Source organism: Eleutherodactylus coqui, chromosome 7 (genome assembly GCF_035609145.1).
Source record: "Eleutherodactylus coqui strain aEleCoq1 chromosome 7, aEleCoq1.hap1, whole genome shotgun sequence".
In the NCBI taxonomy this organism is placed as follows: domain Eukaryota; kingdom Metazoa; phylum Chordata; class Amphibia; order Anura; family Eleutherodactylidae; genus Eleutherodactylus; species Eleutherodactylus coqui.
In genome coordinates this window covers 140,654,753-140,726,841 of record NC_089843.1, presented here as the reverse complement: position 1 = coordinate 140,726,841, position 72,089 = coordinate 140,654,753, and positions in this window count along the sequence as shown.

The window sequence follows — 72,089 nt, the reverse complement described above, 5'->3', positions numbered from 1 at the left end:
AGCCTGCAGCATTAAAATAACAGTTCACATACTCACCCTTTCGCGCCTCCCCGCCGCTGCCATCTCTCTGGCTTTCTTCACTACCAGATGCAGGGAGGCAGAGATGCAGCCAATCACCAGCTCCCTTTAGCCAGTAAATACCTGCAGTGCTCACGTGACCTAGTGTTGGATTGTCATCACTCCTCTCTTGGAAGGGAAGCTCAGTGAGAATCAGAAAACCAGTGAGACTGCATCTTAGATTGAACTTCCATTTTTCAAATGGGAAGGTATGTATGTGACACACCAAACTGGTAGAGAATTTCACTGGAAAATCAATGGTTTGCTTCATGTTGTCATAATTAGAGATGAGCGAGCACCAAAATGCTGGAGTGCTCGTTACTCGAGTCAAACTTTCAGTGATGCTCCAGAGTTTGTTTCGAGTAACGAACCCCATTGAAGTCAATGGGCGACTCGAGCATTTTTGTATATGACTGGTGCTCCGCTAAGGTTTTCATTTGTGAAAATCTTAGCAAATCACCAAAGTCATGTAAAAAACACAGAAATGGATAGGGCAGGCGAGGAGCAACATGCAGGGCTGCATTTCGGGCTCCGAGGTCTAACTATTAAGACAGAATAGCGGCAAGAGTGAGACCCCCCCCACTGTCAGCATGAAGATCGTTCTCCTCTGCCACAGCTGTAACAGCTGTGGCAGAGAAGAAGGATGTTAGCCCATTGAATTTAATGGAGCCGGCAATACAGCCGGCTCCATTGAAAGCAATGGGCTGCCGGCGAGCGAATTTTCGGGAAGGGCTTAAAAATATAAGCCCTTACCTGAAAATCATCCTAAAATGTGTAAAAATAAAAAAAATGTATGCTCACCTTTCCGCTGCAGCCGGAGTTCAGCCGCGTCTGGCCGGCAGTTCTCCTGAACTGCTTTCTGTAGTATTCAGCAGGTGGTGATTTAAAATCCCCGCCTGCTGAATGAGCTGCCTCTGATTGGTCACAGCCTCACCAATCAGAGGCAGCTCTCACTCACCCATTCATGAATTCATGAATGCGTGAGTGAGTGCTGCCTCTGATTGGCTCAGCGCAGGGACCAATCAGGGGCAGCTCTCAGCTGAATGACAGTGATTGGCTGCAGACAGACTGATCAGGTCGGAGGTGATATATAGGGAGACACAATGGTCGCAGGAGAAAGAAGAAGTTGAGAAGAAAGGGAGAAGCAGGAAAGAAGCAGAGAAGCAGGGGAGAAGCAGAGAAGTGGAGAAACAGAGAAGCAGAGAAGGAGAGTCAGCTGTGACAGTGAGTAGAGGGAAGTCTGCTGTTGCAGGGAGAGTGAGCAGTGAGTGTTGCAGTGAGAAGAGGAGATGCTGAGGACAGGAGAGATAAGAGAGAGCTGAGATGAAGAAAGGGAGATAAAGAGATACAGAGATGTAGATATGAAGAGGGATGGAGAAAAGAAATAGTAAGCTCCCCGTATATAAACGTGTTATACACAAGTATCTTCATTGTTGCAAATTGTATATAATTCACTAGCAATTCGCTGGAGATATCATTTATTACTCACTGTGTGTGTTGAAGAGAATTACCTCATCTGCCTGTCTGACTTAATAATAACACCATGTTTACTATAAGTTAAGCAGAATATCTGCTTCCATGTATTATTCAGCACCTCACTACTCAGTACAACAAATCGTGCCCAAGGGCACTAACGACTTGAACAAATAAAAAAACAAAACAATCATAAATTCCCACTAATAAGCCCACCATACTATCCCAAGCAGAACATTTAGGATCATCCTCATTTCCAGTAAACAAAGCACATTTGTCATTGAAGAGGATTTCAACCAATGCCACCCAAAAAGGTCTTCTATTACCCACAGTACAGTTGCCACACCTCTTGCTAAATACTTGGAAAGAGGTTTTGTTGCTAATAAAACAAAAGATTGTTGACCAAAGATTGCTATGGATCTAGCAATAACAACTACTGTTTTGGTCTCATTTAGCAAGAGCCTGAAATGCAGAAATTGTTGGTCTCAGGAATGTGGATTAGCCATGCCTTTATTCAGCAAATTTTCTCTATCCATTAATAGCACCCTAGCAAAATTCAGATACTGAAATATCTGACTGAAGACAACCCAGACTATTGGAGAGAATTTGCAGAATGAGTGGCACAGCAACTTTAGATAAACCCTTGTTTTCCCCATCAGGTGCTGTTCACTGATGAGGCAGATTTGGCAAGAAGTTTGGCAACTGCACTGAGGGTAATGGGGGGCCTGTTTGGGTGGTGTTGGTTGAAATGTTCTATGATGATACATGTCTTTTTCTCTGGAAATTAGGCTGACTTCAAAATGTTCTGCTTGGGTTAAAAACACTAATCACATCACCTCTACAAGCCCCCCACTGTTTTAACATGAGAACGAACAAAGTTATGGTAAAATGAAGCCCCCCCTTTTTTGTGAAATTCTCTACCAGTTTCTTGTGTTATACACCTACCTTCCCAGTTGAAAAATTGATGTTGAATCCATGATGCTGGCAGTTAAGATGGCCACCATCATGGTGACAGGACCTAACAGGTTTCCTCTTCCTCCACAGTTTGTGCCTAAAATTGGATCACCACCTGCCAAACCGTTTTAATTTTATATGGGCATTTCCTTACCTTTGAAACACCCTGTATTTTCTTTGTAGTTGCACTACAGGAAAATTGACATGGGTGACATTGAAGGTCCCAGCAGCAAATCACCATTTGATTAGCTAGTTTACTGGTAGTGAGTGGTTAACCTTCTAACAAAAAAATGACTGCCAAAATCATATGATTCTTATAACAGAAAAGTAATATTGTAAAACTATAGCAAAACAAACATTTGGAAATCTTATACAATTACCTGGATCTGTAAAGTCTATTGTAGAAGAATCAGGTAAAACTACACACATACTAGTTCAAGACTTGTTATTTTCACATTGGTAATTTACACTGTGGTCTACAATGATTAAACAAACCCCTTCTATTTTTTAAGAGAAATTTCCCAAAGGAATTTTTTTTTTTTATTGGAAAGTTACACAAAACATTTTATCTGAAAATGTAATATTGAATGGCAGGTTTGTGTATTACAAGGAGCACAAACCTGTCAGGACGGGAGCAACACAAACAGAGAGGCTTTCTATTTTGGCTTATGAGGGGTGCAAGCAAAGGATCCCCCTCTTTGATGACCATATATTCTAATGGATTTGTACAATTTATGCAACTTAATATCTCTGCATGACATCAACATGCAAAAAAAGTTGTATTGTGAAGCAACTCGAATGCAGCACATAACAGTTTCTCTATTTACTTTGATTGGAAAAGGAAAAGATCATTTAACTTGAGTTGCACAGCAGTTTGTGTTGCACAAATTCTCACTATGATTAAGGATGTTATGTAAGACATGTAAATCAAGCTTTGTAGGTTTCTACTCTAGATCTTTTAATTTTGCTAAAATGCAATATTCATTCATTCATTCATTTATATTTCTTTAACACCATCCTGATGTTGTAATTTTGTTTATATATTGCACAATTTACCTGCAATTGATGTTGTGTGACTGAAGTCATCAACTAAGGCTGGAGCGACTTATGGTCATCCATGAGGAACGGTAAATTCACAACATTTCTGCAACATCAATGTGATTTAATGGGAAAAAAAATTACACATGGCCAACTGATGACTAGGCTTGTAAAGAAACATTAAGTTGAGCAAGGGATGCCATGTAGCCATAGCCTTAGACCATCCTTCTATAATATTTCTATTCTACTAGATAATATCCATGTACAGTATATATGTGGAGGTTTTTCTTTCCCTATTCCATTATTCATTCCAAATAGATGCATTGATAATTTTTCATCATTTATAGGAATTGAGCCTGAGCTTTTGTGGATTTCAATGTAATTCATGACCATGTTGTTTTGCTCCTATTGAGTTAACATTATGGTAAGACATATTGATTATGATTAAAGTAAGATGCTATAAATGTATTCTTTTTCAAAATAATCATCTTCTTTGTATAAATAATTAAAGCAAGGGCTACACCGCAGGATGCAGTCGTTCAGTGATTGCAAAGTACTTTGAGCCATTATTACATTGTATTGCATACTTTAGCTGATTGAAAGATTTTATTACTTTATATTTTGGGGGCTGGTTCTTTTTTTCATTATTATGCATTATAGAATAATTGCAATCAGTACTGAGTATCCTGATTTATAAAGTGGAAAAAATGTGATCATTTTCCAGATAACCTTCCTCAAATAAATGTTTGTGTCTAGACCTGTTGGGAATGGATATTACATATATTAGTCAAAATCCCCAGGCAACTTAATTGACCAGATGAAAATATGATCTGCAGTATGTGATAGCAACTGTTTTAAGATATTCAATAGAACTATGGAGTACATTTCTCCTACCATTTTGTTTAATGAGCCGTTCAATTAAAACAGCAAGCACAACTAAGCATGTGAAGTTATAACAGTTGGATGGATTGCAAGAAAATGGAATCTACTTTGAATCACTAATTGTCTTTTTATGCAGCATTGTGTTAATAGAGTACAGACTTGTATCTATTGCTTGAAGTTAATCCCAGGGAAGATTTACTTGATAAGAAATAGCACATCTCTTTAATTCTTAAAACCTTTTACAATGTGTTAGATACATTTAAGGCTCATACAAGCATAATATGGCTTCTTACGACCTCCAAGCTTCATACAACTAATTTAACGCATGCAATAAGCATAGTTAGATCTCATAACATTCTGACGGAAAAAGACTTGGCATTCTCCATTGAATACTATACTACAACTCCATTCTTCCATAGAAGCTTTGATTGTGGTAGAGCAGCATACAGTAGCCCATGTAGCTGCTCCTCACTATGGAGCCACATGCACTCTGTGGGCCTCCATAAAGCCTCCTGCTATTGATTTACTACAAGTGTTCTATATGTACAATTTCTTATGAAAACATTTTATTTTATATATCAATAATTTATAATAAATTGCTAACTAAATTGTTATATTTTTTTATGTAGAGGCTGGATTCACAAAGCCATCCATGCTGGTTGTATAAACTGGTACGTGGTGGCCACAAACAAATGGAGGCAAAGATTGATAGTTTTGCTTATAACCTACAGATTGAAATGACTAGAGCAGTCCTAAAAAGAGGTCTGGAAGCATCAACCATTACAGGATTCCCACTGAGAGGTCCTACCGAGATCCAGATGTTCCAAGACGCATGTTGGCCTTGGACCAGACAGATAGAATATCGTTTTGGTGGGTGGGAGGCTTGTAAAGACCACTCCAGTAAAATTATTTTGCTTTTGTAGATCTACAGGGAGGGCCAAAGAAAAACAGCCTGGCACCACACTCTTATGAAAGCTGTCTAAAAGAAAATCTGTCTTTGTTACTTATAGTAACCAATCACAGCACAGCCTACATTTCTTATACTGCTATGTTAAAATGAAAGCTGTGCTGTGATTGGTTGCTCTGGGCAATAAAGACAGATTTTATTTTAGACAGCTTTCATAAAAGTGAGGTGCCGGGCTTATTTTCCATGGCCCATCCTGTGCAATAATAATTTATTCACAAAGCAGCTAATTCCAAAGATTAAATACTCTAACGTTATCACTGATATAAATTTATGAGGGGTAGAAGGGGTTACTCAAAAGAAGCCACAAAGAGAAGGAAATCAAGTCTCAACTAGAAAATGAAACATTTTAATACTTACACTGTACCTCTCTACTGCAGACTTGTACCTGAGAATTATAGGCATCGGGAAGGATAGTAACTTTTACATTAAGACTTTTCATATGCATTAATGCCTACTTGCTTCGCAGATGTGGACTTTCAACAAGACCATTCCTAGATTCTTCTTTTTAACCCTTGTGCTGAAAACATGCACCAATCAAAAGCGATAATGCGTGCTAGTGCTGTTACACCTCTTTTTGGCCACTACTGCCTCTTCTTTTTGTGGTTCTTTTTAAAAATAATCTTTATTTATATAGCGTGGACATATTCCACATCACTTTGCCAATCAGAGGGTACACCTAAATAAAAATATACGGTAGTAAACCATTAATTCAAACAATAGGGATGAGAGCCCTGCTTGGAAGAAAATCTATAAGTAATCACTGGGTGGGACCCCTAAAACGTAACCTTTATTGATTTATTGATTAAAAGGTCCTATATTTGGGACCAACATGAAAAGACCACAAACAAACATACTTCTCTAATTTAGGCTACAAGCCAGTATTGAAGAAATGTCCAAAAATACACAATGGAATTGCCCAGGGCAAAGCGATCCTGTGTATTTGGATTAGTATTAGAGTGATAAACGTGTGTCAATTTAAGTCACTATGGAGCGCGACCAGACTAATACCCATCAGTGATAGTTCACTATCTATGATGCTGCGATAGAAATATGCCGATTGCCACATAGATAAAGTACTGAAGTTCGGGTAAAATTGTGTATACTCTTAGCACAACGGCTGTTGTACAGGTAGCTCTGTTCTGTGAATATATCGTTTTTTATAACAAGTTCTACATGTTTCGTCATGCATGACTCATCAGGAACCAAAATTGGTTTCAGAAACAGAACTGGTCATGAGAAATGTCCACCAAAAATGGCTCAATATAGCCTATGAGATGCCCACACGGGGCAAACCTCTACTGCTCTGTACTATGGCTACCTATCTAGGTATAGGTGGGCTTAATCTCTGATAGTTGCCCCAGGTGCTAAATTATCTACCAACCTAACCTGTAGCTAGCTATCTAAGTTTAGATGAGGTTAGCTGAAGTGGCTATCTATGATGCATATGGTGCATCAAAAGACTGCTTGCCCTAATAACTCCAAAAGCCCAAGGCACAAAATAACAAAGCAGCAAAAGCACAGAGTCTCCTGCCCAGATGGTAGGCCAGAGAGCAATGAAGAAGCAGCAGAGGTGCTGGTGTTTATAGTCAATTCATGAGCCCTTCTCACCAGGGATAGGGTCTTCAGTAGCCAATGAAACACAAAACTATGCCTGTGGGCGGGATGTATAGCAACACCCACCTCTATGTTAATCAGATGTGACCAGGTGTCAGGAGAATGAATAGAAAAAGAAGAAAGAAAGAGGGTAGGTTAACCCTTTGTGCACCCAATGCAGTCCTGTCTGTTACAGGATCTTATGCGCCGACATAAGCCTCTTATAATCCAGAGAGTATAGTGCCGTAATGCTGGTAGCCTCCGTCATAGACAGATCATGTTATGGACACACGGACTAGTATCACAGCAACGGCCTGATGCAATAGATAACATGTCCAGGTAGCATGATACGGAGCCGGTCATTTGACTGTCATGCGACCAGATGTCACAACAAATGCCTAGTCCCCGGCAGCGCCCCGGAGTATGGATAGTACAGCAAGGAGCAGACGATAAGTATTCCACGGTGTCCGTGCAGTCTCTCCTTGAACTGTTCTTTACATGGAGGCGGCTCTGTTAGTGGTTACGCATAACCCGCTGATTTATCATTTGAATTGCCAATAAATGACAACCACATGATGTTCATGGAAGAAGCAAGGTAATGATTTTAGTATACTGTAACAGAAGGGGTACCTTTACATAATAACTGTGGTGGCGGGTAACCAGGCTAGTGTGTAGCGCCTGGTACCAACCAACACGCAAATGTCCACAGGTGAGTGCAAAGGGGGGCACTAATGTACTTTCAAAATAGAGATACAAGAGGCCTGTAATGATAATATCCATAACAAAGAGTACATGGTGATGTAATATTGGGCTACAAATAGAATTATAATGGTAAGGATAATAATGGTACCTCAGAGGCAGCTAGCGTGCATACCAAGCATCAATACAGGTAAGTAGAGAAGTCCAATATAATAGAAGCAGACCATCTACTTTCTAAAGTAGAAGCCGACCAGGTTGAGGGGAATGAAAACGAGACTAAGGTTGAATGAATAACGCCTCAGATAGTAATATGGGCTTATGGCTAAAGGAAGCTAGTGAAGGACAATATTTCATTCAGGCCCCTTGGATGTATGGAATCAACTCTGTAGATCCATTGGGCTTCCTTCTGCAAGATGCGTTTATCTGGATCACCTCTCCTCCCTTGTGAACAAATAGTTTCAATGCCTTGGAATTTGAGATTATGCTCATCCCTCTTGGGATGAAGACGCATGTGATCCGCAGGGGGGTCCGTTCACCCCTCCTAATGTTTCCCACATGCAAAAGGATGTGTCTTCTCAGCTGTTGTGTGGTTTTGCCAATGTAATTTTTAGGGCAAGTGCAAGACGCAATGTACATCAGATGAGACGATCTATAAGGATACAGAGGTGACACAAGAGGTACAAGTTCTTGTTGTGTACATTGATCTTGCCATCTTTTTCTAAATAGGGTAATAAACAAAAAGCTTCTTGAGCCAGAATCTCTGTATGCACAGATATGAAATATAGGGAATACTGTTGAATGCAGGTGTCAGGTTCGTAGGAAGAAAGGCAAGTAGAGAAATGTTAGATTAGGGAACATGATTGGCCTGTCTAAATAAGTGTGTTTTTAGGGCATGCCTAAAACTGAGGATTAACCTGATTGCCTGAGGTACAGAGGTAGCATTGCCATTCTTGAGGCATGGTGCACTACATTTGCAGTGCAGACCGCCAGTCACCCATTTAAATGCCAGCCATGCTATGCATATAGCATAGCCTTGCCGAGTCACACTGACGAATGACAAATTAACGCAGGAACCTGCTAATGCGAGATGCAGTAGAGGTGTTACATTCCGAGAGCTGGTGCAGCTCATAGAGATGGGAGTGGGAGGAACGAATTATTCAAAAAGTTAGTGTTAGATCATCATGTTTTATTGTCATTGAGTTGAGTTAGCATGTTACAAGTTTGTCTTCTGAGAGATATTAACTGGTTAATGATCTGTGACTCAAATTATTCCTTGAACATCTATTCGAGAAAGCATACTGTTATATATACACACACACATACTGTATATATATATATATATATATATATATATATATATATATATATAAGTATTTTGCAGATTTGGAAGCCCAGATACTGTATCTGAATGAGCAGCTTGCAATATTTATTATTAGTCAAGGTGCCACAAAAATACTAAATTTCAGGAAGGCCAAGCTCAAGCAGCTTTGAGACTGGGACAATGTCCTAAGAAATATTCTCCCACTTAGACGGAACTACAGTTGTCTAAACGACTGCATGAGTGCTGACATCACCACTAGGGTCGTTCACGCTTGTGCAGAGTGTTTAGATGGGCAGACTTCACTGGTGGATCATAGGATTCTTGCTAGCTTCCTGCTCAGTACTTCACATTCTATGTGAAGCGCTGAGCGGGAGCATTTACATGCAACGACAAGCCATCAGTAATAGCGAATAGTGAAGGAACAGTAAACGATTTTTTGCATTTATATTGGATGATTATTGCTCAAATGTGTTCCTTTGAATGAATTGTGAGCAATAATCATCCTGTGTAAATGGCCTGTAAGAGTACATACGATCAATTGGAAATTTTTAAAAACATCTTAAGTACTTACTGTGAGTGGTTCATACTGTATAACTTTATTGTAATCCTTTAAAAACATATATGGGCCGACAAACAAACTAAACACTAAAGACAAGGGGATCGCTGATGATTAACAGGGTAACTGCTGATATTCATCAGATAAATCTCAGTGATGAAGTATGATAGCTATACGGTCTCTCTGTTTGTTTAACTATAATGTCACTCAGGACATAAAGCGTGGAGATTATAGACGTTGGATCTAAATATAAAGATTCCAGCATCTAATTTAGCTTAGAAGAGAACAGTTCATAATAGCACATTGTTTCTTATTATGGATGCAAAAACGCAAATGCGAATCAAAAAGCTTCAAAGAGCCAACAAAGGAACAGCTTGATGCATTTCCCTGCTTTATTACCAGCACTAATAAATGTAAGTATGCACATGGGTAGGGGAAATATATGTCACCATTACATGCTAAGTGGGGAAACACTGGGTTAAACTGACATGGTAAAGTCCTGGGATTTTAGTTAACTGTAAACTTAAGTGGTAAACAGGATAATGGGGTGCATCAAAAGAGGTATAGGGGTACATGACAAGAATGTTGTTCTTCCTCTTTACAAATCACTGGTCATTCCACACATGGAATACTGTGTACAGTTTTGGGCATCAAAGAAGATATCGGAGCTTGATGGGTTCACAGATGGGCAACTAAAGTATAAACTAGAATGGGTGGACTGCAATACCCAGAGAGATTATCAAAATTGTAGTTATTTAGTTTAGAAAAAATATGTCTGAGATGCGACTCAATAACTATGTATAAATATTTCAGGGAACAATAAGAGACATCTCATGATCCATGTGTATCAAGGACTGTGAGTGAAACAAGGTGGCATCTTTTACGTCTAGAAGAAAGAAGATTTCTACACCAGCATAGAAGGGGGATCTTTACTGTAAGAGCAGTGAGACTATAAAATTCTCTTCCTTAGGATGTAGAGATGGTGAACTGACTAAAAAGTTTAGGATGTATTTCTTGAGTTTAACTACCGTATATACCGGCGTATAAGGCGACGGGGCGTATAAGACGACCCCCCAACTTTCACCTTATACGCCGGTATTACAGTGGAGAAAAAAAAAATCAGTACTCACCTCCCCCGGCGTTCTGTCGCGCTCCGGCAGGATGTCGCTCGCTCCTCGTCCCCGGCGCAGCATTGCTTTCTGAATGCGGGGCTTGAAATTCCCGCCTCCAGAAAGCTAATACACACGCCGTCAGCCAGTTACATCCATTCAATGACATCATTGAATGGCTGTGATTGGCTAAAACACACGTGGCTTCAGCCAATCACACTATTCAATGACATCATTGAATGGGTGTGATTGCTAACACACGTGCGCCTTCAGCCAATCACAGCCATTCAATGATGTCATTGAATAGTGTGATTGGCTGAAGCCACGTGTGTTTTAGCCAATCACAGCCATTCAATGCTGTCATTGAATACCTGTACCGGCTGACGGCGTGTGTATTAGCTTTCTGGAAGCGGGGATTTCAAGCCCCGCATTCAGAAAGCAATGCTGCGCCGGGGACGAGGAGCGAGCGACATCCTGCCGCAGCGCGACAGAACGCCGGGGGAGGTGAGTAATGATTTTTTTTTTTTACACTTTTTTTTTTTGTATTACCGGCGCATAAGACGACCCCCGACTGCAGAGCAGATTTTTCGGGGTTCAAAAGTCGTCTTATACGCCGTTATATACGGTATATTACATGATATAGTCACTTATTACTCCAAAAGGATTGGTGATCCAGGGATTATTCTGATTGCCAGATTGGATTCGGGAAGGAATTTTTCCCTCTAAAATAAGGAAAGTTGGCTTGCAACTTATGGGGACTTTTGCCTTCCTCTGGAGCAACACTGTAGGATAGTAGGCTGAACTGGATGGACATTTGGGTGGCCGGCCCAGAAAGATATGGCAAAAAATAAAGTGACAGCTATACAGCAAGACGCCTTCCCAATTTGTTATACCTGCTAATAGTAATGTCAGGGTACATTTTCAGCTTTAAATTCCAATTGCAAGATGGTGCTCAAAACTGATGTATATTATGATATATGGCACTTAAGATTTCCAATTACACAAGCTACAGCATTAATATTAACAATTTGATTTACCGCTATACTTTAAAACATTAAGTATTGACAATGGCATTTGTCATGTACTAATAATACTAATACTAATAATACACACTATGTTACTAGATGTTTGTGTCACAAAGTACAATTGGAGCTTAATTTTAATAATTAGTAGCCTAAGCATGTAAAGGTATATTCCAGTATACAAAAATAGTCTTTGCATTTTTCCATACTTTTCCATATAATTACCACTAACTGACCCGAAATGTGATGTTTAAAGCACATTGACTAAGGATACAACCTGTAGTTCAACTTAAGAATCCCAGTTGAGCATCCTCAGTTCCGGTACTAGATATTTATAGCAAGGTGTTACTGAGAAGTAATGTGATTAGCTCAGTAGTAATGTGATTAGCTCAGTAGTGAAGAAGTACAATATCAATTGCAGAAGAAAGGGAAGGACTTGCTTTTCAGCAACCAGGGGTATACATGGGAAGCGAACAGCTTGGAATGGATGTCAGCAATGTAGATGGGAATGACAGTTTGATATCTACTTGGGCTGCTGCTGAAGCTAAGCTCATTGCTGTTGCACTGGGAAGGAGCACATAGGGAGCAAAAGTGTGAGTCAACTAAGTGATGTTAACAAAACAAAATGGCTCCCTTTGTCTGATTGCAACAGTTAAATATAGCAACCATTGGCCTAAGGAAGGACCACAGTACTGCTATAAGTATGTGCCTATTAGGCTATGCCTAAGGCATGGCCTAATAGGCATCTGTCAGTTTGTCACTGATAGGCAATAATGAATTGACATATAGAGGATTATGTCTGTCAGAACTGAGTGAGTCAAAATAGAATAATCCCTGCATGCCCACTGCCAAAATTGATAATGACCTTGACAAGTTAAAAGAGTTGCCCCATTATATAGCCTTACTCAAATGATCAACTGCTGTAGTTTGCGTTAGCAATGGCTGAACACTACAAGGGAAATGCAATATTACATGCCATTCGTTCCAGTGAATAGTTGACCAAATAATTTATGGGTGACCTGGTCCAACACAGCAAGAACTCCTCTCTGTTAGCTACTGTCTATTCTAAATAATAGACTAGATAGTCTTGAATGGGAGATCCCCACCCTCATTATGGCATTCCTATGCCCCAATAGTAAATAGGGAAAGGAATTATTTTCATGACACAACTATTTAAAGCTAATGATGATAAAAAGACACTTACCCCACTTCAATCATCTTGCACCAACTGTTTCAGGCAATAGGGCACAACTAGTTAAATATCTAACAGCATAAAACTTGGCTCTAGTGAGATACAGAAGGTATGTTAAGTAGGCACATAGACTGTATAAATAACATACTGTACAATGAATATTCCCTGATTCTTTTATTATCATTCATTCTCATTTTAATGACGCTTCAGCATCTGTTGTTCCAGGTTTTTAAGATGTGTCCTTGCACTGAAAAAGCTTACTCATCAATGTTAACTTTCCAATATTAGAACATGCACAGCCATAACAATGTAAATTGACTCTGTACCTTACATTACTGTACGTTGTAAATGTCCTTACGGAGCACAAGGTTTAGCTAAATTATTAGTGTATGAAACCATAACCATAGTACAAGCAGGATTTTGACTTTGTTTTAAAGCACCCTTATTAATATTTAATATTTTGCACACAGGAATATATTTATATCCTAACCAAATTATTTTGTACGGAGGAATATTCTTTTCTTAATTATAAATAATATTAATTACGATTACGATTATTGATATTATTTTAGTAGCACAAGAGAAAATACACATTTTTTTGTTTTAAGTTTTCTTTCAAACTATAAACTACTTTCTAAGTTTTTGCATTTCATGTGAGTCTTAGACCAAATCATGCAGGAACCTATATTTTCTTACTTTTATTTACCGTGAAAAAAAATTGATTTATTAATTTAAGAAAGCAGATTTAATTTTGTCACCAAAATCATACTTGTTCCCTAAACTTGAATTCCTGTTTGTGCCACCTTTAGGAGCAAGAACTGAGCTTAACCAAATTGGAAAACTCAAGATCAGTTCATTTTTTCGACTAATGTGAATGCATTTTGGCCTACTCTATACTTTATAGAATTGTCACATGGGATACTTTCTGAACCTGAACTGATATTTAAGGTCTTGCTACAACATCTCATTGGGGCTCATGTTAGGATTAGACTAGGACACGATAAAATGTTCATTTTGCTTGGACTTTGGGTATTTATTTTACTGCCTAATCCAATTGTGTTTGATCTTCAGATCTCTGACTGATGAATGGAAATTTTCTTTCAAAATCTACTGATGTAGAGCAGAATTATGATTCTGTCAATTAAGACAAGCTCTGAAGTAGCAATACATCCTTTAACCATCACAGATTTACACCAAGTTTAATGTTGATGTATTGTTATTGTGGAATATTGTCTTTGTTTTACCGTATGCCATAAACTTCCATAAAGTTCAAGCTTCAACTCATCTGTCCTCAGAAAATTATACTTAAAGGCTTAGGAGTTATCAAGATGATTTTTTTCTGTAAATGTGAGATTAATATTAACATTTTCTGAGGCGAACAAGGTCTGCAGTGGCATAGCCGTTTGTCTATATTTTTCTGTGCCTTCTTGGATCAATGTGGAAAAATTTTGGTGCGTTGTTAATGAGTATTAATTAGAGATGAGCGAGCACCAAAATGCTCGGGTGCTCGTTACTCGGGACGAAATATTTGCGATGCTCGAGGGTTCGTTTCGAGTAACGAACCCCATTGAAGTCAATGGGCGACCCGAGCATTTTTGTATATCGCCGATGCTCGCTAAGGTTTTCATTTGTGAAAATCTGGGCAATTCAAGAAAGTGATGGGAACGACACAGCAACGGATAGGGCAGGCGAGGGGCTACATGTTGGGCTGCATCTCAAGTTCCCAGGTCCCACTATTAAGCCACAATAGTGGCAAGAGTGCCCCCCCCCTCCCAACAACTTTTACTTCTGAAAAGCCCTCATTAGCAATGCATACCTTAGCTAAGCACCACACTACCTCCAACAAAGCACAATCACTGCCTGCATGACACTCCGCTGCCACTTCTCCTGGGTTACATGCTGCCCAACCCCCCCTGCACGACCCAGTGTCCACAGCGCACACCAAATTGTCCCTGCGCAGCCTTCAGCTGCCCTCATGCCACACCACCCTCATGTCTATTTATAAGTGCGTCTGCCATGAGGAGGAACCGCAGGCACACACTGCAGAGGGTTGACACAGCTAGGCAGCGACCCTCTTTAAAAGGGGTGGGGCGATAGCCCACAATGCTGTACAGAAGCAATGAGAAATATAATCCTGTGCCACCGCCATCAGGAGCTGCACACGTGGGCAAAGCAATGGGGAACCTATGTGCCACACACTATTCATTCTGTCAAGGTGTCTGCATGCCCCAGTCAGACCGCGTTTTTTATAAATAGTCACAGGCAGGTACAACTCCGCAATGGAAATTCCGTGTGCTCCCACAGCATGGGTGGCTTTCTGGAACCCACCGGCTGTACATAAATGTATCCCATTGCAGTGCCCTGGACAGCAAAGCTAACGTCAGATTAAATGCAGGTGGGCTTCGTCCCACACTGCATGCCCCAAACAGACCGGGGTTTTTAATTCATAGACACAGGCAGGTACAACTCCTTATTGTGAAGTCCCTGTAGACCGACAGCATGGGTGGGTGCCAGGAAGCCACTGGCGGTACATAAATATATCCCATTGCATTGCCCATCACAGCTGAGGTAATGTCATGTGTAATGCAGGTGGGCTTCGGCCCACACTGCATGCCCCAGTCAGACTGGGGTTCTTTATAAGTAGACACAGGCAGGTACAACTCCCTATTGTGAAGTCCCTGTGGACCGACAGCATGGGAGGGTCCCAGGAAGCCACAGGCGGTACATAAATATATCCCATTGCAGTGCCCAGCACAGCTGAGGTAATGTCATGTTTAATGCAGGTGGGCTTCGGCCCACACTGCATGCCCCAGTCAGACTGGGGTGCTTTAGAAGTGGACACATGCAGTTACAATTCCGTGTGGACCGACAGCATGGGTGGCTCCCTGGAACCCAAAGGCGGTACATAAATATATCCCATTGCATTGCCCATCACAGCTGAGGTAATGTCATGTTTAATGCAGGTGGGCTTCGGCCCACACTGCATGCCCCAGTCAGACTGGGGTTCTTTAGAAGTGGACACATGCAGTTACAACTCCGTGTGGACCGACAGCATGGGTGGCTCCCTGGAACCCACCGACGGTACATAAGTATATCCCATTGCAGTGCCCAGCACAGCTGAGATAATGTCATGTTTAATGCAGGTGGGCTTCGGCCCACACTGCATGCCCCAGTCAGACTGGAGTTCTTTAGAAGTGGACACATGCAGTTACAACTCCGTGTGGACCGACAGCATGGGTGGGTGCCAGGAAGCCACCGGCGGTACATAAATATATCCCATTGCAGTGCCCAGCACAGCTGATGTAACGTCAGCTTTAATGCAGGTGGGCAAAAAATTTATTGGATTACACTGTAGGCGAGAGCCCCAAAAAATTGGTGTACCAACAGTACTAATGTACCTCAGAAAAATTGCCCATGCCCAACCAAGAGGGCAGGTGAAACCCATTAATCGCTTTGGTTAATGTGGCTTCATTTGTAACTAGGCCTGGAGGCAGCCCAGTTAAAATAAAAATTGGTTCAGGTGCAAGTTTCAACGCTTTAATGAGCATTGAAACGTATAAAAATTGTTTACAAAAATTATATGACTGAGCCTTGTGGGCCTAAGAAAAATTGCCCGTTCGGCGTGATTACATGAGGTTTCAGGAGGAGGAGCAGGAGGAGGAGGATGAATATTATACACAGATTGATAAAGCTAAAAGCTCCAAGTTTTTGATGGTGATAGAGAACAATGCCTTCATCCGCGGGTGCAGCCTACGTATTGTTTTGGTATCGCTGCTGTCCGCTGGTGGAGAAGAGAAGTCTGGGGAAATCCAGGCTTTGTTCATCTTGATGAGTGTAAGCCTGTCGGCACTGTCGGTTGACAGGCCGGTACGCTTATCTGTGATGATTCCCCCAGCCGCACTAAACACCCTCTCTGACAAGATGCTAGCCGCAGGACAAGCAAGCACCTCCAGGGCATACAGCACGAGTTCAGGCCACGTGTCCAGCTTCGACACCCAGTAGTTGTAGGGGGCAGAGGCATCACGGAGGACGGTCGTGTGATCGGCTATGTACTCCCTCACCATCCTTTTACAGTGCTCCCGCCGACTCAGCCTTGACTGGAGAGCGGTGACACAGTCTTGCTGGGGAGCCAGAAAGCTGATAAAGGCCTTAGAGAGTGTTCCCCTGCCTGTGCTGTACATGCTGCCTGATCTCCGCGCCTCCCCTGCTACCTGGCCCTCGGAACTGCGCCTTCGGCCACTAGTGCTGTCGGATGGGAATTTTACCATCAGTTTGTCTGCCAGGGTCCTGTGGTATAGCATCACTCTCGAACCCCTTTCCTCTTCGGGTATGAGAGTGGAAAGGTTCTCCTTATACCGTGGGTCGAGCAGTGTGTACACCCAGTAATCCGTAGTGGCCAGAATGCGTGTAACGCGAGGGTCACGAGAAAGGCATCCTAACATGAAGTCAGCCATGTGTGCCAGGGTACCTGTACGCAACACATGGCTGTCCTCACTAGGAAGATCACTTTCAGGATCCTCCTCCTCCTCCTCAGGCCATACACGCTGAAAGGATGACAGGCAAGCAGCATGGGTACCCTCAGCAGTGGGCCAAGCTGTCTCTTCCCCCTCCTCCTCATCCTCCTCATGCTCCTCCTCCTCCTCAACGCACTGAGATATAGACAGGGGGGTGCTCTGACTATCCAGCGACATACTGTCTTCCCCCGCCTCTGTTTCCGAGCGCAAAGCGTCTGCCTTTATGCTTTGCAGGGAACTTCTCAAGAGGCACAGCAGAGGAATGGTGACGCTAATGATTGCAGCATCGCCGCTCACCATCTGGGTAGACTCCTTAAAGTTTCCAAGTTCCTGGCAGATGCCTGCCAACCAGGCCCACTCTTCTGTAAAGAATTGAGGAGGCTAACTCCCACTGCGCCGCCCATGTTGGAGTTGGTATTCCACTATAGCTCTACGCTGCTCATAGAGCCTGGCCAACATGTGGAGCGTAGAGTTCCACCGTGTGGGCACGTCGCACAGCAGTCGGTGCACTGGCAGATGAAACCGATGTTGCAGGGTGCGCAGGGTGGCAGCGTCCGTGTGGAACTTGCGGAAAGGTGCGCAGAGCCGGCGCACCTTTCCGAGCAGGTCTGACAAGCGTGGGTAGCTTTTCAGAAAGCGCTGAACCACCAAATTAAAGACGTGGGCCAGGCATGGCACGTGGGTGAGGCTGCCGAGCTGCAGAGCCGCCACCAGGTTACGGCCGTTGTCACACATGACCATGCCCGGTTGGAGGCTCAGCGGCGCAAGCCAGCGGTCGGTCTGCTCTGTCAGACCCTGCAGCAGTTCGTGGGCCATGTGCCTCTTCTCTCCTAAGCTGAGTAGTTTCAGCACGGCCTGCTTACGCTTGCCCACCGCTGTGCTGCCGTGCCGCGCGACACCGACTGCTGGCGACGTGCTGCTGCTGACACATCTTGATTGCGAGACAGAGGTTGCGTAGGAGGAGGAGGAGGAGGAGGAGGAGGAGGGTGGTTTAGTGGAGGAAGCATACACCGCCGCAGATACTACCACCGAGCTGGGGCCCACAATTCTGGGGGTGGGTAGGACGTGAGCGGTCCCAGGCTCTGACTCTGTCCCAGCCTCCACTAAATTCACCCAATGTGCTGTCAGGGAGATATAGTGGCCCTGCCCGCCTGTGCTTGTCCACGTGTCCGTTGTTAAGTGGACATTGGCAGTAACCGCGTTGGTGAGGGCGCGTACAATGTTGCGGGAGATTTGGTCGTGCCGGGCTGGGATGGCACATCGGGAAAAGTAGTGGCGACTGGGAACTGAGTAGCGCGGGGCCGCCGCCGCCATCATACCTTTGAAAGCCTCCGTTTCCACAACCCTATACGGCAGCATCTCCAGGCTGATAAATTTGGCTATGTGCACGTTTAACGCTTGAGCGTGCGGGTGCGTGGCGGCGTACTTGCGCTTGCGCTCCAACACTTGCGCTAGCGACGGCTGGACTGTGCGCTAAGAGGCATTGGTGGATGGGACTGAGGTCAGCGGAGTTGAGGGTGTGGGTGCAGGCCAGGAGACGGTAGTGCCTGTGTCCTGAGAGGGGGGTTTGGATCTTAGTGGCAGGTTGGGGCACAGGGGGAGAGGCAGCGGTGCAAACCGGAGGCGGTGAACGGCCTTCGTCCCACCTTGTGGGGTGCTTGGCCATCATATGCCTGCGCATGCTGGTAGTGGTGAGGCTAGGGGTGGTGGCTCCCCGGCTGATCTTGGCGCGACAAAGGTTGCACACCACTGTCGTCTGTACTCTCAGTGAAAAATTGCCAGACCTTTGAGCACCTCGGCCTCTGCAGGGTGGCATGGCGCCAGGGGGCGCTTTCGGAAACAGTTGGTGGATTATTCGGTCTGGCCCTGCCTCTACCCCTGGCCACCGCACTGCCTCTACCAACCTGCCCTGCTGCTGCACTTGCCTCCCCCTCTGAAGACCTATCCTCAGTAGGCGTAGCAAACCAGGTGGGGTCAGTCACCTCATCGTCCTGCTGCTCTTCCTCCGAATCCTCTGTGCGCTCCTCCCTCGGACTTACTCCAATTACTACTACCTAAGTGATAGACAACTGTGTCTCATCGTCATCGTCCTCCTCACCCACTGAAAGCTCTTGAGACAGTTGCCGGAAGTCCCCAGCCTCATCCCCCGGACCCCGGGAACTTTCCAAAGGTTGGGCATCGGTCACGACAAACTCCTCCAGTGGGAGAGGATTCGGAACCATTGCTGCCCATTCTGGGCCCATTCTGGCCCGCAGCCAGAGGATTCAGAGTTGCAGCAGTGGACGGTGCAGAATTCTGGGTGGTCGATAGATTGCTGGATGCACTTTCTGCAATCCACGACAGGACCTGCTCACACTGCTCATTTTCTAATAAAGGTCTACCGCGTGGACCCATTAATTGTGAGATGAATGTAGGGACGCTAGAAACGTGCCTCTCTCCTAATCCCGCAGCAGTCGGCTGCGATACACCTGGATCAGGAGCTCGGCCTGTGCCCACACCCTGACTTGGGCCTCCGCGTCCTCGCCCGCGTCCACGTCCTCTAGGCCTACCTCTACCCCTCAGCATGCTGTACTACCAGTAGTGCACAAACAGAACGCTGTAATTAAATTTGCCGCTTATTGGCCTGTGGTTGGAGGCTGACTTCCCTTACGGAACGCACAGCAGAGCCAGGAAACAATTTTGCGCACGCCTGTAGTGAGACGTAGGTGCATATGACTGAGCTAGTGGAATTCACAGCGCAGAAGCAGTCAAGTGGCCAAAGGCCTTAAGTATTTTGCTTCTATTTTTTTAAAATGCTGAGCTGATACAGCAGACAGTGTCCGCAGGTAGCCGACAGCATGGAGCTGTCATCCCGGGCTGTACGGACCCCCCCCCCCCACCCGGCATTGCGATCGGTGCTATCCAATGGATAGCGTCGATCGCAAAAAAGTAAATAAAAGTTGAAAAAAAGTTACATATTCAGCTGCCCTGATGGATCGGATCCATCGGGGCAGCTGAAATTACTCACCGAGGTCCGCCGCACTGCTCCCCGCTCTTCCGATGCTCCGGGCCCCGTAGCCGTCCTTCTGCGTATGCACGCCAGGCGGCATTATGTCAGCCGCATGCGCAGAAGGCCCGGCGTCGCGGGAAATTTAAAATCTCCTGGCTCCCGCCTCCTGTAGGTAGCCGGGAGGCAGGAGATGTCAGCGGGGACCACGGTGAGTGGTCCCCGGTACCGAGATCGCCATTATACAATGGATAACGGCAATCACGGAAAAGTAAACAAATATGTTAAAAAAAGAAAAGTTTCACCTCCCCTCATGGATCGGATCCATGAGGGAAGGTGAAAATACTTACCCCGCTTCCTCCATGTCCTCCGGCCGGTCTCCTGACCCCCTGCTGGCTTCTGCGATGTGCCGATGTGGTGCGCATGCACAGAAGGCCGGCGAGCCCGGCAAATTCAAAATCTCCCTGCACCCGGCTGTCACAGTTAGCCGAGTGCAGAGACATATGACTGGGGACCGCTGTATGCGGTTTCCAGTCATATGATCACCATTATCCATCGGATAACGGTGATCATATAAATTTAAAAAGTAAAAAAAACAAGTAAAAATTTTAAAAAGTTAAAGTTTCATCTCCCCTTATGGATATGATCCGTAAGGGGGGATGAAATTACGTACCCAAGGTTCCCGGATTTGTTCCCTGATGGGATGTTCATCCGCGGACCTTACCCCAGCTTCTGCGCATGCGCCCGTCAGCATGATGGCGGACGCATGCGCAAAAGTGAAATATTGCCCAAGAAATTTAAAATCTCCCTGCTCCTGTCTACCAAAGGTAGCCAAAAGCCTGGAGATATCACGGGGAGCTGCGGTATGCGGTTACTGGTCACGTGATCGCCGTTATCCAATGCATAATGGCGATCACGTAAAATTTCTTTAAAAAGTGGAAGTTTCATCTCCCCTCACCGATGCGATCGGTGGGGGGAGATGAAATATCTTCTCGGAGGCTTCCGCATTTGAATCCAGATGCGATTATCCTCCATGGACCCTTCCGGCTGCTGCGCATGCGCCCACCGGCAAAATGCCGGACACATTCGCAGGAGCCGGGGAGCCCAGGAAATTTTAAATCTCCTCGCTCCCAGCGACCAACGGTCGCTGAGTGCTTGGAGCAGTGACCGGCGGCCTCGTTGAGCGGTCCCCGGTCACGTGATAAAGTAGCGATCTAACATTAGGCCGGTCACACATGACCGGAGAGGAATTACGGGTTCTGCATGCGCTGGATCAGCGGTAATCCACGGATCAATCGCATGCATTGGATTACACAATTCCCCCCAATTAGTGGGTCGGAATTGCGTAATCCACTCGCAGAAACAGAACACGGCATGCTATATTTTACCGCGGATATCCGCGACCTAGAGCCCATTGTGCTCTATGACCGCGCATATACCCGCAGCCCATATGCAAACACATTGTGTACGGGCTGCGGGTACCCGGGTCATCTCTAAGCGACGGCACGGGAAATAAAAACAAACAACGGTGTACTGCGTGTGAGTAGACAGTTATGCGCAGTACATTACGCAGCCATATGCAGGGTCACAGCCGGGCTCACAGCTGGAATCCGCTGCGGGCCTCCGCAAGCAGATTCTGCATACGGCCGTGAGAGCCCGGCGTTATTCAGACCGCTACCTGTAATCCGTAATTTACAAGAAGCCCCTGGAACACTCGCCTTCATGCAGTTCCAGGAGCAGCTTGTTGAGCGCCTTCTGTGTGAGACCGCTGCACCGCAGCAAGATTACAAAGCCTCACAGAGCGCCACTTTTTACACCCCATACCTGCCGCTGAGGTTACGAAATACCCCCAAAAAAGCATGAGAGGAGGGGGGATACACGGTTTTCTTGCCCCATGTGCCCAACCCAAGCAGCCTCCGTGATTACACCTGTCTTCGGACATAAAACGCAGTTCATATTATTACCTTTATCTAATATTTAGGGAATGCCAAAAAATGGAGATGGATTATTTTTAGGAAGTCAATTTTTTTTCCGTATAAGTGGGCAATGGGGCCTGGAATTTATTCAGTTCTGCCCTGAAATCCAGCGGGCATTCCCTCCATTATGGGCCTAGCCATGTGTCCTGTAAGTAGATTAGGACCACAATGGATATGTTTCTGAACACGGGACAAACCGGGGTATCCATTTTGGGGTGAAAGTCTTCATTCCTATGTACACTGTACAAAAAAAACAGTTTTTAAATTGACAAAATTTCCAAAAAATGAAAATCTTAATTTTTTCCTTCTGCTTTGCTTACATTCATTCAAATACTGTGGGGTCAAAATACACAGTACACCCCTAGATGAATTCGCTAAGGGGTCTAGTTTTCAAAATGGGGTCATTTGTGGGGGTTCTCTATTGTTTTGGCCGCTCAATGGCTCTACAAGTGGGCAATGGGGCCTGGAATTTATTCCGTTGTACCCTGAAATCCAATGGGTGCTCTTTCCATTATAGGCCTAGCCATGTTTTCTTTAAGTAGATTAGGGCCACAATGGGTATATTTCTGAACACAGGACAAACAGGGGTATCCATTTTGGGGTGAATGTCTTCATTCCTATGTACACTGGACAAAAAAACCTGTTTTTAAATTGACACAATTGCCAAAAAAAATGAAAATCATAATTTTTTCCTTCTGCTTGGCTTAGATTCATTCAAAAACTGTGAAGTCAAAAAAGTCATCATACCCCTACATAAATTCGTTAAGGGGTCTACTTTTCAAAATGGGGTCACTTGGGGGGGTTCTCCATCGTTTTGGTCACTCAATGGCTCTACATGTGGGCAATGGGGACTAAATCTCCTTCAAGCAAAATTTCTGTTCCGAAATTCACCTGTTGCTCCTTTCATTTTGGGCCACATTGTGCATACAGACGTAACACTAGGACCACAATGGGTATGTTTCTGAGCACAGGACAAACAGGGGTACCCATTTTGGGGTGCAAGTCTTCATTTATATATGTGTTTACAAAAAACTGCTTTTGAAATGACAGAATTACCAAAAAAATGAAAACCGTTATTTTTTTCCTTCGGCGTGGCTTAGATTCATTCAAACACTGTGAAGTCAAAAAAGTCATCATACCCCTAGATAAATTCGTTAAGGGGTCATTATTTTCAAAATGGGGTCACTTGTGGGCGTTCTCCATCGTTTTGGTCACTCAATGGCTCTACAAGTGTGCAATAGGGCCTAAATCTCCTTCTAGCAAAATTTCTGTTCCGAAATTCACCTGTTGCTCCTTTCATTTTGGGCCCCATTGTGCATCCAGACATACGATTAGGGCCACAATGGGTATGTTTCTGAGCACAGGACAAAGAGGGGTATCCATTTTGGGGTGCAAGTCTTCATTTATATATGTGCTGTACAAAAAAAACTGCTTTTAAAATGACAAAATTACTAAAAAAATGAAAATCGTAATTTTTTTCCTTCGGCTTGGCTTAGATTCATTCAAACACTGTGAAGTCAAAAAAGTCATCATACCCCTAGATAAATTCGTTAAGGGGTCATTATTTTCAAAATGGGGTCACTTGTGGGCGTTCTCCATCGTTTTGTCACTCAATGGCTCTACAAGTGTGCAATAGGGCCTAAATCTCCTTCAAGCAAAATTTCTGTTCCGAAAGCCACCAGTTGCTCCTTTCATTTTGGGCCCCATTGTGCATACAGACGTAATACTAGGGCCAAAATGGGTATGTTTCTGAGCACGGGACAAACAGGCTTATCCATTCTGGGGTGCAAATCCTCATTTGCATGTGTACTATAGAAAAATTCCTGTCTTTAAAATGACATATTTGCAAAAATATGAAATTTTAGTTTTTCTCTTCTAAATTGCATTGACGCCTAAAAAAAACTGTGGGGTTAAAACACTCATGACACCCCTCAGTGAATACGTTAAGGGTAGTCTTTAAAATGGGGTCATTTGTGGGGGGTATCTATCATTTTGACTCCTATGAGCCTTTCCAATCTTGGCTTGGTGTAGGAAAACAAAGTGTTCCTCAAAATGCTGAAAAGTAATGTTAAATTTGTACGTCTCCTAAATGGTTAAAAAAAAAAACGAAAGTTTTTCCAATGTGCACCCAAAATAAAGTAAACGGATGGAAATATATATCTTAGCAAAAATTTCTATATTATGTTTGCACATATTTGAGATATTGCAGTTGGAAATGTGAAAAAATGACGATTTTTTCAAAATTTTCCCAATTTTGGCGCTTTTAATAAATAAACACAAATTCTATCGGTCTTTTTTTTTCCGCCTAAATGAAGTACAACATGTGGCGAAAAAACAATGTCAGAATCGCTTCGATATGCAAAACCTTTCTGGTGTTTTTCCATGCTAAATTGACACGTGTCAGATTTGCAAAATTTGGCCTGGTCATTAAGGCGCAAACAGGCTTGGTCACTAAGGGGTTAAAATTATTGTTTTTCAGGGAAGGGCTTATATGTAAAGCTCTTCCATGAAAAACAATTCAGGGGTGTCGGCAGACCATTGTTTTCAATACTCAAGGCTCCCATTGACTTCAATGGGGTTTTTTACTTGAAACGAGCTCTCGAGCATTACAAAAAGCTCGGCTCGAGTAATGAGCACCCAAGCATATTGGTGCTTGCTCATCTCTAGTGCTTACCCATCGATATCTTTACTGAGACAACACCTTAAGAACAGAAGTGTATGTGATGTTTTTTTAAGTTTATTACATTTTTCTAGTTTATTGTAATTTATAAGTACTTTTAGGTTTATATTTTTAACTACAATTTTTTCCATAATGTGGAACATTCATTGCTTTAATTGTTTTTTTTTTAAATAATTTGTTCTTTATTAGTTTTGACAAAGAAAATTGTTCATTTAGTTACAATGACAAAAATAGTCAACAAAATAGGTACTTAACAGTATTTTCAAAGTATGCATCTTCAAATTATTTTCCTTTTGCGTGCGTGTATAGTGTCCATTTCTCTGTCCTGTGAGGCAAGAATGGGTGTGGAACAAAATTTTCACCAATATGAACATAGATCAGGACATATTTTTTGTTCAAGGAAGAAAATAATATATAACAAACAACATTTATCATGTAATTGCAAAGTATTTGAAATAGCGGGGGCAGGGAGGGATAACACAAGGGGGGGAGGGGTTAGGAGGGATAGTTAGGTAGCCATGGATTCTACTTGTTTAGGTATTTTGCGAAGCATCCACTTTTTTGGGCGTAAACTTTTTCATATATGTTATGGTCGGACATTGTCTGGATTACCTCTGCGATAGTGGGGACATTAGGGGATTTCCATCTTCTCGAGATCAGCAGTTTAGCGGTGAGGAGGATATGGCACAGTAGGTTTCTCAATGGGCCAGGGATGGATCTATTGTCTAATAATAGTATAGCCAGAGCTGGGGATTTGGGAATGACCAGTCTCACGATCCTTCTCAGCATAGAGAACACGTCGTTCCAAAACCCTGAAAGCTTTGGAGAGCTCCAAAATATATGGCAAATATAGCCTATGTGTCCGCATTGTCTCCAACAGCGGTTATCTAGTTCAGGGAAGGCTCTAGCTAGTGCCACCGGGGTGTAATACCACCTGGTCAAAACTTTGATATGAACCTCGAGAATGTTTGAATTGAGGGTAGATTTATTCGCCCACGTGAAGGCCGAAAGCCACTGGTCAGGTGGGAACCTCCTTCCTACATCTCTCTCCCAGTTGAGAAGGTGAGCTTGTTTTACATCTCTCATGTCACCAGAGAGGATATTATAGCAAGTTCTCACAAGGGAGCGGGACGCCGGAGTAGGGTTGTTGAGTATTCGCATCAGTTCCCCTGGGATTTCTATAGCCCAAGGTCTAAAGGCCTGCAACAGTGAGAGAATCTGTAAGTATTTAAATATATCTCCCTGTGGTATATTAAATTGTTTCACCAGGGCCGAGAATGGTACAATATCCTCGCCCTGCAGCGCAGATCCAGATCTGGGATGAAGAATTCGAGAATTGTTAGTGAGAAGTTATCAATGGTTCTCCCTGGTAAGGGACCGTTTTTTTGAGCCAGCCAGATCCACGAGTCCACCGAGGCCTGCATAGGCAGTGAGATAGAATGGAGCTTGTGAACCCGGGGGAGTGCTGGTGTAAGAGAGCAGAGTATTGAGGCTAATAGGAGTGCACCAATGGGTTTGTTGTCGATGAGATGGGATTCTATTTGAAGCAATCCTGGACCTGAAATCTCTTTCAACCACTGTCTGGTTTGATTGATATTAATCGCATGGAGATATGACCATAAATTCGAACCCCCAAGCCTCCTTGTTTCCTATTAAGATATAGGATAGACGCAGCGACCCTTGGCTTTCCCCCTCTCCATATAAAATCAGAAAGTTGTTTTTGGAGCTTTGCAATTTCTTGTCTAGGTATCGGGAGAGAAATTGTATGGAAAAGATATAGGATTTTTGGCAAAACGAACATTTTATAGAGTACCACACGTCCCAGCCAAGATGGCTCCTTACTCGCAAGGGAACCCAGTTCAGTCTGGAGTTCAGGCATTAAGGGTTGCAAGTTGGCTGGTATGATATCGCATAGAGGGATGCATAATTTAATTCCTAAGTATGGAATATTTTTCTCCCCCCATTGAAATGGAAATTATTTTTGGATGTTATTTTTTAGTAAGTTATCTATGTTTATAGCTAATATCTGGGATTTATCTATATTTAGCCTGTAATATGACACCAAGCTGAATTGGTGAATTATGTCACAGACCTCCCTCAGTGAGGTTATGGGGTCCAAGAGGAGCAGTAGTATATCGGTGAAAAGACTGATTTTATGCTGTCTGAGGCCGGCCGGGATTCCTTTAATATTTATATTTTGTCTTATAGATTCGGCTAGTAGTTCCATAATTAGCGTGAACAGTAGGGGGGACAAAGGACAGCCCTGGCGGGTACCGTTGGTAATATGGAAAGTTTTTGAGACAATGCCGTCAACTAGAACCCTGGCAGAGGGGGACCCATAAAGGGCTTGTATGGCTTTGAGTATATTTCCCTAAAAGCCAAATTTTTCCAGCGTGGCGAAGGCGAAGCCCCAATGCAGCCTATCAAAGGCTTTTTCCGCGTCTAAAGCCAGGAGCAGAGATGGAATGCGGCTTGTTTGTGCCATTGCCATGAGGTTGCCATGGCAGGTGGGAGTATTTTTAATAGTCGTTGGGCTAGGAGTTTTGAGTAAATTTTTGTGTCACAATTTAATAGTGAGATGGTTCTAAAATTGGCTGGCGAGTTTAGGGATTTACTTGTTTGGATATGGTAACTATGGTGGTGCTTAGCATTTCATCTGGGAGCTTACCACAGGACATAGCTTTGTTAAGCGTTTCAGAGAGGCAAGGGGCCAGGTCTGTGGCGAAGTCTTTAAAATATTCATTCGAAAATCCGTCTGGACCCGGGGCCTTGTATGTTTTTAATGTTTTAATTGTCCCAAGGATCTCCAGAGGGATAATGGGGGCATTTAATGTTTTGAATTGGTCTTCTGTAATGGTTGGAAGATTTATTTTTACCAAAAAGTCATTGATTTGATGGATATCAGGCTGGGGCGTGGAATCATCGTGCTTTAGATTATATAGTTTAGAATAAAAGTGGCTAAATTTGTCCGCTATATCTTGAGGATGTGTTGGTTTTGTTTCTGTTCCATCTTGTTTAATCAAGTAGGGAATTTTAGATGTCGCCTGGTGGTGTTTCGTTATTTTGGCCATCAATCTTGAGGGTTTATTGAAGGACGTGTAGTAATTCATTTTTGAGGTATTTAATGATTTGGCGTATTCTTCAATTAACGCGTGACGGAGACTATGTCGCAAGGACATTAGTTCTCTATGTAACGAGATTGAGGGAGAGAGAAATCACTGGAGCAGGAGGAACACCAGATGGTCAAACTGAATTTGTCACTGTAGGGTTCAAAACTAAAATATAACTTTTATTAAATCTTTATAAAAAAGAACTTGATGAACAAGTCTCAAATAGGACACACATATAGCTAAAAGAGAGTACTCCTTAAACAAAATTCCCAGAGATGACGGAATGGCCGTATTTCGGGATAGAGAATTTAAAGCTATACAGCTTTAAAAGGAGTAGACCATAGAAGGTTCAAAACAATCAGTGATTTGCTACAGAATTATGTAGTGTAGCTATAACCTTTTACTCAAAGGGTCAAACTAGCTAGTACGTTCAGAAGTTTCTCAGAACACCAACAACCTCGAGAAGTCTCCGTAGCCCTCTAAACGAGGGGTTATCTCGGTGATTGGGTTCAGAATTTTTGGAACTTCACACGTTACCCCAGCCTAGTTTAGTGCACAGAGGTATACATAAATCCCTCTAAATTGCACTCCAATAGAGACTTCAGGGTAATCTCAGCAGAAAAGAGAAGATCCACTCCTCCCAGATCTAGTCCACTATATATAGATAACTTCCCATGTGGCTATATCTGATGGAGAATAGACCATTGATAACTTAGAAAAAATTCCAAAATTGATTACTTCCAATCCAAAATAAGGAGAGGAAAGATAATCCATCAATTATATGGAATAGTCTTAGGACGTCACTTCTTAAGAAAAATTACGCGGTTCGACGCGTTTCTGCTACAGTTAGAGTAGCGTCATCAGGAACCAAATTCCATATCTGGACGTCAAAAAGTCAGTAAACAACGTCCTTAAACTGCTCGACAAAAAGTAGATTGTAGCGGAAGTTGTAAAGGTAAAGGAGAGGTAGACGATGCTAGCATTCAAAGGGTTAAATATCCCCCAGAGATTCCCCCCTAGAAAGCAATAAGAACGAGAGAAGGTAGCAGCACCAGCCTCTGTGGTAGGCTGGCGGCTAATGACCCATAGTGTGTCTCAACAGGGTTTAAGTAGTGGATAACTCCTCCCTTGATTCAGGGGTGTGTCGTCATATAGCCTATTAAAATAGAGTGCCTTGTAGCTCCACCTAATCTGACATCATTCACCTGTCACTTTTTTTTTTTTCCTCTTTTTCTATCTCCTATCTTTATTGAATTTACCTGTCACATTTAACTGGTTGTTGTACTGATCCATATTAATGCTATGGGGTAGCTGGTCAGTTTTGGAAGTATTCCACAGACTGTCCAGGGACTTGTTTATGATGCACCTCCTTGTTGTGATCCTGTTGTAAGCGTGCCGTTGTTATGGGGGCTCGGCTCCGCGTGCAGCGCTACCACGGTCCCATGTGATCAAACGTGGTGACGTAGGACGCTGAAAGGGTGCATAGGGAGAATTGTCATCCCCTCACCGTGCGCGCGCCCACGTGATCAAGCGCGATGACGTGGAGTGCTAGAAGAATGTACTGGGAGAACTTTGAAAAGTTATAGTTTCCCTGTGCGCGCGATCACGTTTCTTCTCTGACTACAGGACCGAACCTGGTAGGAGAGTAAATCAGAGGGAGGTGTAAATATCAACCCCTTACATCAACATGGCTTATGTTGTACTTATACTCCGATCATAAGACCGGTCCTGTTGGTGAAAATGATGAATGAGCCGTGTCTGTAACCTCCCCTAATGGTCACATGATCATGGCCGAGGATATGACTGGTGGTGTCCTATAATGCTGTTGTGTAGTGCCCAAATAGACAGCGCCGAGGTGGATCGTCCACTTAGTGCCCCTATTGGTAATTTGGTACCAGAGTGTCCCCAACGGTACACATAGGTAAGTATATCTTTAATAGTATATGATCATAAGACTTCAAAGTTGGGCAAGCTTGTAGATAAACAGCTATCATATAATGTATTGCCAGCTAGTCCGGGTGCCGACATAGTGAAAGACTATATCCACCCCTGTATGTTTTTAAGTATACAGGTAACAGGGTTGGATTTTTTATTGATATCAACATGATGATGGGCATAGAATCATGTTCCACCATCAAATCTAATACGCTTGTGGTCGGAATAAATGTCCAGGGTTTATTAGATACATATAGGCAGATAAAGGCAATTTATGATGTTAACATCTGGTGCAATATTAGGCATACTCTATTAAGGCTGTATTCATATGACGCTTATAGGAGGAGGGTGTATTGATAACACCTCATATCCTCTTAATAAATATCCGAAAAGAGAACAAAGTGGGCTAGATTACTAGAATGTATTGCTCAACTCAGGAAAGAAATATGACAGAGTTTAGTCCCAGTTCATATAAAGCATGCAAAAGAAAGGGTTTCATTCAGGCCCTTTGGTTGTATGCAGTCCATACGATAGGTCCATTGTGACTCCTTTTGAAGGAGCCTCTTGTCAAGGTCACCTCTCCTCCCATAGCTCCTGATGGATTCTACCCCCTGAAACATTAGTAGGTCAGGGTTACCTCCATGGTGTTCTCGCATGTGGTTTGCTACAGGTGTTTTGTCGCCTCGTCGTATATTCCCAAGGTGGCCAAGAATTCGTCGCCTGAATTCTTGCCTCGTCTTCACTATATAGTTCTTCTTACAGGGGCATGTTGCCATATACACTAAATGGGAAGAGCGACAGTTGAAAAACTCTCTTAGCGTGTACATCTTACCAGTATAGGCACTCTTGATAGTGTCTCCCTTAAGGATATTTCGACACGCTAAGCAGTCAGAACACGGGAAAGTACCCATGGGTCTCGATATAGTCAGCCAGTTACCAGATTGTGGTGTCTTCAAGTGGCTCTTGACTACTCTATCCTTGATGTTACGACCCCGTCTGAAGGTTAGGAGCGGATTTGGAGGTAATATAGTTTTAAGGTCCGGGTCTTCTTGGAGAATCCCCCAATATTTGGAAAAGATGTTGCGCATATAGGGAACTCCATTGTCAAAAGTGGATATGATACGTAATTGACTATCTGGGTTCTTAATTTTAGGGACTAGCAGTTCTGGTCTGCTTTGTTGTTTAGAGAAATGATATGCTTTCTCTATGGATTTAGTGGGATAACCTCTGTCTGAGAATCTGTTTTTCAACTCCGTGCTTTTATCTTCAAAGTCCTTAGAATCTGAGCAGTTTCTCCTAAGGCGCAAAAACTGCCCTTTAGGTATCCCATTTTTCAGGGAATAGGGGTGGGCACTATCCCAGGCAAGCAGGCTATTGGAAGCGGTTGGTTTCCTGAAGAGAGAGGATTGTAGGTAGCCATTGTTAGTTTTGCTGATACAAATATCCAAGAAAGAAATAGAGTTCTCTTGGATCTCCATGGTAAGTTTGAGGTTGATTGAGTTGTCATTCAAAACATCAACAAACTCCATGAATGACTCCTTGGTTCCAGTGTATAGGATCAGGATGTCATCAATAAATCTCAACCAAAGTGGGATGTTATCTGTCCACTTGGTGTGCTCTTCTGTGAAGACCATCTGTGTCTCCCACCAGCCCAGGAACAGATTTGCGTACGAAGGGGCACAGGGACTCCCCATCGCGGTGCCCCTGAGCTGGTGGAACAGATGGCCTTCGAACAGGAAGTAATTTTTAGTGAGCACGAAGATCAGGAGATTTTCAACGAACTGGTTGTGATGTATGTATGCCGTTCCTCTCTGCTTCAGGAAGTGTCCAACCGCTTTAATCCCTATATCATGGGGGATAGAACTATACTATCCTTCTACATCTAAACTTGCCAATAGGGTACCGGGTTCAACATGAATTCCAAGAGGCTCCTTCAAAAGGAGTCACAATGGACCTATCGTATGGACTGCATACAACCAAAGGGCCTGAATGAAACCCTTTCTTTTGCATGCTTTATATGAACTGGGACTAAACTCTGTCATATTTCTTTCCTGAGTTGAGCAATACATTCTAGTAATCTAGCCCACTTTGTTCTCTTTTCGGATATTTATTAAGAGGATATGAGGTGTTATCAATACACCCTCCTCCTATAAGCGTCATATGAATACAGCCTTAATAGAGTATGCCTAATATTGCACCAGATGTTAACATCATAAATTGACTTTATCTGCCTATATGTATCTAATAAACCCTGGACATTTATTCCGACCACGAGCGTATTAGATTTGATGGTGAAACATGATTCTATGCCCATCATCATGTTGATATCAATAAAAAATCCAACCCTGTTACCTGTATACTTAAAAACATACAGGGGTGGATATAGTCTTTCACTATGTCGGCACCCGGACTAGCTGGCAATACATTATATGATAGCTGTTTATCTACAAGCTTGCCCAACTTTGAAGTCTTATGATCATATACTATTAAAGATATACTTACCTATGTGTACCGTTGGGGACACTCTGGTACCAAATTACCAATAGGGGCACTGAGTGGACGATCCACCTCAGCGCTGTCTATTTGGGCACTACACAACAGCATTATAGGACACCACCAGTCATATCCTCGGCCATGATCATGTGACCATTAGGGGAGGTTACAGACACGGCTCATTCATCATTTTCACCAACAGGACCGGTCTTATGATCGGAGTATAAGTACAACATAAGCCATGTTGATGTAAGGGGTTGATATTTACACCTCCCTCTGATTTACTCTCCTACCAGGTTCGGTCCTGTAGTCAGAGAAGAAACGTGATCGCGCGCACAGGGAAACTATAACTTTTCAAAGTTCTCGCAGTACATTCTTCTAGCACTCCACGTCATCGCGCTTGATCACGTGGGCGCGCGCACGGTGAGGGGATGACAATTCTCCCTATGCACCCTTTCAGCGTCCTACGTCACCACGTTTGATCACATGGGACCGTGGTAGCGCTGCACGCGGAGCCGAGCCCCCATAACAACGGCACGCTTACAACAGGATCACAACAAGGAGGTGCATCATAAACAAGTCCCTGGACAGTCTGTGGAATACTTCCAAAACTGACCAGCTACCCCATAGCATTAATATGGATCAGTACAACAACCAGTTAAATGTGACAGGTAAATTCAATAAAGATAGGAGATAGAAAAAGAGGAAAAAAAAAAAAAGTGACAGGTGAATGATGTCAGATTAGGTGGAGCTACAAGGCACTCTATTTTAATAGGCTATATGACGACACACCCCTGAATCAAGGGAGGAGTTATCCACTCCTTAAACCCTGTTGAGACACACTATGGGTCATTAGCCGCCAGCCTACCACAGAGGCTGGTGCTGCTACCTTCTCTCGTTCTTATTGCTTTCTAGGGGGGAATCTCTGGGGGATATTTAACCCTTTGAATGCTAGCATCGTCTACCTCTCCTTTACCTTTACAACTTCCGCTACAATCTACTTTTTGTCGAGCAGTTTAAGGACGTTGTTTACTGACTTTTTGACGTCCAGATATGGAATTTGGTTCCTGATGACACTACTCTAACTGTAGCAGAAACGCGTCGAACCGCGTAATTTTTCTTAAGAAGTGACGTCCTAAGACTATTCCATATAATTGATGGATTATCTTTCCTCTCCTTATTTTGGATTGGAAGTAATCAATTTTGGAATTTTTTCTAAGTTATCAATGGTCTATTCTCCATCAGATATAGCCACATGGGAAGTTATCTATATATAGTGGACTAGATCTGGGAGGAGTGGATCTTCTCTTTTCTGCTGAGATTACCCTGAAGTCTCTATTGGAGTGCAATTTAGAGGGATTTATGTATACCTCTGTGCACTAAACTAGGCTGGGGTAACGTGTGAAGTTCCAAAAATTCTGAACCCAATCACCGAGTTAACCCCTCGTTTAGAGGGCTACGGAGACTTCTCGAGGTTGTTGGTGTTCTGAGAAACTTCTGAACGTACTAGCTAGTTTGACCCTTTGAGTAAAAGGTTATAGCTACACTACATAATTCTGTAGCAAATCACTGATTGTTTTGAACCTTCTATGGTCTACTCCTTTTAAAGCTGTATAGCTTTAAATTCTCTATCCCGAAATACGGCCATTCCGTCATCTCTGGGAATTTTGTTTAAGGAGTACTCTCTTTTAGCTATATGTGTGTCCTATTTGAGACTTGTTCATCAAGTTCTTTTTTATAAAGATTTAATAAAAGAGATTGAGGGAGAGGCTTGAATATTTTGCTCAGCAATGGCTATTTGCGAAAGAATATTGTTTATGTGGAGTTGTTTTTTCTTTTTGTGATGTGAGCTAATTTTAATCAAGATGCCTCTTATGTATGCTTTATGGACACACCATGTGGAAAACACATCTGTGTCTGGGTTTGTGTTGACTGAAAAATATTCAGCCAGGGATTTTTTAATCGATGTATTGTATTGGGGTATTCTCATAAGGGGAACATTGTTCCTCCAGTTTCTGGACGCCAGAGAGAAGTTAGTAGTTTCAAGCATAAGGAATGTAGGGGAGTGGTCCGACCATGTTGTATTGCCTATCTCTGCTCATCTGACCCCTGGGAGGGTCCATCTGTCGACCAGGAACAGGTCGATCCTGCAGAAGGATCTATGGCGAGGAGAGTAATATGTATATTCTCTAGAGGTTGAGTTGAGGCACCTGAAAGTGTCAAAGAGCGCTTCTCTGTGTAGCCACAGAGCTAGAGCCAGGGACAATCTATTAGCGGAGCTAGTGGAGTCGAGTGTTTTATCGGGGATTATATTGAAATTACCACATAATATAAGTTTGCCTGCCTGAACTTTGTGGATCTTTTTTAGGCCTTAGTCAGACGGGCGTTTTTTCGCGCGATTTGCGGATCGCATGACGGATGCGCATCCGCAAATCGCGTGACCGGTGCCCGAAAATCGCCCGAAAATCTGCTCCTAGCCGCGTTTCATTAGAAACGGGCCGGAGCTGTCCAGCGCATTGCATTCAATGGAGCCGGCAATACAGCCCGCTCCATTGAAAGCAATGCGCTGCGGGCGAGTGTGGGATGAATTGTCGGGAAGGGCTTAAATATATAAGCCCTTCCCTGCAATTCATCCACAAAAGTGTTAAAATAAAAAATATATATATACTCACCTGCTCCCGGCAGTCGGAGTTCAGAGCGGCCGGCCTCCAGTGGGTGTGAAGGGGGTGTGAGTCAGACCTGCCCCCTGATTGGCTCAGCGCTGAGCCAATCAGGGGGCAGGTCTGACTCACACACCCTTCACACCCACTGCAGGCCGGCCGCGCGGAACTCCGGCTGCCGGGAGCAGGTGAGTATATATATATTTTTTATTTTAACACTTTTCTGGATGAATTGCAGGGAAGGGCTTATATATTTAAGCCCATCCTGACAATTCATCCCGCGCACGCCGGCAGCCCATTGCTTTCAATGGAGTCGGCTGTATTGCCGGCTCCATTGAATTCAATGGGCAAACATCGTTCTTCTCTGCCACAGCTGTTACAGCTGTGGCAGAGAAGAATGATTTGTCTTCTATATGTTCTCAATGGGGTCGGCGCTGCTGCCGCCGGCCCCATTGAGCGCATATAGAGAAGAGAACAAGAACCGCAGATCGCAGATAGGTGCGATCTGCGATTTCTGTTCTATAATTTATCGGACGAGCGCATAAAAAGTGCTCATGTGTCCGATACCATTGCAAAGCAATGGTTTAAAAAAATCGCCGGACGCATGCGCATGCGCAAATCGCGCGAAAAAACGCCCGTCTGACTAAGGCCTTAGAGTTTTGTTTAAGAAGGAAATTTGGGAGGAGTTTGGAGCGTAAATGTTTACTAGAGTTATTTGAATATTGTTAAACGTTCCCACTAGTACTATATATCTTCCATGGGGATCAATCATCTGTTCCGCGAGAACAAAATTAATGGTGTCTTTAATTGCTACCAAAACTCCTGCTGTCTTCCCCTCAGCACAGGACATAAACATTTTTGAGAATTTTTATGGGAGAATGAGGGATGCGCTGCAGACGAAAAGTGTGTCTCCTGGAGGCACAAAATATCCACTTTGTTGTGGAGTGTGTCTTTCCAAACCGCTGACCTCTTGAAAGGGGAGTTTAGCCCCTTAGTATTAAGGGAGCATATTTTTATAGACATATTAAAAATAAAAGAGTGCTTTTGAAAAGGTGGAACCATGGAAAGCTACCAGTTTTTGGAAGGAGGGGGATGGGGTAGGAGACATGTACATTTAACACAAAAACAGATGGCCAGGAACGCCAAACAAAATGGCCAGATAGAAAACATTTTCTGAGAATGGTACTCGGAAATAGAAAGGTAGCGTGAAACAGCAACATTAATATAGCTGTCTTCGCAGGTGTGGGTGCCTGCGGATTCTCAGGGGGGAGAAAGTTCGCCTGATGTTGGGAAAAGGAAGTAACCTCCAATCCTGTTAAGAAATGCTGGTGGATCAGCGGGGAGGTGCTGACTGGGAGCTTTCTTTAGATGAGCTGGCCTGGAAGACGAGATCTCTGTTTTGAGGTTTTTCAAGAATCTGGACGCCCCAGGACAAAAGGGTTTTTTCGCCTTCCTCTGGTTTGTTGATTGTATGTATAGAACCCTCTCTGTGGAGGATTAATTTTGTGGCGTAACCCCATTTATATGGGATCTTTTCTTTTCTGAGAGAAGCAGTTAAATGGGAGAAAGATTTTCTAGCTTGAATTGTAGCAGCAGATAAGTCCACAAAAAGTTGGATATTTGCGAACTGAGCAGGGAAGGTAGGTACCTTGCGGGAGGCGAACATGAGCGCCTCTTTAATATGAAAAAAAATGGATCCTTGGTATTGCATCTCGCGGGACATTGTTGTGGAGAAATTTTGGTTTTTGTAGGTGATGCGCCCTGTGAATGATGAGTTCTTGGTCAGGGGTGGAGGGCAGAAGCTTTTTCATTAATTGTAAGAGGAAGTCCTTTAAGTCAGCTGGGCCAATTTTTTCTGGGATACCCCTGAACTTGACATTGTTTCGTCGGTTAAGGTCCTCCAAGTCCGCCATCTTTACTTTATTCTGACCCACTTCCTCCTCTAGGGAGTAGTGCGCATCTATCAGAGTGTTATGCAAATTAGTCAGTTCTTGCATTTTATGTTCAATATGAGAGGAATTCCTCTATTTCTGTTATGGTGGAGTTAAAAGATGTGAAAAAAGTATTGAGGTCTTCCCGCATAGAGCTTCTTAGTGCGAGCATCATTTCTTTAATGAAGGCTTCTGAAGCAGGTTGATTTGTGGTAGGGACCATATCTAGGAATTCTGCAGCATTAGGTGGGGGGAGAAGTGTATTTGCTGCCACTTCTAGTCTGGGTCTCCTTTTATTAGGGCTGGATGTAGGAGAATCCCTATTACCGGGGGTTGCCATGTGGCTGGGCGCAGTTTTAGGTGAGTGAGTGGGGCTGAGTGTAATGGGTGCTGAAGTCTCACTCACCCCCCCCCCCCCCCCGGATGCAGTGCCGAGACGGTCGTCCCCCCGAGTGGCTCCTGGGCTGTTTGCCGGTGTCTCCTGGTTCCTTGGGGGCTCGCTGACTGAAGCACCAGAGATATCCGAAGAGGAGAGGAGTGCTGCTGTCGGGTCCCTCCTGCTGCTGCGAGCAGAAAAGAAGTCGGCCACTCGCTGCTTGGAAGCCTTCGCTGGCTTGCCTCGGGTCATGCCGGAAGTCGGGTAAGTAATTCTGGTGGTGATGGGTTCCACTGAAGCTTTGTAAGTAGCTGTGGAGGTTAGGGCCGGAACGGAGCTTAGGCAATGGCGTCCATCTCGGTCCTCTGTCAGGCAATGCCCCCATTGCTTTAATTATTTTGAACCATATGTTTTCCAAGAGCAGGAACTTTTCAGGAAATGTACAAATCATATCCTAGTGATAAAGAGAAATTAATAGTTAGGAAGTTATCATAAAAAAAAAATAGAATGAATTAAAATAAATATTGAAAAATAAACAAAATATTACACATTTTGACAACAATTGGGGAACTGTGTATTTAAGAATTAGAACCATTCAATTGTTCAGTGGTTTCAACTAAAGTCTTAGTTTCATTTAAAATACTTTCTCTATCTTAGAAATGACACATAAGAATATGGCACATGATAGGCAGTGAGCTTTCTTACTCATTTTACAGAAGCTTTAAAGGGGTTGTCCCGCGCCGAAACGGTTTTTTTTTTTTTTCAACCCCCCCCCCCCCCCCCCCCGTTCGGCGCGAGACAACCCCGATGCAGGGAAGTAAAGAAAGTTTACCGGAGCGCTTACCTTAATCCCCGCGCTCCGGTGACTTCAATACTTACCGCTGAAGATGGCCGCCGGGATCCTCTGTCTTCGTGGACCGCAGCTCTTCTGTGCGGTCCACTGCCGATTCCAGCCTCCTGATTGGCTGGAATCGGCACGTGACGGGGCGGAGCTACACGGAGCCGCTCTCTGGCACGAGCGGCTCCATAGAAGACTGCTGAAGACCCGGACTGCGCAAGCGCGGCTAATTTGGCCATCGGAGGCCAAAAATTAGTCGGCACCATGGAGACGAGGACGCTAGCAACGGAGCAGGTAAGTAAAAAACTTTTTATAACTTCTGTATGGCTCATAATTAATGCACAATGTATATTACAAAGTGCATTATTATGGCCATACAGAAGTGTATAGACCCACTTGCTGCCTCGGGACAACCCCTTTAATGTATGGGTAGAAATGTAATATCTTGTAGTTGAATGATTCATGTTTTTATTGATTTAGAAATCTAATGATATTATTGAGTGAATAAAACAAGACTGCATAACACAATTGTTCAAGATAGACAAGGGCTACATTTTAGATGCCAAGATATTCTTAAAGAGCCACATTTCAATATTTTATTAAATTTCTGCTCTGTATGCATAACTTTGATATTTATTAAATTATATGTTTAGGCCTCATATCTCACCTTATTTCTTGACTCATAGTAATTATTTTTTTTCTGTTTCATATTATTGTATCTTATCACTTTCCTGGGCTTCTTTTTTGTTAAAAAGAGGAGAGCTGATAATATTTTTGACATAAGACTATGTATTTTTTTCTATTTTTTTTGTAATGAATCTGATGATATCTGACCTTCTATTCCAATGTGGCTTGCAGACAAAAGCAGCTCTCTTCTCAAACTTTTGAAATTATACCTAGACAAGATTAGATCTTGTAACATCTTGGCTTAAATCCATTTTATTTCTCTCTGCGTTTCAATTTACCATAATGATTAGTATCATTAAAATTTAATTAACAAGTGCCAACTGTGAAAATATATACATAATGATAATCAATGTCAAGTATACATCAGTGAACTGGTATGACACAAAAATGTGTTAATTATGCAACAAGAAGAACAATAGATTCTTTACAAAATTGAAAACAATGTAATATACTACCTAGAATAAGTGAGTGGGCACTTAGCTGTACATATAAAATAAACTTAATTAACCCTCAGAGATTGAACTGATTATAGTGATTAAGATTCACATCTAAAGAATTAGTAGTAAGCATCAAGATGAGGTTCAAGGTACAGTAGACCACTCCAAAAAATGTTATTGAATAATATATGTTTTGTAGTGTATATGAACATTGTGTAATCATCAGCCATCATTGAAACACTACCGGTGAGTAGTAACTTACAGAATGTACTGCAGGTTTAATTAAAGGGCAAAACCAATCACAGACTAGAATGTAAGACATAACTTTTATTTCAAATATAGATAAAAACAGAGCATGTAGAAAAAAGACTGCTGTTTCTACAATAAAGAATAAGGTGTCAATAGTGTGTTTTCTCAAAAACGGATTGCAAGGACGTTCATAAAATTTATATGTGAAGAAGTAAAATATGAGTACACAACCATCTCATGGGAAGCACAGCTGGTAGTAACTGTTTAAGCGGAAGGACGCATCCCTAAAAATTATTGCACAGCCCAATAAAGTACCTGATGTGCAATAAGGAGTCCTTCAAAGTAAAAAAGGATAATAAACACTAGCAGAAAGCAGGATCCAAAGGAACCACCCAGGCAATTGTAGCCCAATGGGGTACAACTATATCTCTGGTTCTATATATAACCTGATAAATCGGAACGGAGCCTGTTGCTCCATCAGCCAGACTGATTTTTTTTTACACTTAAATCATTGTATTCCATGGAAGGGCTTATATGTAAAGCCCTTCCATGAAAAACAATTCAGGGGTGCCAGCAGACCATTGTCTTCAATGGAGCTGCTGGCAGCAACCGCGGCTCCATGGAAAACAATTTAGTGTGTCCTGTCCATCTGCAGTATATAACAAGACTGTACTCATTTTACACTGTCTCTTTTTTGCTAAAGTGTATGCAAAATACTATTTTGCATACACTTTAGCAAAAAATAAACATGTGGGGAGGAGAGGGTGAAATTTTCTCGAGCACCCTGACCACCCGGTGGTGCTGGCTCGAGTAATGAGTATTTTCGAGTATGCTAATACTCAAACGAGCATCAAGCTTGGACGAGCATGCTCGCTTAACTCTAGTAATAATCATAGTGGTGAAAACCTGCTATTGCTGGTTTGGTATAGCTGCCAATTTATTACTAGTGTTAAAATAAGTATGTCTTTAATATAGGTTTATACACATATTCTTCTATTTACAACAAACAGTTAGTACTACTTCTAATCTGTACATGTTATGAACAGTGTCAATAAATGAATAAGCATTTTAAATTGGGTAGTTATTCAATATGAAGTAAACTATAAATGAACAGAAATGAACTCAAACACGTTTTTTCATAAACTCATGCAAGTGGCTATAAATGAATTCATGCAGTTATAACTGTTACTAAAATGGCTAATATTCATACTCTGCTGTGTGAGACTTCTATGTTTTTTGGATCCTATTAATGGCTATTAATTTTAATGGCTGATGCACTACATTTTAACTTTATTAGACTGCAGCAGTTCATAAAAAACATTGAACTGCTCATGCATTGATATGTAGGTACATATACGGTGAATTCATGAATGCTAATACCTAAAATGGAATAGAAGGGTACTTTCTGTGCTTTGTTTTCTCATCATGAAGAAATATTGTTACCCTTGAAATTCCAGTAAATCTATACGATCAATGTTTTTATTTTTGTATTTAAGTCATAGTTAAGCTCCCACCTTAATGCATTTAGTCTTTGGCTTCATACAAACATTAAAGGTACTTACTACTGAGTTTTACCTCTGATTTTTTTTTTATTCTTAAAAAAATATAGCAGTCACAGGTCAAATGTGAAAATGGAAATGTATTAATTCCGATTTACACACAGTAGGAATGGATTGTGAAATTCTGAAGACCTGAAGCATTTGTTTAGTACTTTTTTCTTTAAGGGCTTAGTCACACGGGGGCATCCGGACGCCGATGAGCCCGTCTTTCTGCAGGATAAGATGGCCGCACTGCAAGTGCGGAGAAAGAACACATGACCGGCTCCATTGCCGTTTATGTGTTCTTTCTTCCGGCGCTGTGGAGAGTTGTCCGCACCTGCAGTGCAGCCGTCTTCATCATGCAGGAAGACGGGTGCATCGGCGCCCCGATGCGCCCGTGTGACTAAGCCCTAAAGCAGCAATATTCAGAGACTCCTCTCAAAATAAATTGCACCTGCTCGAATTGCCTTAACATGTTGTGTCTTTCAGAGAGGGCTTCATGCAGTTACAGACTGCTACAGATTGTGACTTTTGTTTATGTTTAACATGTATGCTGGCAATATCCTTGGTGTACACTGCAAACATGTCCATAGTGGTCCATCCATGAATCAGATGAAGCCAAAAAAGTGTGCTTTGGGCCTCCATCTGGCTGTTATACTTTAGTATACAGCAAAAAAGTAAACAGAATAACATAATACACTAGGGTATTCCATCCATTTTTTTTAATTACATGGTAACCTATGAGTGACTGTATAGCATTTCTTACAGGCATCCATTAAATATGCATGATGAACTTTTATGAGTTTTAAATTACATGTTCGATAAATGGATACCAAAATAGCCTAGGATGAAAAGTGCCTGTAATGTATTCCAAACAGCGGCATCCATCACCAATAAGCTATAACGGCATCCTTTTAATGAATATGTCATGAAAAGCTCATGCCATATGCATTACACTAATGCCATTACAGCCTATGGGTGACAGTTGCCAGAGATAGTAAAGGGAGAAAAGGAAAGATGAGCACCACTAAAACAACCAAAGATGTGTAGAACCTGATGTTCATTGATTTTAGATGCCACTGTTACCGTAGGTATCTGTTACAGCCTAAGTTTAACATATATGTAGAAATAGCACAAAGCATTAGCCAATCAAAGAGCTCCTATTCCAATGAACTCTTATTTTATGTAATTTGTGTTGCTTGCAGAGCATAAAAATATTTTTAGTGCTGTTCAGAGATCATTATTAACATCAGTATGTCTACAATAGACATTGTAATTTCCTTCACTTAGACATGCTAGGGTCAATCAGAAGTAGACAAATTATCTATGAAAATCTAGAGAAGCCCCATGCAAACACAAGGAGAACATATAAACTCAGTGCAGGTACTGCCCTTGGGTTGTGTTTGTACGCAGATTGACAGTGCTGCAAGAAAACAGTGCTAATCATTGAGCTGCCTTTAAAAAATTTACAGTATCATCTGAAATGATATGTCAGTGGCCAATCATCTCAACAGGTCTATTCACCCTTCTGCAGAGGAATTTCGACTAAGTAATCTATCAGAATGTTCAACTGCAGTCTATCGACAAGTGTATTTATATTGTTGAAGACAATGTTGGCACTTTAATAAATAATGCAGGAGAAATTGTAGTGGGCGAAAACAAATCTTTTAGGGTGGGCTCACACAAGCGTGTTTTTGTGGTGCATACACACGCACAAAAACACGCTTGTATTTACAACAATGCATTCCCTATGGTGTATTCACATGTCCGTACTTTGCAGGTGCGTGCCTGCAAAGATAGGACATTAGTGCACCACAGGGAATACACTCATTGTTTTCAATGGAGCCGCGGCTGCTGCCGGCGGCTTCATTGAAAACAATGCTCTGCCGGCCCCCTGCATTATTTTTCAGGGAAGGGCTTTACATATAAGCCCTTCCCTAAAAAAGAAACATTTTAGTGCAAAAAACAAAATAAAAAAAAACAAAACTTACCTCTCCGCTGCTGCTGGCATGAAATACACATATGCCGGATGCAGCAGATGTTTCCTTCACCCCCGCTAGTTAAAATAATTCCCTGCTGCTACATCTGCCCCATCGGTGGATGCAGCAGAGGAATTCTTCAATTCTCAACCGCAGCTGTCACACATGACAGTTGCGGTAGAGAATCCTGATGCCAGCATCCGCCTCAATGTTTGTTCAGGGAAAAGCTTCATGAGCCCTTACCTGAAAAGCCATTTAAAAAAGTGTATTAAAAAAAAAAAATCAATACTCACCGCCCTTCAGCTGCCAGTTCAGCAGCGACTTCTGGCGCTGGCCCCGACTCTGTAGTTCTGAGCTATCAGCAGCCAGGGATTTAAAATCCCCGCCTGCTACCAGCAGGCGGGAATTTTAAATCCCCGACTGCTGACAGCTTACCTCTCCGCCGCTGCAGTGACCCCCACGGGCATGAAAAACACATCTGCTGCATAAAAGCCTGAAAAGCCATTTAAAAGTAGTGCAAAAAAAAAAAAATGGAATACTCACCTGCCGGGGCTCAGCGGTGACTTCTGCCGCTGGCCCCAACTCTGCACTGCTGTTTTGAGCTATCAGCAGCCGGGGATTTAAAATCCCCGCCTGCTAGTAGCTCTGATCGTGATTAGCAGAAATGTTTCAGCCAATCACAATCAGAGCTACCATCAGGCGGGGATTTTAAATCCCCGGCTGCTGATAGCTCAGAACCACAGAGCCGGGGACAGCGGCAGGAGCCGGGGACAGCGGCAGGAGCAGCGGCTGAGCCCCGGCAGGTGAGTATTCCATTTTTTTTTTTACACTACTTTAAAATGGCTTTTCAGGCTTTTATGCGGCAGATGTGTTTTTCATGCCCACGGGGGTCAGTGCAGCGGCGGAGTGGTAAGTTGTTTTTTTTTTGGCTACTAAACTGTTTCTTTTTTAGGAAAGGGCTTATATGTAAAGTCCTTCCCTGAAAAAGAAAGCAGGAGGCCGGTAGAGCATTGTTTTCAATGGAGCCTTACTTCTATTGTGGGTAAAATGTTTAATGGGGATTTTAAGAAATGCTATCCTGGAGGGAAAATGGCCATATAACTCCAAATCAACATGGGATTATGAGAGACAGCTACTGTCAAACCAATCTGATCAGCTTCTAGGAGGAGGTAAGTTTTAAACTGGACTTGGAAGAGTCATTGGATCTTGTGTATCTGGACTTTTCCACAGTATTTGATATTGTGCCGCATAAAAGGTTGGTATATAAAATGAGAAGGCTTAGTCTGGGTGAGAATGTGTGTAAGTGGGTGAGTAACTGGTCAGTGATAGAAAGCAGAGGGTGGTTATAAATGGTAAATACTCTTATTGGGTCTCCGTTACTAGTGGGGTACTGCAGGGGTCGGTTTTGGGCCCTACTTTTTAATATATTTATTAATGATCTAGTAGAAGGATTGTGCAGTAAAATACCAATATTTGCAGATGACACAATATTATTTTAAGAAATTAACGCAAGAGAGGATGCAAGGAGATTGCAAGAGGATCTTGATAAGTTGGGGGCTTGGGCAGAAAAATGGCAAATGAGATTTAACATTGATAAATAAAAAGTTATGCACATGTACGGAGGAAATACATGTCACCTTTACATGCTAAATGGGAAACCACTGGGAAACACTTATATGGAAAAGGACTTGGGAATTTTAGTTAACTGTAAGCTTTAATTGAGCAACCAGTGGCAGACAGCTGCTGCCAAGGCAAATAGGATCATCGGGTGTATCAAAAGAGGTATAGGGGCACATGATGAGAACATTGTTCTTCCTCTTTACAAGTCACTGGTTAGACCACAGATGGAATATTGTGTACAGTTTTGGGCACCGGTACTCAAAAAGGATATATCAGAGCTTGAGCAGGTACAAAGACGGGCAAATAAATTAATAAATGGAATGGGCGGACAATAGCCAGAGAGTTTATCAAAATTGGGATTATTTAGTTTAGAAAAAAGATGGCTGAGGGGCGACCTAATAACTATGTATTAATATTCTAATGGACAATACAGAGCACTCTCCCATGATTTGTTTATACCCAGGACTGTGACTGTTACAAGGAGGCATCCTCTACATCTAGAGGAAAGAAGATTTCTACACCAACATAGGGGGTTCAAGCGGGGTTTGGATGTCTTTCTTGAGTGATATAACATTATACGTTATAATTAGAGATGAGCGAGCACCAAAATGCTCGGGTGCTCGTTACTCGGGACGAAATTATCACGATGCTCGAGGGTTCGTTTCGAGTAACGAACCCCATTGAAGTCAATGCGCGACTCGAGCATTTTTGTATATCGCCGATGCTCGCTAAGGTTTTCATTTGTGCAAATCGGGGCAATTCAAGAAAGTGATGGGAACGACACAGCAACGGATAGGGCAGGCGAGGGGCTACATGTTGGGCTGCATCTGAAGTTCCCAGGTCCCACTATTAAGCCACAATAGCGGCAAGAGTGCCCCCCCCCCCGCACTGTCAGCATAAAGATCGTTCTCCTCTGCCACAGCAGTAACAGCTGCGGCAGAGAAGAATGATGTTAGCCTATTGAATTCAATGGAGCCGGCAATACAGCAGGTTCCACTGAAAGCAATGGGCTGCTGGCGTGCGCGGGATGAATTGTCGGGAAGGGCTTAAATATAGAAGCCCTTCCCTGCAATTCATCCAGAAATGTGTAAAAATAAAAAAAATATACCGTATATACCGGAGTATAAGGCGACAGGGCGTATAAGACGACCACCCAACTGTCACCTTATACGCCGGGAATACAGCGGAGCAAAAAATAAAAATCATTACTCACTTCCCCCGGCGTTCTGCGGCGCTGCTGCAGGATGTCGCTCCCTCCTGGTCCCCGGCAGAGCATTGCTTTCTGGACGTAGGGCTTGAAATCCCCGCCTCCAGAAAACACACATGCCTTCAGCCAATCACAGCCAATGACAATGATATCATTGAATGGCTGTGATTGGCTGACGGCGTGTGTTAGCTAATCACAGTAGCTTTCTGGAGGCGGGAATTTCAAGCCCTGCGTCCAGAAAGCAATGCTCTGCCAGGGACCAGGAGGGAGCGACAGCCTGCAGCAGCGCCGCAGAACGCCGGGGGAGGTGAGTAATGCTTTTTTTTTTTTTTGACACTTTCTTTTTTTTGTATTACCGGTGTATAAGACGACCCCCGACTTCAGAGCAGATTTTTCGGGGTTCAAAAGTCGTCTTATACGCCAGTATATACGGTATATACTTACCTTGTCCTGGCAGACGGAGTTCAGCGCGGCCAGCCTACAGTGGGTGTGAAGGGGGTGTGAGTCAGACCTGCCCCCTGATTGGCTCAGCGCTGAGTCTGACTTACACCCCCTTCACACCCACTGCCGGCCGCCGCGGCTGAACTACGTCTGCCGGGACAAGGTAAGTATATATATATATATATATATATATATATATTTTTATTTTAACACATTTCTGGATGAATTGCAGGGAAGGGCTTATATATTTAAGCCCTTCCCGACAATTCATCCCGCGCTCGCCGGCAGCCCATTGCTTTCAGTGGAACCTGCTGTATTGCCGGCTCCATTGAATTCAATGGGCAAACATCGTTCTTCTCTGCCACAGCTGTTACAGCTGTGGCAGAGAAGAATGATTTGTCTTCTATATGTTCTCAATGGGGTCGGCGCTGCTGCCGCCGGCCCCATTGAGCGCATATAGAGAAGAGAACAAGAATCGCAGATCGCAGATAGGTGCGATCTGCGATTTCTATGGCCTAAGAAGGACCGTTGGGGTTCTTGAAGCCTAAAATCACTCCTAACGCTCTCCCTATAGCAGCTCCGGCATCAACAGCACTTTCCCTGAACTATGTCAGAATGCATCTGTGGCGAGCCGCGGGCGGGCAGATTTTAATACTCGGGTGACACCTGATCTCGCCAGCCACTCACTGCAGGGGGGTGGTATAGGGCTTGAACGTCGCAGGGGGATGTTGTAATGCCTTCCCTGTCTTTCTATTGGCCAGAAAGGCGCGCTAACGTCTCAGAGATGAAAGTGAAAGTAACTCGAACATCGCGTGGTACTCGTCTCGAGTAACAAGCATCTCGAACACGCTAATACTCGAACGAGTATCAAGCTCGGACGAGTATGCTCGCTCATCTGTAGTTATAATCTATATATATAAAATTGAATGTATGTCTGTCTGCGTGCGTGTCTGCGTGTCTGCGTGTCTGCGTGTCTGCGTGTCTGCGTGTCTGTTTGTCCTTTATGCGCTACTACACCATTCATCCGATCGCCATGAAACTTTGGGAAGTTGTTAAGTACACTCCTGGGAAGATTATAGGCATAGTACAAATATCCTACGATAAATGGCGCGCGAGCGTCGTCGAAAGTTACGCCCCCCCCCCACGTAGATCGAATAAGTAAGCCACCTGCTATTGTGATGTCATCACTGATGTCATCAACATCGGACGCCCTTGAACATGCCCCAACATGTTCTATAAAGCTGCACTGTGATGTCATTAAGGCTCTATTATGACACGTACAGCTTGGAACCACTAGAGCACGCCAGCCAATTACCATTGGAGTTGGAAGTGGGTAAACAAGTACTAGGATATCTTCCTAAGAAGCCACAGCAGCCGGATAAATTGTATGTTCCACCCAACGGCTATTTTATTCAGCCCGCAAGGGGGAAGCAGCGGCCTACAAAATCTAATTCTCTCATTTCCTGATGTCATAGATAGATAGATAAATAGATAGACTGTATGCAATAACCCTGATAGATAGATAGATAGATAGATAGACTGTATGCAATAACCCTGATAGATAGATAGATAGATAGATAGATAGATAGATAGATAGATAGATAGATAGATAGATAGATAGATAGACTGTATGCAATGACACGTACAGCTTGAAACCATAAATACTAGAGCACGCCAGCCATTTACAGTCAGTCTCCATTGGAGTTGGAAGTGGGCAAACATGTACTAGGCCAGTGATGGCGAACCTTTTAGGGACCGAGTGCCCAAACTACAACCCAAAACCCACTTATGTATCGCACCAACACGTCAGGGGGCGGGGCTTATCACAACGTATGATTTTACCCCCGTCGTTCTAAAAAGGACAAGGCTGTTTCAGAATAGACCGGGTGCAGATTCTGACTGCTTTTTGGACGCGGAAATACTGCAGAATGTCCTCAGCGGAGATTTCTTTGGAAAATTCTGCAGCATTTCCGCATCTAAAAAGCAGTCAAAATCTGCACCCGGTCTATTCTGAAAGAGCCCTGCCCATTTCTGCCACATGTACACATACCCCAGCGGTAATAGTGACACCTTCACCCCAGCGATAATAGTGACATCCCACAGCAGTAATAATAGTGACACTCCCCCCATTAGTAATAAGAGTGACATACCCCAGCGGTCCCCCAGCAGTAAAAATGCCCGCCCCCCCCCCCCAGCGGTTCCCCCAGCAGTCATAATACCCCCCCCCCAGTGGTCCACCAGCAGTCACAATGCCACCCCCAGCTGTCCGCCAGCAATAATAATGCCCCCCTCCCCCCAAGTGGTTCCCCCAGCAGTCATAATGGCTCCCCCCCAGCGGTTCTCCTGGCAGTCATCATGCCCCTCTTCCCCCACAGAGATTTTCTTGGCAGTCACCATGCCCCCCCTCCCCCCAACGATTCTCCCAGCAGTCATGCCTCCGCTCCCCCGCCAGCGATTCTCCCAGCAGTCAGAATGTCTCCCCCCCCCCCCCCCCAGCGATTCTCCCAGCAGTCAGAATGTCTCCCATCCCCCCCCCAGTGATTCTCCCAGCAGTCAGAATGTCTCCGATCCCCCCCCAGCGATTCTCCCAGCAGTCAGAATGTCTCCCATCCCCCCCCAGCAATTCTCCCAGCAGTAAGAATGTCTCCCCCTCCCCCCCCAGCAATTCTCCCAGCAGTAAGAATGTCTCCCCCCCCAGCAATTCTCCCAGCAGTAAGAATGTCTCCCCCCCTCCCCCAGCGATTCTCACACAACGGCTATTTTATTCAGCCTGCAAGGGGGAAGCAGCGGCCTACAAAACCTCAGTGGTCACTGCTGCCGTCATCTAGATATATAAAAACGAAGTATGTATGTATGTCTGTCTTCGCAGCAACGCGCGACGGGTACGCTAGTCATTAATAACTTCAAAAATGTTGTTGATCCAGAGATTATTCTGAGCCAGGAGGAAATGTGTTTTTCTAAATGGGGAAATTGGCTACTACCTCATAGTTTTTTTTGTCTTCCTTTGGAACAACATTGGGGGTTAATAGGCTGAACTGGATAGACATATGTCTTTTTTCGGCCTTACATACTATGAAGACACAGCTGCAATTGAGTGAAAAAGCATCGAGAAATCTAACAATGCCAACAAAAGGATAAAATGCACAGAACAAATGTTCAAATAAAGAAATATTTAATTTAATTAAAATGCAAGCATCACATTTCAAAAAAATGTGGCATCTATCATATCACCATTATGCATGCAGCACTTGACATAGTACAATGGCTCTCTATACGAAGTCCTAAATGTTTATTTTGTTTTCATGACATTCTTCAGGATCTCAATTAAAATGAAAAATTATCTTTTCCCTTACTGATGGGCATTTTACTAGCAATCATGCATATCATACTCTCCTTGTTTATGATTAAAACATTGGAATCAATTTTGCTTATTTTATCTTCATAATGAGTCCAACGAAGCAAGATTAAATTATGCTCAGCTCTCTCTTCATTCAGAAGAAATTTGTATGTTTACTAAGTCCTGCACCTATAGTGGCTTTTGTCAGCTTTAAACTTATTGTTAATTAACTTTTCTTCTCAAATTCCTGCAAGCTTGACTCCAATGATGAGTTATCAGACTAAACCAATAAATCTTGAAGCAATTTCATAAATATTGTTATTTAATCTAAATTGGATTCTCCATCAATGATGCCGAATCAATTTTTTAATGTCACATTACTATACACCAGAATAGAATACTTTTGCATCAAAATAGATTTATCGTGGATCCTAATTCTACTAGTTTTAACAAAAAAAAATGTAAATGTAATAGTGAGCCTGGTAAAAGCATATCTTGCATCTCTTGGGCCCAAAAGAAAAACCATAACAGGGACCCCAACTATCATGTGTAATTTATAATATTGCTCTTTTGTCATCTGACAAAGGGGCTTTCAGGCTCCTCAGGTATAAGGGCCTAGGTATGTCTGTTACTTCTGTGTCCACTAGAGCCATTCCGTTAAAGTATGTAACATCAATAATGGTACTGTATATATTGGCAAATTTACAGTATAGTTTCATTACTTACACAAGTGTTGACAATGTGACCATTGCAATGATAATAATAATATAAAACATAAGAAGAAGAAGAATTGTCAGTAATGGAAGTTGTAATAGTATTTAAAATGTTTAATTAAACTTGTATGTAACTGTATGTCTATACAGATACGTATGTCTGCAATGTTAAGTCAAAGGAATACCAATGTATAATTGGCAAACATAAGCCAAAATAACACTAAAGTATTTATTACCTCATTTAGTATCAAGGCTCAGGGAAAATTAAATAAAGAAGACCATTTTCACACCACCGTCACCAACTTATGTTCTTCCAGCAATGGTTTAAGGGTGTTTGTTTTCTGATGTTAATTGACTTACACGCCAATGTCCACCCATTAGATGAAGCAGAAAATGTGACTCAGCAGAGAAGGCAACTCTTTTCCAATCAGCATTGGTTCAATTCTGTGCAAATTAAAGCCTTTTCTTCCTATGTACCTCTATTCGCATAGGTGCAGTGAAAATCTGTCTGCTTTGGAGCCCCATATGCAGTAGGGTTCACTGCACAGTTATTTCAGGCACATGTCTGGTAGCCCCCTGGTTCTTTTTTATCGTGAGCTGCTACACTGTAGTGTATTTGTCGGCCCTTGTGCACCTTCGCAACAGACGTTCACCTCTCACATCAATGGCATGTGGTGCTCTTCAGTTTCCATGTCAGTTATTTCCAATGATGTCAGTTGTCCACTCAGAATACACTTGATCAGCCTCTTTTGCAATGGTGATAAATTTCCCATTTTACCTATGACAACAACAAAGGATATGTGAGCAGGCAGCCTTTTGCACACCTTATATACCCATCAAGCCAGCCCATGACACATCACTTCCTTCTCGCGCTATGCTTTGCCTATGTTGATAGTAGGAGGTGGTCATAATAATGTGACTTAATTGTGTATTAAAGCATGAGCACTCAACACTAGAGATGAGCGAACCTACTCGACCACGCCCCTTTTTTGCCCAAGCGCCGCGATTTTCGAGTACTTCTGTACTCGGGTGAAAAGATTCGGGGGGCGCCGTGGGTGAGTGGGGGGTTGCAGCGGGGAGTGGGGGGGAGAGGGAGAGAGAGAGGGCTCCCCCCTATTCCCCACTGCTACCACCCGCTCTGCCACGCCTCTCCCCGCCCCCCGGCGCCCCCCGAATCTTTTCACCCGAGTACGGAAGTACTCGAAAATCGCGGTGCTCGATCGAGTAATTACTCGAAACAAGTAGGTTCGCTCATCTCTACTTAACACCCATAAAAACACATCTATGTCACACATGATATCTAAAATTGGAAAGAGTTCAGAGCAGTATATAATTTTTTATATAGGAGGGGGTTTACTTTTAAATTTTCTTTAATGTTTCTAATTTTAATAATTTTCATTAATTGTTTTAACATTTTACTGTAATAATTAATTTTTACTATGGAGGCACAAGTTATCATGAAATACATTATCTATATCTTCCTTGCTGTCCCCACATACAGATCACTGATAAACAATGACCTAATGGTAACTACTAGAGATGAGCGAGCATACTCGTCCGAGCTTGATGCTCGTTCGAGTATTAGGGTGCTCAAGATGCTCGTTACTCAAGACGAGCACCGCGCGGTACTCGTCTCGATTAAACGAGCACTGACCATTGAATTCAATGGAGCCGGCAATACAGCCGGCTCCATTGAAAGCAATGGGCTGCCGACGACCGCGGGATGGATTTTCGGGAAGAGCTTAAAAATATAAGCCCTTCCCTGAAATTCATCCAGAAATGTGTAAAAACAAAAAAAATATATATACTCACCTGGTCCCGGCAGACAGAGTTCAGCCGCGGCCGGCCAGCAGTTCTCCTGAACTGCTGGGAGTAGTATTTAGCAGCCGGGGATTTAAAATCCCCGCCTGCTGAATGAGCTGCCTCTGATTGGTCACAGCCTCACCAATCAGAGGCAGCTCTCACTCACCCATTCATGAATTCATGAATGGGTGAGTGAGAGCTGCCTCTGATTGGTGAGGCTGTGACCAATTAGAGGCAGCTCATTCAGCAGGCGAGGATTTTAAATCCCCAGCTGCTGAATACTACAGAAAGCAGTTCAGGAGAACTGCCAGCCAGACGCGGCTGAACTCCGGCTGCAGCGGAAAGGTGAGTATACATTTTTTTTTTTTTTTTTTTACACATTTTAGGATGATTTTCAGGTAAGGGCTTATATTTTTAAGCCCTTCCCGAAAATTCATCCCGCGCTCGCCGGCAGCCCATTGCTTTCAATGGAGCCGGCTGTATTGCCCATTGAATTCAATGGGCTAACATCATTCTTCTCTGTTACAGCTGTGGCAGAGGAGAACGATCTTTATGCTGACAGTGCGGGGGGGGGGGGGGGTCTCACTCTTGCCACTATTGTGGCTTAATAGTGAGACCTCGGAGCCCGAAATGCAGCCCTGCATGTTGCTCCTCGCCTGCCCTATCCATTTCTGTGTTTTTTACATGACTTTGGGGATTTGCTAAGATTTTCACAAATGAAAACCTTAGCGGAGCACCAGTCATATACAAAAATGCTCGAGTCGCCCATTGACTTCAATGGGTTCGTTATTCGAAACGAACTCTGGAGCATCACTGAAAGTTCGACTCGAGTAACGAGCACTCGAGCATTTCGGTGCTCGCTCATCTCTAGTAACTACCCATTAGATCATGGCTAGCTGCAATCTTGCACAGACATGTAGAAAGGGTATACATAACATCTTCTCTGCATGTCTCCATGCCATGTGTGCACATGGAATCTCTATGTTTAACATAGAAACTTGATTGAAAAAATAAGACATTTTCTGATGACACATTCCCTTTAATCCAGTCTTGATTTCTGCCATACATGTACTGCAGATGTGAGCGAGATTTGCATTGGGGGGCTTGGGAGCTGAGCCCATTACATATGCAATGGGTACCAGCTGTAAAATAAAGCTGACACCCAACCATAGCCTTCCTCAAGGGGTCAAGTAGCAGGTTAAATTTTATGTTGGTGACACATTCTAAGTGGTCCTACGCACTTCATTCTATCATCACACCTAATTTTACAGCTCTTCGTTTTACTATATTATGCATTTGTGGTAATCTCAGTGGCAAAAATGGGACCACTATTTTGGGGGTTGCGGGAGGTACAAATGGCTGTGCCCTATCAATCAAATAATTATAGCATATTTCATTGATATTAAAAGTGTATAATGGAAATAACATTTTAAGGCCTTGTGTCCACGGGGAAAATCAGGCCCGCAGGGATTTCTGCTGCGGATGCACTATAAGGCCTTAGTCAGACGGGCGTTTTTTCACGCGATTTGCGCATGCACATGCGTCCGGCGATTTTTTAAAACCATTGCTTTGCAATGGTATCGGACACATGAGCGCTTTTTGTGCGCTCGTCCGATAAATTATAGAACAGAAATTGCAGATCGCACCTATCTGCGATCTGCGATTCCTGTTCTCTTCTCTATATGCGCTCAATGGGGCCGGCGGCAGCAGCGCCGACCCCATTGAGAACATATAGAAGACAAATGATTCTTCTCTGCCACAGCTGTAACAGCTGTGGCGGAGAAGAACGATGTTTGCTCATTGAATTCAATGGAGCCGGCAATACAGCCGGCTCCATTGAAAGCAATGGGCTGCCGGTGATCGCGGGATGAATTGTCGGGAAGGGCTTAAATATATAAGCCCTTCCCTGCAATTCATCCAGAAATGTGTAAAAAAAAAAAAAAATATATATATATATATACTCACCTTGTCCCGGCAGACGGAGTTCAGCGCGGCCGGCCTGCAGTGGGTGTGAGTCAGAGCTGCCCCTAATTGGCTCAGCGCTGAGCCAATCAGAGGCAGCTCTCACTCAACCCATTCATGAATTCATGAATGGGTGTGAGTGAGACCTGCCTCTGATTGGCTCAGTGCTGAACCAATCAGGGGCAGCTCTGACTCACACCCACTCACACCCACTGCAGGCCGGCCGCGCTGAACTCCGTCTGCCGGGACAAGGTGAGCATATATATATTTTTTATTTTTACACATTTCTGGATGAATTGCAGGGAAGGGCTTATATATTTAAGCCCTTCCCGACAATTCATCCCGCGATCGCCCGCAGCGCATTGCTTTCAATGGAGCCGGCTGCATTGCCGGCTCCATTGAATTCAATGTGTTGGACAGCTCCGGCCCGTTTCGAATGAAACGCGGCTAGGAGCAGATTTTTCGGGCGATTTTTTGGCCCCGGTCACGCGATTTGCGGATGTGCATCCTTCATGCGATCCGCAAATCGCGTGAAAAAACGCCCGTGTGACTAAGGCCTAATTGAGATATGAGCTCTGTGAGCTCCCGCATGCGTGATCTGCGTTAAAATGGAGCATGCCACATTTTTTTTCCAGCACGTGAAATCCGCAAATCACTTAAAATACCATCCGTGGCTATTTAATTACCTGCGGATGATCATTTCTTTCCTATGGGATGCGGATTTGCATTTTTTCTCCCGCGCGAATTTACTAAATACAATTTCCCCACGGACATGAGGCCTAGACTATATCTCAGCTTTCTGAAAGACTATAAAAAATAAAATGGGATATACGTTGAACTAAATTTTTTTGATTTTTTTTGAACCACAATAATGATGTTTTTATATTGGTTTGAGAGGCTATATCAACAGACAAGGCCTGTTTTTATACACTAGGTTAAGTGTTTTCATGAGCAAAGAGATTAATGGTCTGGTAACCTCAAACAAACAATAAATGTACTTCTTGCTCTTTGAATGTCTTTTTCTGAAAGATTTGAACAGTGGCGACAAATGAATGTTTGTTATAAAACATAAAGGTCTTTGAAACATTTCCAACATTGATGAACCTGAGCTGATAATTGTTTCTCTGCCATTATAGCACTGTACACTGTTGTGTGACAGTTCAATTAGTGAGTGAAATAACATAAGTATGAGGCCTCGTTCACACGGGTGACACGGCATCGCCGCAAGAAAATCGCAGCGATATTGCATCGCTGGTCCATGCGATATTGCTGCATCTTCTAGCGGCAATACCGCGATTTTGTAGCGCTACAAAGTCACATGTGGTGCTACAAATTCATGCACCTTTGCAGCACCACATGCAAGGATTTTCGGGGGTGGGCTTGAAATGTAAGCTCTACTCCGAAAATAAGCCGTAGCTGAAGTGAAAAAAAAAAGTATACATCACCTCTCCCACACTGTCCGGCTCAGCTGCAGCTTCTTCTCAGTCCACAGCACTTTTAATTTTTATCTCTTCTGGCTGAGGATTGAAAAATCCCCGCCTCTTGGAAGTGCTGGCTGCGATTGGCTGATGCTTAGCCAATTGCAGCCAGTACTAGATGAATGGCTGTAATTGGTTCATTGAGCATTGGCTGTGATTAACTAAGTGTCAGCTAATCACAGCCAGCGATTCCAGGATGCGGGGATTTTTCAATCACCGACCAGAAAATTGATGAAGAGAAACAGTGCCGGGACCCAGGAGAAGCTGCTGCGGCGTCGGAGAGCGCTTCCAAGGTGATGTATGTATTTTTTTGTTCCCTGTAGCTAGGGCTTAGATTAGGGCTTTGACAGTAGGATTTCCTATATCAACATAAATCAATACTAAATCAACATATACTAAACAAAGACATGCGGATAATAAGAAGGTGCTGGCATCCATGGGGGAAAAAACTCACATTGTAAGCATAGTAACAAAAAATACTAAGTTAAGTGCACAAAAATAAACAGATATACTATAAGAGATAATAGACTTAAATAAGCACCAATATTTGGGCTTATTCACATCAGCATTGGGGAGTTCTGTTTTCCTGCTTTGTTTGGGGACCAGGAAAACAGAACTCCCTGTCTATACGGCTCCATCCTATGATGGAACTGAACGGCTCCAAACAGACTCCCTTTGACTATAATGGGGTCTGTTAGATTTTCAGCTAGCAGTCCAGCATTTTGCCGGATGATACAGGACAAAATACTGCAGCTCACTTTGCTATTTAATCCTATTTTCTAGCAGAAATTAGGTTCTAGCCATATGATTTTAGGAGGGCTTATATTTAAAGCCCTTCCCCGAAAATCCCTGCAGGGGCTGCCGGCATCCAATTGCTTCAATGGGGCAGCCGCGGCCCCATGGAAAGCAATGGGAGAACCTTGCGATCCTCTGCCATAGCTGTGAGAGCTGTGGCAGGGGATTCCTCACTCCCCACGGGGAGTCCCCTTGTCACTGAACACTGTGACAGTGCTGTCACGGTGTTCAGTGACAACAGGACTACCCGCAGGGAATATTTATGCGCAGCACAGACCTTCCCGGCGTGCGGATGTCTTATCTTTTGCAGGTGCGCGAATTTGCACGTCTGCAAAAGACGGACATGTGAACACACCATTGGGAACCAATGGTTCTAATAGATGCGCTGTTTTGCACACACATACATGCGTGCAAAACAACACTGGTGTGCACGAGGCCTAAACATTCTTCCAATTTAGAGAGAAATGTGCTATTCAAACGTCTAGAAAACTACAAGACACTTTGGGTATGACAGCACTGAATAAAGCTAATCATATTTTAATTATAGAAAAAATATGGGTCATTCGACCATGGAAATATGCCAGTCGAAAGAAAACAGCTGTCACTATTTAATTCTATGAGTGTGCCTGGACAGCCAGTGAACCAACATACTGGAGCTACTGGGCTAAAATTTGACAACTATTTAAGAATGTCATTGTGAAGATGTGGGAACTTTGCCAAACTAGAACACATCATAATGAATAATATTGTTTCTTACTATATTAAGTATCATCTCTCCTATTGGTAGGACAAAGCTGATTCAAAGTGCTTTACAGAAATTACATAGTATATTGAATTATTTCATGACTTTGGACTTGTGGGGAATTTGTAAGATATATGAAAATAAACATTATATAATTTATAGTAGATAAAATTAAAATATGAATAGTGATTGTTCAAAATTAATTCGGTTACAGTAAAGTTACTGAATTAACCCCTTAACGACCGCCCCATCGGGAAACTACGTCCTCAGTAAGTGGGCTTTAATCCTAGAGGACATAGTTTTATGCATCCTCTTTGGATTGATGCCCACTTGCCTGAGGACGTGACAGCTCCATGCTGTCGGTGCCCACAGGTAGCCGACAGCATAGAGCTGTCATCCCAGGATGCGGGCAGTCCCCCCCGGCATTGCAATCGGCGCTATCCAATGAATAGCGCCGATCGCAAAAAAGTAAAGAAAAGTGCGTAAAAAGTTAGATATTCAGCTGCTCTGATGGATCGGATCCATCAGAGCAGCTGAAAATTCTTACCTGGCTTGTCGGCGGTGTCCCCCGGAGATCGGGTCCTCCCGGACCCGCCGGCGGTCTTCTGCGCATGCGCACCAGACGATGACGTCAGGCGCATGCGCAGAAGCCCGGGAGCCCCCGGCAAATTTGAAATCTCCTGGCTCCCGGCTCCTGAAGGTAGCCGGGAACCAGGAGGTGTTACCGGGGACCGCTGTGAGCGGTCCCTGGGCCCGCTGTGAGCGGTCCCTGGGCCCGCGATCGCTGCTATCGGATAGTGGTGATCGCGAAAAAGTTAAAAAAAGTTTTTAAAAAAAGTCAGTTTCACCTCCCCTCATGGATCGGATCTATGAAGGGAGGTGAAAATACTCACCTAAGTCCTCCCCGATGTCCCGGGACCCGAATCTCCGTCTGCGCATGCGCGCCCTATGATTGACATCGGGCACGTGCACAGACGGGCTCGAGCCCCGGGAAATTTAAAATCCCTCTGCTCTTGGCTGCCATGTGTAGCCAAGAGCAGAGGGATGTCACTGGGGACATGATTACTGTCATCCAATGGATGACAGTGATCATGTAAAGTAAAAAAAAAGTGTAAAAAGTGAAAAAAAAGTGTAAAAGTAAAAAAAAAAAGTTTTAAAAAAGTTTTAAAAAGTTTAAAAAAAGGTAAAAAAAAGCTTGCGCTTCATCTCCCCCCACGGATCATATCCGTGAGGGAGGATGAAATGATGTACCTAAGGCCCGCGGATTTATCCGCGGACCTTACCCCAGCTTCTGCGCACGCGCCCGTCGCCAAAATAGCGGACGCATGCGCAAAAGCCGTGGATTGCCAGGATAATTTAAAATCTCCCTGCTCCTGGCTACAAAACTTAGCCGAGAGCCTGGAGATTTCATGGGGGGCCGCGGTGAGCGGTTCCTCGTCACGTGTTCGCCCTTATCCAATGGATAATGGCGGTCAGGTAAAAGTAAAAAAAAGGTGAAGCTTCATCTCCCCTCACCGATGCGATCGGTGAGAGGAGATGAAACTTTTTACCAGAGGCCTCCGTATTTGCACCCCGACGTGATCTTCCTCTGTGAACTTTCCCGGATCCTGCGCATGCGACCGCTTGCAAAACAGCGAACACATGCACAGGAGTCGGTCGGGGAGCACAGGAAATTTAAAATCTCCTTGCTCCCAGCGACCAATAGTCGCCGAGAGCCTAGAGCAGTGACGGGTGGCCTCGTTGAGTGGTCCCCGATCATGTGATAAAAAGGTAGCGATCTACCTTAGGTCGGTCTCCCATGACCGGATAGGAATTACGGATTCCGCATGCTTCTGATCCGCGGTAATACATGGATCAATCGCATTGGATTACACAATTCCACTCACATTAGCAGGTCGGAATTGCGTAATCCACTCGCAGAAAAGAGAACGCAGCATGTTATATTTTACCGCGACTATCCGCAGCATAGAGCCTATTGTGCTCCGTGGTCGCGGATATACCCGCAGCCCATACGCAACTACATTGTATACGGGCTGCGGGTACCCGTGTCATCGCTAAGCGACTGTGCGGGAAATACAAATTTAAAAAAAGTACTGCGCATGACCGCCTGTGTGAGTAGGCAGTTATGCGCAGTACATTACGCGGCCGTACGCAGGGACACAGCCGGGCTCACAGCTGGGATCCGCTGCGGGCCTCCGCAAGCGGATTCCACCTACGGCCGTGTGAGCCCGGCGTTATTCAGACCGCTACCTGTAATACGCAATTTACAAGAAGCCCCGGGAACGTTCGCCTTCCTGCAGTTCCAGGAGCAGCTTGTTGAGCGTCTTCTGTGCGAGACCACCGCACCTCATCAAGCTTACGGAGACTCACAGAGTGCCACTTTTTACACCCTATATCCACCACTGAGGTCAAGAAATGACCCCCAAAAAGCATGAGAGGAGGGGGGATACACGGTTTTATTGCCCCATGTACCCATCCCAACCAGCCTCCGTAATTACCCCTGTCTTCGGAAATATCACACAGTTCACATCATTACTTTTATCTAAGATTTGGGGAACGCCGAAAAGGGCACGGAGTGTGCGTGGGGAGGGGCTGGGATATTTTTAGGGAGTCAATTTTTATTCCGTACAAATGAACAATGGGGCCTGGGACTTATTCAGTTGTGCCCTGCAATCCAACGGGTGTTCCCTGCATTACAGGCCTAACCATGTGTCCTATAAGTAGATTAGGGCCACAATGGGTATGTTTTTGAACACGGGACAAACGGGGGCATCCATTTTGGGGTGAAGGTCTCCATTCCTATGTAAACTGTACAAAAAAAACAGTTTTTAAATTGACAAAATTGCCAAAAAAATGAAAAACGTAATTTTTTCCTTCTGCTTTGCTTAGATTTATTCAAATACTGTGGGGTCAAAATACACAGTACACCCCTAGATGAATTCATTAAGGGGTCTAGTTTTTAAAATAAGGTCATTTGAGGGGGTTCTTTATAGTTTTGGATGCTCAATGGCTCTACAAGTGGGCAATGGGGTCTGGAATTTATCCCGTTGTACCCTGAAATCAAACGGGTGCTCCTTCCATTATAGGCCTAGCCATGTGTCCTTTAAGTAGATTAGTGCCACAAGGGGTATGGTTCTGAACACGGGACAAACAGGGGTATCCATTTTGGGGTGAAAGTCTTCATTCCTATGTGTGCTGTACAAAAAAAAACAGTTTTTAAATTGATACAAATGCCAAAAAATGAAAATTGTAATTTTTTTCCTACTGCTTTGCTTAGATTTATTCAAAAATTGTAGGGTAAAAATACACAGTACACCCCTAGATTAATTCGCTAGGGGGTCTAATTTTCAAAATGGGGTCATTTGTGGGGGTTCTCTGTCGTTTTGGCCACTCAAGGGCTCTACAAGTGGGCAATGGGGCCTAAATCACTTTCATGCTAAATTTCTGTTCTGAAAGCCACCGACTACTTCTTTCATTTTGGGCCCCGTTGTGCATCCACACATAAGATTAGGGCCACAATGGGTATGTCTCTAAACACGGGAGAAACAGGGGTATCCATTTTGGGGTGCAAGGCTTCATTTATGTGTGTGCTGTACCAAAAAAGCAGTTTTTAAAACAACAGAATTGCCAAAAAAACGAAAAACACATTTTTTTCCTTTTGCTTTGCTTGAATTCATTCAAAAACTGTGGGGTCAAAATGGGCAGTACACCCCTAGATAAATTCGTTAAGGGGTCTAGTTTTCAAAATGGGGTCACTTGTGGGGGTTCTCTTTGGTTTTGGCCGCTCAAGAGCTCTACAAAAGTGCTATGGGCCTAAAACGCCTTCAAGCTAAATTTACAGTATGTTCTGAAAGACACCGACTACTCCTTTCATTTTGGGTCCCGTTGTGCATCCAGACATAAGATTAGGGCCACAATGGGTATGTTTCTGAACACGGGAGAAACGGGGGTATCCATTTTGGGGTGTAAATCCTCATTTTCATGGGCAATATAGGAAAAAAATATGTCTTTAAAATGACATATTTGCAAAACTATGAAATTTTATTTTTTCTCCTCTAAATTGAATTAATTCCTGAAAAAAAACTGGTAGGGTCAAAATACTCATGACACCCCTCAGTGAATACATTAAGGGGTGTAGTTTTTAAAATGGGGTCATTTGGGGGAGTATCTATTATTCTGACACTAATGAGCCTTTGCAAACGTGGCTTGGTGCAGGAAAACAAAGTGTTCCTCAAAATGCTGAAAAGTAATGTTAAATTTGTACGTCCTATAAATGGTTAAAAAAAACACAAAAGTTTTTCAAGTGTGCATTCAGAATAAAGTAAACAGATGGAAATATATATCTTATCAAAAATTTGTACAGTATGTTTGGACATATTTGAGATATTACAGTTGAAAATTTGAAAAAATTACAATTTTTTCAAAATTTTTCCAATATTGGTACTTTTAATAAATATACACAAATTATATCGGTCTCTTTTTACAACCAAAATGAAGTACAACATGTGGCGAAAAAACAATGTCAGAATCACTTGGATATGTAAAGCCTTTACAGAGTTATGCTATGTTGAACGACGCATGTCAGATTTCCAAAATTTGGCTCCGTCACTAAGGTGCAAACAGGCTTCATCACTAAGGGGTTAAAGTATAAATCTTAGAATTACAGTGGATTTTGCAGCAAAAAAAATGTCCTCACATATTATTGGAACAAAAGTTTTTATTTTATTTTTTTTTTAATTTGCAAAGATAATGATATTTTTTATTTTGTACTGGTGACGTTTTTTTAAAAGTGACAGGGGTACATATTAAAAGAATGACAGGGATGGAAACTATAAACACAGAAGGCATTGGTAGCACAGCTTGCTGTGTAGAGAATGTGGTGCGAAATCCTAGAGTCCCACCATCCAGGACTCTGCAGTAACCATACAGGAAAACTGGACAGCACGCTCTTCTTGAACAGTGCTCTTAAGATTTATTATTTAACTCCAGCTATGCACAGTAGAGTGTGATGTTTCGGGCTAATGCCCTTTATTAAGAAGATGCCATTGACAGAAGACTTGAGTTCAGACACATAAACTGTGAGGAGTGAGGATATAAATATCAAGAATGATCAAATACCAAAGGGAGAAAGGAAAAAGGACCAAATGTCACCACTAGCTTGAAGCTGAAATAGAAAGTATGTGAGATGTAGAACTTAGATTACTTTTATATGGGCTAGCTATTGGCTGAAAAATTGCTCAAATTTGCAATGTCTTCTGCTACAGTCAGAGAGCAGATGTTTTCAAATAAAGCGGCGAAGATCACTGCATATTAAAACATGTATAGCCACTCCTGACATGCTTCACCGTTAGCGGGGTGTTATTGGAAGAATGTGGCTTACTGACAACTGAATGAGAATGATAGACCTTAAGAGTCCTATATGACATCATCACAATGTGCCCACCTAGATGGCCAATCCTGATGCAGGATTTCTATGGTATGATCATTTTTTCAAAATAAATTTTAATATTTATTAAGAAAATGTTCTGATTTTAATAATTTTTGGCTGAACTTTTGGATGGGGTGGACTTCTATATATATATGCTTAGCAAATGAGGGCATAGAGTTTGTGTTGGCTCAAACGAAAATGGATGTGACAAGAAACGATAATCCACTGTATAAAGATATTCCACAATAAAGATATTAGAATTGTATCTTAGATTGTGTTGGACTATCTTCTATCATTATATCTGCTCATGCAAAGGGACCTTAAAGGCCTGTTATTGCATATGAACATCATAGAGCGGGATCCCCTACTCATTGCTCACCTAGAATGGAGAGCCGCTTAGTAAGAGTGGCTACCTTACTGAAAGACTTCCTGTCATCCTGGTATTACAGAAAAAAAACATTCACATGAATGGCTATTCTGTAAGAGTATACTTTCTCAGCAGCAGCCACTACTGGCAAAATCAGCTAATTGCATTGCTGAGAGTTGGACCTTTGTTGATCAGCTGCTTGTCCCAGGCCTCACATTCTGGGAGGGCTTATCCATATTAGCACAACCCCTTTAACTTTGCAACATCTTTAAATAAACAGGAAAGTATCTATAAATTGTTTACTTTGCATAATGTGTCATAACAATGTATGATAGTACAACATGTTAAGGCAGATATTGAGCAAATGAGTGTTCATATGAATACATTCCCAATGCTACATGGAAACAGGGCAGTGATGAGCAAACCCTCATTTGCTGGCAGATTGCAGCATTGTGCTGCTGCAGAAATCCTTGTTCTCAGCAGCACATCTCATATCAACTAAGGATATGCTGCCAACAATGATGAAAGTGTATTGGGGAGCAAATGATCCTATTAACAATCATTTGGACCCCATAAGTCTGCATTGGCCTGTGTGAAGACCCTTTAAATGTGTACTGATATCATTGACTGGCACTTGCCATCTGGCTCGAATTCAACCATGTAAAATGACCCTCATAAAGAAAAGTCTTCTTTAATTTATGCCTTTAAGTGCTCTTTTCTATCTTAAATACATCATTTTGCTTTACTCTAAAATGCCTTTGGTAAAGAAGAACAGAAAATATTTCTGTAATTAAAGGTGACTTTTCTTTTTCGCTTTTCTTTTCTATGATAAAGTTATATCTTAAACTTTGTTCTCAATAACTGTTCGGTTTTGTTACTTCCATCATTATCCTATTTTGCTTTTGGCCAGAGATAAATGTGTAGACTGGGAAAGCCAGAGGAGATTAAATGAGCCTACCAGATGCTAAACATTGTAAATATGATTACTGATGTGTAGGTCTGTTGTCCTCTTGATTGCTGGCAAGATCTAATTCCCAGGATGTCAGCAGTTGCCATACAAGATACTGCAGACCACAGTTCAAATGTTACATGGGTCTACAAACCACTGGAGCATAGTGTGAGGAATTAAGATAGAAAAGACGGTGGAAGTATTGTTTGTTCATAAAACAGTTCTGTGATTTAAGATTTGCATGCTATTATTTCCTTTGGCCCTATCAAGTCACCCTCAAGCCAGAAAACTTGTTTACTTGCAGTTAGATTTGTGAAAACACTTTAACGTACATTTCAAATTTGTTACATATATCATAAAACCATCTGTTAACGCGGTTTATGTTTTAACTGATTTTGATGAATTTGTTGGAAAGTATTTTATGACTACGGATGCAGCTGAGCTCAGTTTGTTAGTGTAGTGCAGTGAAGTTGGTCATTTAATGCAACATGTTCTTTTCTAATTATGAGATATTTGTAGATTTTCATTAGATTGCAGGGAAGTGAGAGTTACTGCTATCCACCAAATAAACAGATCAATGCTTATTTCAAAGATGCGACTGTATATCTGGAAATGTATTGCTTTTTTTGCAAATCTTTATTTACAAGCAAGAAGAAAGTAATCACATTGTGTATTAAAATCGGAAGGAGGGTATTGAGTACAGCTGAGTCCAGCAAGTATAAGGCCTCATTCACACGGGAAATGCGATTTTATGCCAGCCGCATTGCGACCAAATATCCCATCAATGAAGAATAGTCGTGATTGAGTCATGAGGTTAATTAGCATTTTCTTGTCCATTCACACGGGTGTGTTGCGTGCAAAATACAATGCAGCGCAGAATTCCGTCGGTCGGGAGAAATCCTCAGAATGACTTCTAATGCTTAAAGGGGTTGTCCCGCGGCAGCAAGTGGGTCTATACACTTCTGTATGGCCATATTAATGCACTTTGTAATGTACATTGTGCATTAATTATGAGCCATACAGAAGTTATAAAAAGTTTTATACTTACCTGCTCCGTTGCTAGCGTCCTCGTTCCCATGGAGCCGACTAATTTTCGCCCTCCGATGGCCAAATTAGCCGCGCTTGCGCAGTCCGGGTCTTCTTCTTTTCTGAATGGGGCTCCGTGTAGCTCCGTGTAGCTCCGCCCCGTCACGTGCCGATTCCAGCCAATCAGGAGGCTGGAATCGGCAATGGACCGCACAGAAGCCCTGCGGTCCATGGAGACAGAGGATCCCGGCGGCCATCTTCAGCAGGTGAGTATGAAGACGCCGGACCGCCTGGATTCAGGTAAGCGCTGTGCGGGTTGTTTTTTTAACCCCTGCATCGGGGTTGTCTCGCGCCGAACGGGGGGGGGGGTTAAAAAAAAAAAAAACCTGTTTCGGCGCGGGACAGCCCCTTTAAATAGAGCCAGCTGTCTTTGTTTCTGGGCACAGGTAAACTCCCTCCCCCTCCCTTTTTTCCATAGTTTATGGGAGCCTCCAGCGTTTTTCGTCAAAAGATAGGTCAAGACCTATCTTTTGAAGCAGCGTGAAAAATCGGCGACCAAAAAAGGTTTGACAGTGCGATTTTTACATGACAATCACCCATGTGAATGAATGCATTGGAATCCAATATGGTCGTGATTTTCATCTAATGTTTTATTGCGGCTAAATAGCCGTGTAAAATCTCCCACGTGAATAAGGCCTAAAAGTGAAAAAGGGTTAGGTCTGCAATACTGGAATGACTTGGCATATTGTACAAGGTGGGCAACAAAAAAGAGTTGTAATAATCATAAGGTAAACATAAATATTTACATAGTTCCCCTATGAGCTGGTAGATCAGGTGAATGGTAGATCCAACAAATTATATAAGGTTACGTTTGCACTAACCTCCACAAAAACACCCGTAACCAACATGTCAAGTTTGACTTGACTCTAGGACCACAAGAACCTTTTCAGATTGACTGAGACGGCAGTGCAACAATCTAATGGGCATTAAAACATTGAGGCTGTTGGAAGTCCATCCAGGGAGACCAAACCTGTTTAAATTTAGTGTATTGTCTGTTTCATGAGGAAGCTTATTCTTCTATCGTACAGATGGACTCTAGTCTGTTAATCCAGAGTTGGATAGGTGGAGGTTTATCATCTCTTCACCGTGCGGGGATCACTAATAGAGATGAGCAAGCATACTCGCTAAGGACAATTACTCGAGCGAGTATTGCCCTTAGCGAGTACCTGCCCGCTCGGAAGAAAAGATTCGGGTGCTGGCGCGAGTGAGCGGTGAGTTGCGGGAGTGAGCGGGGGGAGTGGGGGGGAGAGAGAGATCTCCCCCGTTCCCCTGTGCTCTCCCCCGCCGCCCCCTGCCGGCACCCGAATCTTTTCTTCCGAGCGGGCAGGTACTCGCTAAGGACAATGCTGGCTCGAGTAATTGTCCTAAGCGAGTATGCTCACTCATCTCTAATCACCAACTTTGCTGCTGTAATCATCTCGATGGATAGATCATCCGATTTGGGTGTTAAAAAGTTTGAACGGGCTCATAATAATATTAATGAGTAGTAAGTGGAATTTTTTACAGTGATTTTTTTGAACAAGGTCAGAGCAGATACCATAATGTACATAATTGACATTCCTTCGGATATTGCTGACAATATGATAACACAACAAAAAAACTATCATAACTTTGCTTTTTTTTTTAAATATGCAAACAGTACTTGTGGAGATAAACATATATAATACAATTATAAAACTACTTTAACCTATTTAAAACCTATCACAGAGACAGTGGATATGCAGATACTCTATATGCAAGCATGAAATCACTTATATGCTGCACATATTTATTTCACTGATGATTTATACACCTTATGTTTGCGGTCCAGATGTTACTTTTCTGCAAAGAAAATTAAAATAGCAGTCTCAAGCTTTAATGATCATAACCCTCATTAACCTTTCAATGCCCTCAGCAGAGTAATCTGGCCTAAATGTTTTTAATCCAATTACTACTGTGAGTTAATTTTAGAATAGCTCTGCCATGTAGCAACTCTGGATAGTGAATGATGTCTCTTTCATCGAATGAACCCCTAAATTCAAGCTGCCAGAAACTTTATTCTCTGATGTGTATTTTTCTGTGTTTAATATAGAAGGGAGAACTTTTCAGCAAATTTGAGCATACAAAATTTGCGTGTGTAGTACGTAGAGAGCAGAACCCATTGATTTCAATGAGTTTGTTCACATGTGTATTTTGCGTGCGCATTTCAGTCGCACAAAAAATATGCAGCATGTTTTATTTTCTTGCACATTTCTGCAGGGAAAGAGATCACATAGAACTCATTAAATAAATTGGCCATTTCAATGCCTGAGAGCATAGTTGCGTGTTTTTTTGGGGCACGCAATTGCACACGGCTTGCTCACACAAAAACTACAGTAAAAAGCACCCATTCATTAAAAATGCAGCACAGATTCATACAAAAAATATGCATACACTCATATGAATATGCCCTTAGGAAGATTGTTTGAGGTTACTAATTACTAGTGGCCCCATGCAAGAAGTAAGAAAAAAGTCTGAATGCCAAAAACAAGCTAACATTTTTATTTTAAAAACAGATAAACGCTAAAGGAAAGTATGTTCATTCACTGCCATGAAAAAGCAATGTGTTCTGTAATGTAAATCAATTATAAAGTAGATATTCCTATAAATGAATGAAAATGAATAAAACAGTCGTCCAGGATTATCTGAAAACCCAAACTCAAAACCAAATAAATGCAGATGTACAGTTCCGCAAAACAAATGTATAATGTAGATTGGAGTCCAATATATGACTGAGCTGTTTTTCTTTTTTTTCCTTTTTTGAAACGACCCCCTAGACAAACAAAGATGGCCGCATCGCTTCTCTGACTACCTAATGAACTGTGTGCATTACTATGTATCAGTAGTCTAATACACTACATGCTGCTTTAACTGGCCAGCACTGCATACTTGGGCACCACTGGTTAATCAAAGCAGGTGTCGTGTCTTATACTAATGATGTATACTAATGCACATTGTGCATCACAAAATCAGAAAAGCTGCTGCAGCCATCTTTGTTTGTGCAGGACTGAAGTGGCACTTTAAGGACATAGAACAGACGAAGAATTGTAGACAAAAGATGTACAATTAATAGAGATGAGCGAACACCAAAATGCTCGGGTGTTCGTTATTCGAAACGAACTTCCCGCGATGTTCGAGGGTTCGTTTCGAATAACGAACCCCATTGAAGTCAATGGGCGACCGGAGCATTTTTGTATTTCGCCGATGCTCGCTAAGGTTTTCATGTGTGAAAATCTGGGCAATTCAAGAAAGTGATGGGAACGACACAGCAACGGATAGGGCAGGCGAGGGGCTACATGTTGGGCTGCATCTCAAGTTCACAGGTCCCACTATTAAGCCACAATAGCGGCAAGAGTGCCCCCCCCCCCTCCTAACAACTTTTACTTCCAAAAAGCCCTCATTAGCATGGCATACCTTTGCTAAGCACCACACTACCTCCAACAAAGCACAATCACTGCCTGCATGACACTCCACTGACACTTCTCCTGGGTTACATGCTGCCCAACCGCCCCCCCTCCCCCCCACAGCGCACACCAAAGTGTCCCTGCGCAGCCTTCAGCTGCCCTCATGCCACACCACGCTCATGTCTATTTAGAATTGCGTCTGCCATGACGAGGGACCGCAGGCACACACTGCAGAGGTTGGCACGGCTAGGCAGCGACCCTCTTTAAAAGTGGCGGGGGGTGGGGGGGTGGGCCCACAATGCTGTACAGAAGCAATGAGAAATAGAATCCTGTGTCACCGCCATCAGGAGCTGCACACGTGGGCATAGCAATGGGGAACCTATGTGCCACACACTATTCATTCTGTCAAGGTGTCTGCATGCCCCAGTCAGACCGCGGTTTTTAATTCATAGACACAGGCAGGTACAACTCCCTATTGTGAAGTCCCTGTGGACCCACAGCATGGGTGGCTCCCTGGAACCCACCGGCGGTACACAAAAATATCCCATTGCATTGCCCAACACAGCTGAGGTAGTAATGTCGTGCATAATACAGGTGGGCTTCGGCCCACACTGTATGCCCCAGTCAGACTGGGGTTCTTTACAAGTGGAAACAGATGCATTTATAATTCCCTGTGGACCCACAGCATGGGTGGGTGCCAGGAACCCACCGGCGGTACACAGAAATATCCCATTGCATTGCCCAACACAGCTGAGGTAGTAATGTCGTGCTTAATGCAGGTGGGCTTCGGCCCACACTGCATGCCCCAGTCTGACTGGGGTTCTTTTCAAGTGTACAGATGTAGTAAAAACTCTGTGTGCACCTACCGCATGGGTGGGTGCCAGGAAGCCACCGGCAGTACATAGAAATATCCCATTGCATTGCCCAACACAGCTGAGGTAGTAATGTCGTGCTTAATGCAGGTGGGCTTCGGCCCACACTGCATGCCCCAGTCTGACTGGGGTTCTTTTCAAGTGTACAGATGTAGTAAAAACTCTGTGTGCACCTACCGCATGGGTGGGTGCCAGGAAGCCACCGGCGGTACATAAAAACATCCCATTGCATTGCCCAACACAGCTGAGGTAGTAATGTCGTGCTTAATGCAGGTGGGCTTCGGCCCACACTGCATGCCCCAGTCTGACTGGGGTTCTTTTCAAGTGTACAGATGTAGTAAAAACTCCGTGTGCACCTACAGCATGGGTGGCTCCCAGGAACCCACCGGCGGTACACAAAAATATCCCATTGCATTGCCCAACACAGCTGAGGTAGTAATGTCGTGCTTAATGCAGGTGGGCTTCGGCCCACACTGCATGCCCCAGTCTGACTGGGGTTCTTTTCAAGTGTACAGATGTAGTAAAAACTCCGTGTGCACCTACAGCATGGGTGGGTGCCAGGAAGCCACCGGCGGTACATAGAAATATCCCATTGCATTGCCCAACACAGCTGAGGTAACGTCAGCTGTAATGCAGGTGGGCTAAAAATTCATTTGATTACACTGTAGGCGAGGGCCCACAAAAATTGCTGTATCAACAGTACTAATGTACATCCAAAAAATTGGCCATGGCCAGCCAAGAGGGCAGGTGAAACCCATTAATCGCTTTGGTTAATGTGGCTTAAGTGGTAACTAGGCCTGGAGGCAGCCCAGTGTAACGAAAAATTGGTTCAAGTTAAAGTTCCAACGCTTTTAAGCGCATTGAAACTTTTAAAAATTGTTTAGAAAAATTATTTGAGTGAGCCTTGTGGCCCTAAGAAAAATTGCCCGTTCAGCGTGATTACGTGAGGTTTCAGGAGGAGGAGCAGGAGGAGGAGGAGGAATATTAGACACAGATTGATGAAGCAGAAATGTCCCTGTTTTGGATGGTGAGAGAGAACGTAGCTTCCATCCGCGGGTGCAGCCTACGTATTGCTTACGTATCCTTGCTGTCCGCTGGTGGAGAAGAGAAGTCTGGGGAAATCCAGGCTTTGTTCATCTTGATGAGTGTTAGCCTGTCGGCACTGTCGGTTGACAAGCGGCTACGCTTATCTGTGATGATTCCCCCAGCCGCACTAAACACCCTCTCCGACAAGACGCTAGCCGCAGGACAAGCAAGCACCTCCAGGGCATACAGCGCTAGTTCAGGCCACGTGTCCAGCTTCGACACCCAGTAGTTGTAGGTGGCAGAGGCGTCACGGAGGACGGTCGTGCGATCCGCTACGTACTCCCTCACCATCCTTTTACAGTGCTCCCGCCGACTCAGCCTTGACTGGGGAGCGGTGACACAGTCTTGGTGGGGAGCCATAAAGCTGTCCAGGCCCTTAACGACTGTTGCACTGCCTGGGATGTACATGCTGCTCGATCTCCGCACCTCCCCTGCTACCTTGCCCTCGGTACTGCGCCTTCTGCCACTAGCGCTGTCGGCTGGGAATTTTACCATCAGCTTGTCCGCAAGGGTCCTGTGGTATAGCAACACTCTCGAACCCCTTTCCTCTTCGGGAATGAGAGTGGGCAGGTTCTCCTTATAGCGTGGGTCGAGCAGTGTGTACACCCAGTAATCCGTTGTGGCCAGAATGCGTGCAACGCGAGGGTCACGAGAAAGGCATCCTAACATGAAGTCAGCCATGTGTGCCAAGGGACCTGTACGCAACACATGGCTGTCTTCACTAGGAAGATCACTTTCAGGATCCTCCTCCTCCTCCTCCTCCTCCTCCTCAGGCCATACATGCTGAAAGGATGACAGGCAATCAGCCGGTGTACCGTCAGCAGTGGGCCAAGCTGTCTCTTCCCCCTCCTCCTCATCCTCCTCATGCTCCTCCTCCTCCTCCTGTACGCGCTGAGAAATAGACAGGAGGGTGCTCTGACTATCCAGCGACATACTGTCTTCCACCGCCCCCGTTTCCGAGCGCAAAGCAGCTGCCTTTATGCTTTGCAGGGAATTTCTCAAGATGCATAGCAGAGGAATGGTGACGCTAATGATTGCAGCATCGCCGCTCACCACCTGGGTAGACTCCTCAAAATTACCAAGGACATGGCAGATGTCTGCCAACCAGGCCCACTCTTCTGAAAAGAATTGAGGAGGCTGACTCCCACTGCGCCGCCCATGTTGGAGTTGGAATTCGACTATAGCTCTACGCTGTTCATAGAGCCTGGCCAACATGTGGAGCGTAGAGTTCCACCGTGTGGGCATGTCGCACAGCAGTCGGTGCACTGGCAGCTTAAAGCGATGTTGCAGGGTGGCAGCGTCTGTGTGGGACTTGCGGAAATGTGCGCAGAGCCGGCGCGCCTTTACGAGCAGGTCTGACAAGCGTGGGTAGCTTTTCAGAAAGCGCTGAACCACCAAATTAAAGATGTGGGCCAGGCATGGCACGTGCGTGAGGCTGCCGAGCTGCAGAGCCGCCACCAGGTTACGGCCGTTGTCACACACGACCATGCCCGGTTGGAGGCTCAGCGGCACAAGCCAGCGGTCGGTCT